Source organism: Ostrea edulis, chromosome 4, assembly GCF_947568905.1.
Source record: "Ostrea edulis chromosome 4, xbOstEdul1.1, whole genome shotgun sequence".
In the NCBI taxonomy this organism is placed as follows: Eukaryota; Metazoa; Mollusca; class Bivalvia; order Ostreida; family Ostreidae; genus Ostrea; species Ostrea edulis.
In genome coordinates, this window is record NC_079167.1 from 50130971 (window position 1) to 50200939 (window position 69969).

The 69969-nt window shown below is 37.1% G+C and overlaps 3 protein-coding genes across 18 annotated transcripts in view; 2 read left to right on the forward strand and 1 right to left on the reverse strand.

Annotated features, from left to right (window-relative positions):
- LOC125672258 (uncharacterized) overlaps positions 1-4057 on the forward strand; it is a 16827-nt gene extending 12770 nt beyond the window's left edge. The window contains exons 16-17 of one of the 2 annotated variants that reach the window (XM_048908456.2): positions 3500-3677; positions 3763-4057. In XM_048908456.2, the coding sequence (XP_048764413.1) occupies positions 3500-3677; positions 3763-3866 (282 nt within the window). In that variant the 3' untranslated portion in view covers positions 3867-4057. Of the gene's footprint in view, positions 1-3499 lie in introns of both variants that reach the window. The other variant, XM_056162867.1, reaches the window with a different exon arrangement.
- A 4844-nt stretch (positions 4058-8901) lies between these two features.
- Positions 8902-37235, forward strand: LOC125672260 (uncharacterized). Its single transcript, XM_056162868.1, has 17 exons — positions 8902-8988; positions 17433-17519; positions 24906-25057; positions 25424-25594; positions 25792-25933; positions 26132-26273; positions 26622-26696; positions 26778-26866; positions 26960-27130; positions 27393-27571; positions 27679-27823; positions 27914-28291; positions 28605-28922; positions 29055-29237; positions 31231-31421; positions 36678-36855; positions 36941-37235. The coding sequence occupies exons 1-17, from the start codon at positions 8913-8915 to the stop codon at positions 37042-37044; spliced, it is 2781 nt and encodes a 926-aa protein (XP_056018843.1). The 5' UTR covers positions 8902-8912; the 3' UTR covers positions 37045-37235.
- Positions 37236-38003: 768 nt separating this feature from the next.
- On the reverse strand, positions 38004-51568 carry LOC125672255 (uncharacterized). 15 transcript variants are annotated; one of them, XM_056162848.1, is made up of 10 exons: positions 51266-51568; positions 50444-50571; positions 47352-47500; positions 46243-46327; positions 45536-45787; positions 43421-43799; positions 43044-43133; positions 42110-42665; positions 41253-41287; positions 38004-40864 (listed from the first exon to the last, which is right to left on the reverse strand). In XM_056162848.1, exons 2-10 carry the CDS (start codon positions 50537-50539, stop codon positions 39051-39053), a joined length of 3456 nt encoding a protein of 1151 aa, XP_056018823.1. In that variant the 5' UTR covers positions 50540-50571; positions 51266-51568; the 3' UTR covers positions 38004-39050. The 15 variants fall into 15 exon arrangements, with proteins under 15 accessions (XP_056018823.1, XP_056018830.1, XP_056018822.1 ...); XM_056162855.1 differs by having other exon boundaries at positions 42263-42665; positions 43421-43802; XM_056162847.1 differs by having other exon boundaries at positions 43421-43802.
- Positions 51569-69969: the final 18401 nt, after the last annotated feature.

The window sequence follows — 69969 nt, forward strand, 5'->3', positions numbered from 1 at the left end:
CGTAAATTTATATTCATATCGTGGACAGAGAAAGTACATTATTATGTGACTTACATTTTGTTTCGTCTGCTTAGCATAGCAACTCTTAATGTAAGAAATTACTCTTTTCGTTGTCTGACTGTGTGTCTAGTTGGCCACGCCCTAGAATTTATGTAACTGAGAAATACAAACTTTTTAGTCGCCTACCGACGAAGTCGAAGAGGACTTTTTAAAAGTTTGCACTCCGTCCGTCCGTCCGTCCGTCTGTCTGTCCGTTAGTCTGGTAAATCAGTTTTCCGCACTTTTTTCTGTTCTTGCAGATATTTATTTCATATTTGGTACATTGGTTTGCCATAACAAGTTACAGATGAAGTTCGAATTTCGTCTCGGTCAATTGATTTTTCACTAAGTCATGGCCCTTGGACTTGGGGAGGAGGGGGTCCGAAAAACTGATAATTCACCACACTACATTGTATTTTTTGAAGTCGAAGGGCCGTAACTCAGTGAAAATTCACAAAATTAAAACTTTATCTGTAACACATTATGACAAAGCAATGTACCAAGTATCAATTAATGAATACCTGGAAGCACAACAAAAACCAAGTCTGGAATCTGATAATTTTCTTTCTTGCACGTGCAGATATTCATTTGATAATTGGTACATTTCAGATCGCCTCTATAAAGTTGATAATTAGTGGAGTCACATCCACACCTGATCACCAGCTTAAAGCCTACATCCAAGTTTCTTATTTCTGTAGATAAGAGTACTACACTCATCTTAAAAAAACTTCTAACTTAGTAATACAACAATGTAGCTACATTATTCATGATCACCTACATTTCACTGTACATTGACATGACCTAAACCTAATTATAAATTTGTCTTTTTTCCTGGTCTAGTCTTTGTACCTGAATAGTGATTCCTATCTTGGTTCCCCAATTTTCCCCTTTACTTTAACCTACATAATGCCCTTTATCATAACCTACATAATGGACTTCGAATATTGCTGCAGTTCAGTAATTTTTGCGACCGGTAGGAGACTATGTTTTGCCATGCAATACTCTCAGAATGCTCGTTTATAATTATCTACCACGAGTAATGGTGAGTAACATGTTCTGTATATAACGTAACTATGAGATTTAACTACTAGTATTTAGCATCTGAATCTGAAGCATACTGTATTACTTTCCTGCGATACAGGAACATCAGTTTTCACAAACACATCTTGTTCACAAGCCAGCCCATTCTCCGTCACAAGGCCAGTATTTTTGCTGGAAGGTGTGTCTCGGCTTCTATATACGATTGGTCGCTTTACCATTCCTTATTGTGATATTCAGCCAATGAAAAAGCCCCTTATTTGCAGTCCTCGGTAGCATAGAAAAACTTGCTTTCGAAGCCAAAATTTTGACTACCTTTAAGTTGGACAAGTTACAAAACTTTCAGCGAGATGCTTTATCTGCATTATTGAAATGGAGGGTGTATTTGTGTCTATAAAGACAGGGGAGGTAACGGGATTGTAAGACCATATCTTAATTCAAATTTGCATTTAATTTTTAAATTGTATCATGCATGACTGATTTTACTCACGTGCCATGAAGCAGTGATGATAATAAACATACCAGAGGCGGATCCAGGATTTCCGAAGGAGGGGGGGGGCACATGTAAAAGTGAAGTATTAGTTAAAATAATCAGCCATTTTGGGTGCCAAATCTGGCGCTTTCATATATATACACGTATCTTAGATAGTGACACAACAAAACACACACACTTTCATGGGCGCCACCATTACAGCTGACACTTTGAGTACTGGGAATATTTACGGCGATTCCCATTGGTCCTCGATGGGTCACTTAAGATCACGCATTTTAATGAGTTATGCGAAACTATAGGCCTTGTGACCCACGGTAGGTAATCGTAGAGCGACCGACCGTGGGTTTCCGACGATGGCCCATTCTATGAATTAAGATTTAAGAAGTCGCATGCGTTTCTGCGGGACAGGTGTCTGTTACCGCGGAACTGTTCTGATAAAGAATGACGTCTTTTACGTATAAGAGTACACATACTTGCTAAAATATCTTGATAATTGTCTGAATTAACTCTAGTCGTTACTGGTTATTTTACTGATCCATTGTGTTAAGATAACACGCAACGGATGAGCAGACAAATCTTGTCTTCATACCCGTCTCGTGTTTCAACACCTACCAATGTTTTGTCAGCGATAAACATAGGATGTTTTATGGTATCATATTTTATAAAGACATCTATATTCACAATGCACAATCAATTAATCTATATTCACATTATATTTACATTTGATGTTTTAATGGTAGGTTTTCTTACAGCTTTCCATGTTTGCAAATCAACAAGAAGAAACAACAGATTAAGCAGGGCTGTGTTTGTTGTTATTGGCTTTTGTTTGTGTGGGTTTTTTTTTTTTTTTTTTTTTTTTGGCATTCTGATGTCGATAGGATTTTATTGTACCACATGTATATACAGCACCGATATTTGAAATTTTTTCTGTGAAATCACGCCTTGGAGTGTAAATTGTATCGACTGCAATTAGGGATTGCTTTGTCCGTGTGACATACATGAAAACTTCTTGATTCGGACACTTTGGTTTTATGTAAAATCGCCTGTATGAATCTAGAGCCCGGATAGGGACTTAAACTGTTATATCATCATACCAGCCAGCAATAAATACGCTTACTTCATTGATATCATTATTCAGTAACTTCATTTCAATCACAATATGAAAGTGAATCATACATATACTTGGGAAAAAATATGCATTTTACTCCCCGCCCCATTATCATAAACTACTATCAAAGGGACTGGTTCACGATTTTTGATAAAAATATTTTTCATTTTTGATGGTAAACATTAAAAATATAACTCATTTGATATTGACAGCCAAAATTTTGACCTTCTGAATACAAGAATAAAAGCAATATTTTAGCCTTAAATCTGTGTTATGTAAACAGAGACTCGAGTCTTTTTACATGTATGTATACAAACAAACAAGTTAAATATTGATTTTGTAATATAAAGAATCTTGATTTTGCATAGTCACAAATTTTAACTTTTAGATGACACATTTACCTCAAAAATGCTTGAAATGTGAAAGATATGATGATCGATATCCATTTCTTTTGAAAATTTCGTAAACAATAACATACCGCAATCTTAGTTTTTTTATGTGAACTCTTCTAAACACATTAGACAGTAGATTTTTATGATTAAAAGTGAAAAAGAAAATTTTGGGGAAAATCGTGAATTAGTCCCTTTAAATTGATTTGACCATGCGCACCCATTCTTTAAAAACGTAATTAAAAAATTGTCACACATTTATACTTACATCATGTGAGAGTAGTATCTTATCGCTAATTATTTATGCAACACATTTAAGCAACAGTAGAGAAATGTAAGACTCCACTAAATTCCCACGGATGTTCATATTTAGAGTATATAATTCCAATATACATATACTCTTACATACATCCTGCAATATTTTTGTCGCAGGCGGCGTTGATGTACAATCCTGACGTCTCAGAGGTTCATGTGTACGTCACCAAGGCCAATAGCAAGTCCCCAGTACAAGGCGAGGTGGAGAAATATGTGAAAGAATTTGCCCAGAGCGGTTGTCCTTCATATACCCGAGAAATTCTAGCACCTTTTCGGATACTGGATCCTCCTCACAGTAAGTACTTGTTTACTAAGGTGGTATCAAAATGGTCAAAGCTCAAAAACAGGAACTCTAGAAAGAATTACCTAATTGTTTGTAGGTGTGAGGAAAAGAAGTGCTTTTAATTTACGGAAAGAGAGTGAAGAAATAATGACGGCCAGTCTTCGCCGAGAGATGGACGACTTTGCAAAAGAGGCGCCATAAAACAATGTTTTATCGAACATTCAATACTATTGATACTTTCTGTGATCGTTTCAAATCATCTGATGTTACGTGCTCTAGTAGACACTATCCCAGTTCAATGTTAAATATGTACTGTTTTCTTTCTACAAATCTGTTTTATATTATCTGTTTTATTGTTTGAATCCGTCCAAATAAATTTTCCATATATTGATTAGCAATGTGTTTCTTTTAAAATTGTTATCAAAGTAAAACAATGCATTAATTAATTAAATCAAACACATAGTTCTTTTTTTAAAAGATGTTTTAATTCACTGTCACTTCCTCATAAATAAAAAAGACAGGTAAGACTTTTATCACAAGTCATAAAATTTTCACAATTCAAAAACTTAATAAATGATATATATGTACAATGCCGTGTTAATTCTAACAATATCCCTTTTGCATCCAATCATTCAACACATCTTGACACATTAGTATCGAATAACAGTTACTCTCTGGTAACTAAACAACCCGAATATAGAAATTTAAAGGGGATATCCGTCTACACACGAATAAGGCCAAAAAATAAAGAATAAAAATCAAGCCCTGCTATTTACAAAGGGGCATGTTTGCACATAACATTGAAACGACTCCACAAAACACAGACACAAGCGTAACCAGAACGAACACAAATTACATCAGTTTTGTCTTAGTTATAATTGCACAGTTATGTCTCTATATAGCACCATAAATGTAAGAGTTCGTTGCTGCTGCATATATCATAGTTGGGGCAAAATGCACACACATCTATTTACAAGCCAATCGACTTCCTGTTGCCATGATGGCGGACATTTTAAAACTCGGATACACCGTATCCATCCTCCATTGTTGGGGTGTAGTCGTACGAATAAATCTTCTGCGTTGTAACTGGCTGATTTGAGTGTCCTGGCGGGTACACTTGTCGCTGGTTTGTGCACGTTTCGTTGATCATGCGGTACACGTGATATTGGTTCCAGTCTCTGTCACCTAAAATCCGTAAACAAACACTTTCATTCTCGTTTTAACGTGTTTTGAAATTTCAAAAATATTCAAAGTAAAGATTCAGGTAGAAATAAAATGAGTGATAAGCAGTAGCAATAGAACAAACGACTTTCAATCGGAAACGAACTTTGCATGCGAGAATTAAGACCGGTATTTACCTCCGAGTACAGTGACCTACTGCAATATTTGTATTGTACTTGATTAATAAATGCAACAAAAAAAAATGCAGTCTTTCGATTATGTTTCAAAATATATAAAACGGCGTCTCTTTAAATTGTTTTGTAGAATTTGAGAAAGAAAGAAATACCGCAAGGGAAACCACTTTTGTCCAATATAGGATTCACTCGTGCATGTAGTAATGTAAACACAGGAATTATCAAATTAAAATGATAAATTCGTAAAATTACTAATGATCAGTATCTGATTCTTCTCGCCAATTTATCGCGAATATTACACTATAAAGATTTGCATGAATTTCAGTGTAGCAATGGATTCCTAATCATAAAGGTCCGTAGATAATCTAGGCGCACGTTTCTATCACTGTCATGCAAGTGCTGCTTACCATATAAAACGGTGCATATACAAATATAAACATGCAAAATACTTGGTATTTTGGACAATTGCTATTTCTATTAAACAATTTATTAATGTTAATAAATCACATTGATGATGCTGCCTGATTATGTGAAAACATAATATTTCGCAAAATAATGGATAAGAGAAATCATAATTGTTCCAAACCAATGCATGAGAAACGAAAATAATATATAGACTGAAAAGATTGGCAAATCCGCAAAATTAACCTTCGCAGAATAAAAACTGACAAAAGACAACTGCAAACAATTAAGGATTCAATCGATGATAACCCTATTGTCAATTAGCACAAGTTGTCTAGAGGGATAGGTTCTGGCCTCACTTCAAATCACCCAGGAGCCATGCTTGGAAGGAGTAAGAAATTACCATGGCACACATCCTCCGTTAGACTAATTGGTCTGCCATTGCTTCACATTCAACTTTCCAGGTGCTTTCTTTTCTTGTTTGAATTGGGATAAATCCAGTCTCTCTTTCTTATTCGGTTTCTTGTCCATGGACTCAGATTCTTTCTTTTCTTCTTGCCCTCCAGCTTCCGCTGGGTCTTCTTTGATTCCAGTCTCTTTTTCTCTCGCGTGTTGATCTCTTACTTCTTCCGCTGGTGTCTCCGTCTGTTGCTCATTTGTGCTTTCTTCCTTAATATTTGATTCCGGAGTTTTGACCACCTCTGAAGACTCAACTTCTGGGTCAGGCGTTTGTTGGTCTTCTTTTAAGTCAATAACAACTTCCACACGTTCCTCTGATGCACGACTTCCTCTTCCTGTACATTTACCCCCCCCCCCACCTCCTGTCTGTGCATTTATCTCCCCTGCCTGTACATTTACCTCCCCTGTCTGTACATTTGCCTCCCCTGCCTGTACATTTACCTCCCCTCTCTGTGTATTTACCTCCCCTGTCTGTATATTTATCTCCTCTGCTTGTACATTCACTTCCTCTACATGTACATTCACATTGATTTAGAAGTGTTCTAACACAACATCTACAATCTCATCTTTCATGTCTTCTAAAGATTCTATATCATCATTCATTTCCACGATAGTTTCATCAATATCTTTATCATCTGATGGTAGTTTTTTTTTTTTTTTTTTTACTTCTAAACTTTTTTGTTCCTTTGGTTTTTCTACATTCTGCTCTTGGTTATCAAGTTCCTCTATTTTCCCTTATCTTTTCCAAATTCTTCATTAACATTTTCCGCTGACTTTGACTCATCTGTTACTTCGATCGACTCAGATTTCGTACCAACTTCCCCTTCAACGATTTCTTTTATACTCGATTCATCTAAAATGGCAGTTTCTGTTTGTTCTACTTTATTAGGATCTTGACAGACTGTTTCAGTATCATTAGAAATGGGAAAATCTTCACTAGATTTAATCCATATTGCTGGCGTACTTTCAGCTTTATTTATATCAATTGAATCACCTAAATTTTCACTACTAGAAACAGGTATATTTTCACTTGATTTAGAAATGCTTGCATCTTCCGTGGTGTTCAACTTTTCATTATTCAAAGAAGAGTCATGTGTACTTTGGCTTGAGTTTGATATATCGGATGGTAATTCGATATTTTTCTCAGTATTGATATTAAATGAGTGACTAGATATATCTTTATTTCCTATACTTTGATCGGCTGTATCCGCTGGTTCGGTATTTACATTTGGCGACACTTTATTTGGTAGCGGTGGTGTTTCATTGGCCTGTAATGGCGCCTGGACTTCTTTGTGTTGTTCTTTAGACGAAAAGAAAAGTATTTTCATATGATGAAATTAGTAAGTGCTGTGCAGATTTCATCACGTATAAGAATAACTAATATCTTTAGAAGATATATATATTTTTTAAATTTAATGGGTGATTGTAAACTAAAAAAAAAAAAAAAAATACCCCACCTCCCAAAAAAAGAAGAAAACTCTTGCAAAATACAGGATAACATTTTCACAAAAAGGTTATATAGTGTAATATGATGCCAATGTGATTTACAAAAATATTCGACGTCATCTAACCTATCATTTTTTCAATATGCTTATTCAGTATTCAATGCATTCATTAACTTAACCTTCTATTTTGCTTATTATTGATATAATAGGCCACCATACCGTGGTTTCAGCGGGTGAAACGTCACAATATCACAAATTACGTCACAAATTACGTTGTGTGAGCGTCTTCGTCATCGGCTGCCATGTAACTAATCTATTCATTTGCCATCTTCAATTTGCATGATTTGTAGCTTCCAATATCATTCGTAAGTTTCCTTCCGGTTGGCGAGTAAAAAGTTTTACTGATATGTATAACTAAGGTTTTATCGTGCATGTTTACAAATATGTAAACAATTTCGTGTGTTTATAAGTATGGAAACCACTAAGCATTATTATTCTAATGTTAAATTTTATATGTTTATCAATATTCAAACAACTGTATGTGTTATACTTATATAAACAACTAAGCATATAATTCGGATTTTCTATCGTGTATAACTATATGTTGATCAGTATGTAAACATTTACATATAAGTATGGTTGCATATTAATATTATAATAATAAACTTTGTGTTTTTATCGTATTAGTTTATATATAAAACATGTAGTTAAAGTATAGATGCAGCTATACATCAAATCCAGGTATATTATAAGCATATGCAAATATACATAAAATTCAGGTATGTTATTATACGTGTGTATTTTGTAACTTTCTCCTTGATGGAATGTCGCAGTTTGTATGTATGCAGGCCTGCTGCATACTATCATATTCAATATATATGTAAGCTTGTTGGATGTATGCGATTTGTGATTTTGCATCTATTCTATATTTTCATTATTTAATTAAATATATATATCATGTAATTAAGTATACCACTTCTCATGGTTGATATTTTATCTGTCATACAATTTTAACATAAGTACTAACCCACCACTTATTACATTATGCATCTTCAGTTTTATACACATAATACATACTATCGAATAAGAATTATATGGAGCCATGTCGTGCTACGGCTGGATCTAGCTACAGAAACATGGTACAGGGTCTGAGGTGTAGCACCTGACGACGACCTCAAAATTCTTGCCTGACGACGACCTCAAAATTCTTTTTTTAAATTTTTTATTTAGTTTTAATAAATATAAGTTACTTCTTTATTTCGTTATGATTTATTACCTATGACCACTATGTTGGTGCATTTGGGAAGTGTTGGAGGGTGAGGCTGGATCGAAATGAGATGGATAGTATTATGGCTGATAATACAGTCACCATTCGGTTAACAATATATAGTTAAACAATCCTACCAATATCAAACAAACAATGATATACATTTCTTATCAGTCCCATGTCCAAACAATGACGATCTTGTAGAAGTTGGAGATTTAAATGTTCGCCAGGGTATACGGTAAGATTCTATCAGTTCTGCGCCATTGGGAATCACCAGAATGTTTATTTCTGTATGTACACGTAATCCTTAGAACGAGGTATGTTTTCATGGGTAGAGATGACAGCTTTTCGTACTTGTGTGCTGCTCTGGGTCTTTGTAGGAGCCAGAGCCGAAAGTGAGTACTATTTCCACAACTTATTCGTATACTGCTGGTCTCTATAATTTGTCTCTCAGTCTTTATTTATGTTTGTGGACTGAATATCAAGCTTCTAACTTCATATTATGCGCCTATTGTGTATGTGTACAACACCATCTTAACTTTGGTATATGAATAATTGTCTATATGAATCTACAAGGAAACTAAAGTAAATATTAAATGATCATCTGATTTATTAATGTATATTCAAACAGTTCTGACATAGACTTTCATTAGGACACAAAAATAATCAATACTATTAGAAAAGTGATGGAAGACAATAATCATAATATATATTTTTTTCAAAATTGCGCACAAGTATTTTTGCGAAAGATAGACATTTTACGTGGATAGAAACCCATAACAGTCATTATTTTGAATTGACAAATAATTTTGTAAATAGGAATTTATAAAAACTTATTATAATTTTTGACAAACTTTTTTTTATTTTATCTCAGAACAGTGTATCAATGAACAAAAAGAAATATATGAATACTTATATCTTTATTATGGCGTTTATGGACACAGCTGTATTTACTACAACACAAAAGAGACGGGCTGCCAGCATGATCAAGGACAGGCCCCAATAAACAACAAAAGCATCATTAAAAGCAAATTCAACATCAACATATTCTCTTGTAAAGTCAACATTCAAAGTTCAAAAATATCAACATTCACAATTCAAAGTTCACAGAATATCAACGAGTGCTTGACCCTGGGAGGTGCAGAGGTTAAACATATCATGACCTTGACCCTGGGAGGGGCAGAGGTCAAGGACTTGTAGATTTTCACATTTCAGTAAGTTCTGACAGTGCCGTTCGTAAGTGCCACAGGTTACCTACCTTGAATGGCAGTACTGGCAATCATGACAGGAAACTCCGCCACACTGGGGGTGGGGGAAGAGCGGCACTTTGCTATAATTAAGCCGTACCCATAAGGACTACTGCGGAAAGTATAGCTTCTAGGCCCCCTTGTAATGTGTTTAATAGAATGGAATTCCCTAGTTTGGATAGATGAACCGCATCACTGTGTAAAAATGGGGGTTGTGGTTTGATGTCTGGATATGAAATGACAGCCCACCCCCCCCCCCCCCCTTCCGACTTGATTAAAGCGCTTGCAAAGGAATTAAGGCGCCGGCGTGCTTCCTCCATTTTGGTCCTATAGTGGGAATATTTCCATTTAATGCGCGGTAGAACGCAATACCATATAATCCTAGCATTGGGTAAATTTGTTTTATAAATGTTGTAACTTTCTTAGTCTGTAACCTCAATTTTCTTATGGATGTATGACCTCAATCGTTCCCACCGCAATGTAGTAGAATGGCGCTTGGATGCGGGCCAAATCTACTTAAAAGTATTTTGATTTATTGATGACCTGCATAAGAGCTAGACCGCTGTAACTCTGCCACCATAAAGATATATTTACCCTACCGAGATTCAAACCGCAACCACCAGGCCTAAGTAGAGCTTCTGTTTGTGCCCACTTTAATATTGGGCTCCACAAACCAAACGATTTGACTCTCTACAAAATAAATGAACTTGAAAATTACAACTTTGGTATACGGATATATGATTTATAACAGCTAGACCGCCATCTACCAGATTTCTGAATGACATCGGATGAAAACCCCTTGATTGCTAGTTCAGTACTCGCCCCAATCCTAAAAGAATGAGTTTTATACTTGCCTGGCAATTGAAGTACTTTAATTGCTTTTGACAAAATAGCAGTAAATTGGTTTCTAGTCAATGGGGACGGATCGAAATGGCAGAAAAGGGGGGCCGAGTCATTAGGGCGTACATTCAGAAAAACATCCATATGATAAAATGGGCATGTCGATTCTCCTACCCTAGAAATGTTAAGTACTGAACCCTTGCCCACCTGGTCAGTCTTAGAATATGTAATGGTTAAACTTATTGAGCCATTTGCTCTGTCTAGTTTAACATCACCTCTTTGTACAACTCTTGCTGTTGAACTGCGATCGCTAACTAATTCGCCTACCCTGAGCAGCCCGTGAAAAGCCAATGAGAATGCAGCGGAAAACAAAGCAGACTCATAGACATTACTACAAATACATGGAAGCACCTGAAATATTCTAGCTAAAATATCTTTTGTTATTGGAAGCCTGCTATCTGGAGTATGCCTCAAACGTGTCATACCTTACAAAAGTTTAACAACCAAAAATTCAGAAGTAGGATCATAAATTCCTTGCAAATTGCAATGATATGACAAGGCTGCCATGTATGAGAGCTAGACCCCTGATAGATAAATTTAACATGAATTGAACTATTGAAGCTAAGTTGGGTGGCCAATTTGGACTGATCCGGTTTTCTGAGCAAAACTTGTAATACGCCTGGAGACTTGCATTGTGAGCTCTGTGTGTGTTTTGTGATAATGAAGCGTCTAATAATTTGTTGAATTCAAACTGGAGATGAGGTTTGTGAAGGAGGAGGGGATCGACAATGAAACTGGATCTGCTTCCGGCGCTGCATGACGAAATCTTTCCCACTGCTTGCGAGAAATAGAATCGGAAATGATGTTAAGTTTTGTGGGAATATATTCTGCACGGAATAAAATGTTATGCTGCGTGCATTTCAAAACAAAGGGTGGAAGGGACATAACCAATTTGGATTTTGAGGACTGCTTATTTAATATTGCTACAAGAGCTTGATTGTCTATATGATGGATGATTTTCTTGTTGGCAAGTTTATCGGCCCATAAATAGACTACCAATTCGACCGGTGTTATATAGTAGCCTTTCCCCCTAGCCATCTTTTCCGCCGGAAAAATGGCTATATAGCAGTCCCCCCCCCCCCCCCGGAAAAATGGCTATATAGTAGATCTTCCCCCACGGAAATGTGGCTATATAGTAGGATTTCCCCCCTTTTGTAGCGAGATGATCCCCAGGAAAACCGACTAAATCTGTATTCTGATTTTCCCCCTTCTTTTCATCCCGGTTACGTTTACGGCTGACCATTCCCATACATATTATTTCCATTCTGAAATTAATCCTTTTCTGGCTATTCATTTCTTATATATCCTAAATGGAGAGTTAATTTTTGGAAATATTTATTATTCAACAAACATTTCATTCAGTCAAATGTTATGTAAAACAATCATATATTTAGAATGTAAAATCAGAATATTTCGTGCTTGTAAAACAGCACATATTTAGGCAACTCATAATTTGTTAGTTTAACAAATAAGTAATTATCGTACGAGAAATCAAAATTGTCTCTCTCCATTTGACTAACACAAAAACTTTTCATACAGATAGTGGAGTAAACTTAAATTCTACAACTCTGTTGATTGTCTACCCCTGATTCAAAATTGCCGTTACTAAGGAATCAACTCGATCTCTCGCAAGACATGATTCTTAAAACCTCATTAGGAGAAAGTGAGATTTTTCGATTGAATTAGAGGTTTTCGAGAGGACCCCCCCCCCGTTGGTGGATTAATAGATGTGAACATGTTATCGATATAATCATATAATCGTAACTATTCCAGACGGTGCAACTCCCAGCTGTACTGTCAGTACTTTGATTTATACATATTCATTTACAAACTTTCTCCAAAGATGAATTTATTTTGAATCTGACAGATGGACAACGTCATCATACTTTGTTCCCATACCAAGAATATTCTGGAAAAGTTTTGATTTTTAACATGCACTCCTAAAACTTTTTAGCTCACCTGATCTGAAAACTTATTATTCATTTTGCCATCTCAATTTATTACATGTACATGTTCATACATGTATATTACATATATCTGCTATCCTAAAAGATCCTAGATTGTTTTAAAAAAAATGAAAACAAAGATTCGTGGTAATATTTCGTCCATTTTGTATTAAAATCTTTTATGCAGTAACCCCCCAACCCCCCCAATGGAATTTTGAATTTCAATTTTTGCTAAATATTTGCACCCCAAAAAATGTTGGAACCAACACCCCCCCCCCCCCCCGGGCAAATTGGGTCTATACCTAAAATATTTGGACCCCTGGATATATTGCCAGGATCCACCCATGGCTTAGGTTGGTTTCGTTTCGTTCCTACTTAGGCCTTGCCTCGTTTCGAGTTCGTTTCGTGGTTTTGCAGATGCCCTAATGATCTACATATACAAACGAAAAAACAAAATGACCAAAGTGTCAAAAGAACGGCCTCAAACCATTTGTTTCATCTAAAAATTCGAAGTAAACATGTTTTAGACAATAATAATAATGCATTGTACATTCATAAACCTGCTATGAAGAAGATCTATTATACAGTAGTCTTTCCCCCTAGGGGGGGAAAGGCTACTATATAGCCATTTTTCCGGGGGGGGGGGTCTACTAGGGGGAAAAGGCCATTATACAAACACCGGTATTAGCTCTAAAAATGTCATATCACCTTCATCACCTAATAGGTCTTCCAAAAGGGGGACCAACCAAGGTAGCACCATTCACCTTGAAAATAAGCCCCACAACCTAAGTTTAAAGCCCCTGAACTGTCTGTAAACAACTCTAACAAATCATCTGATGTCCATTCCTGGTCTAAGAAGTAAACTTGACCATTAAAGTTGTTTAAATTTTTTGACCATGTGCAAAGATCTCCATGCATGGCTTTTGTAATACTAATATGGTGGTGAAGCTTTGTTACCCGCTATTGTAGCATCATATAGCCGCCTCACAAATGCACGACCAGGGAGGATAGCTCCAGTGAAAAAGTTTAACTTTCCTAACAATGACTGTAGGTGTTTTAGAGTAGTCTTTTTCCTGGACATGAAATCCTCAATGATGACCTTAAGTTCAAGCAATTTGGGGTCTGGAATTTTAACCAACATCTGAACTGTGTCTATCTCTAAGCCTAAAAAAGTTAGGCAGGTTGTTGGACCTACTGATTTGTCATCACGGCACATATTTTGAAATGTTGACATAATACATTTACACCCTTGATATATTACAGACAAAATTACCAGTTCCAGTGTACATACATGTAGGCTGATATAATATGAATCAGTGAATCAGATAATTTTTAAAACGTGGATAGATTAGTATTCTGCCGTTATCACGCACGTAGTTAAGCTACCTGGAGTCTAAAAAATGTAAAAAGATACAACATAGATCCGAGATAAATATATATATTCATGGTTCGAATTTTCCTCCATTGTTTTTATAAAGATAACTGAAAAAAATCAAACTAGAATTAATTGTTGGAGGGGTATCATCGGTTAATAGGCTTCATATACGATTTCACTTTAAGGTATATCATGATGTGTATTCGTCATTATTTGACCTGGTTATCACATACAGTGTGGGAGCTGGAACAAGTTTTCTGTCTGCCTCCCTTCCCGCTTTCTACGGGCCTGTCTGCATGCTAAGCATACATCAAAACATTTATAGTTTTAGAAGAAATGTTTCGTTGTTTGGTAAACATATTAGAAGAATAAGCTTTCTGTCATATTTTAAGTTTACATGTATATGCATGTAGAAATCCACCCTCTAACCTTTAATCTATTGTGACCTACATTTTGATTGGTTAATATGGATTTTGAATTTCATTCGAATCTCGTATTTTGAATTTCGAATCTCGTACTCTGAATTTCGAATCTCGAATGAGCCTTCTGTGCTTTCGTAAATATCGCACCTAATTTTACAGACAAAAAACCTTTGATTTCATCACCGACCAGATATGATGCACAGGCACCTGAAGTATGGATATTACTAACCCCCCCCCCCCCTTTTCATAAAGTTTTTTGGAGGCAATAATTTATCTGAAATGTATGAATTCCCAGTCTATCTCATCCCTCTCTCGATTCATGTAATCGTTTCACGCTTTTTGTAAGCTTTAGAGATTGGCCTTCTACCGGTATAATAAAATACACAAGGTATGAAACAAAAATTTGTAAACAAACAGGGGGTTCCCGTTTCTGGGCACATTTTTCAAGTAATTACAGCGTTACCTAAGGAATTTTGGCGAGCGGCAGGCCGGGGAGATGTCATACTACACGTCTCTTCAACTCAAAACCCATCTCATCTCTTTTATTTGACACAATCTTGCGTGCATTGATCGGACAGGGCTTCATCTCTTCCACTGGCAGCCAAAAAGGAGTTCACAGAGTACGAATTAAAAAGGTGTCGTGTGATTGGTCCGCGAATAATCCCGAGACCATTCGGATGATCCCGAGACTAATCAATGTCTTTGCGAACCAATCACACCACAGGGGCTAAGCCCGTTTTGGGCCCGAACTCTGTGATACCATATGGTATCACAGAGTTCGGGCCCAAAACGGGCTTAGCCCCTGTGAATCACACAGCGCATACAACAACTTCATACTCTGTGACCTCCTTTTTGTCTGCCAGTGTGAAATCATACTTCATATGATATGCTGTAACAAGCTATTGAATAAAGTTTTGGTTTAGCGATCAACCTTTTCATTGAAAGACACATGTAAATGATGTCAGCATCATTTGGCAATACTGTGACGGGCTGATTTAAATTCACAGATGCCAAGTAGTTATTTTTTTTCACACTGACTTCATAACATACTTAACATACTTTAGAGGGGAAAAGATCAATACTAGAATCTAGTGTTTAGGCCACACCAATTTGTAAAATAGTTCTTCGGATTTTCAAACAAAAAAAGTGAGGCGAGAAGGCGAAATTATTTTACAAATATTATTTTTAATTTTGGAGATAAAAATTATGAGGCGAGCGAATACAAGAAATATAAATATTTTTAATTTAATTAAGTGTGATTTTAAAAAGCGGGCGCCTAAAAATAAAGATCTAAAATCATCAGATATCATTTGTTTACCACATAAACTTAATATTTTTCAACTTTGTTGATATAGTTTACAATAAATAAGAAGTATTTCAGGTTTCAAAGACTTATTTTCTTTATACCCAATACATGTACTTTGCAACATTAACTGATAAGGTCTTTTTGAAGAATTTTATTTAAGTTTCATTTTCTACAAACTTTCGATTCAGAGATACGCATATTGCTAGGGACACATCCAGTTTTGACATTCATTGCAAATGCAATATCCATTGCATCGCTTTGAGCATTTTCTTGAATTTTGATATGACATCACCAAACCTTTTGTGAATTTGTCGTTAACTGTCGGTCCAGTTTAAAATAGTCATCGATCAGTACCCCTTGCTTGTTGTAAGAGGCGAATAAATGGGGTGGTCCTTCAGATAGGACTGCAAAAACTGAGATCCTTGTCACAGCAGGTGTGGCACGATAAAGATCCCTCAGTGCCATAAGCGCTGAGCATAGGCCTAAATTTTGCAGCCCTTCACCGGCAATGGTAACGTCTTCATGTGAGTGAAATATTCTCAAGAGAGACTTCAGTCAATATATAGGCTAATCAAACAATCAATGTTCTCTAATAGTGGCATCGAATAGCGCTTCAAAAGTTTCATCGCCTTCCAGTTCGATTTCAGCATAAGGAACAACTTCCAATCCAGTGTTATGAAGTATCGTACATATTAAGATAGACATCATGAATAACTTAACCGTATTACACTGTTAGGAAATTTCTCGAGAGCCCGCGCTTCTGTCATTTGTCAGCATATACATCAAGGTGGGTTTGTTTTGATGAATTTTTATTTGTCATCTTATAGCGTAGCATTATTTAAGTTATTTTGTCTTCTTTGGGGGAAATCAGACTTTGAGTAATTTAGCTTTGCAGGTACTTTCATGTAGAATGTATTATCTGATTTCCCCCAAAATTTTATGTTGAAGATTTCTTTCGTCATTTGGTATTGTAATAAATGACAAATTTTCAATCTCAATCATTCTTTTGTTCAGATTTTTTATGACAGCAAAAACGAGCTACGGTGAGCAGAGTTTGGGTAATAGAAGCTGATAAACATAAAGGTTATTTGTGCGCTTGTTGTAAAAACTAAAAAAAATATTTACGGATATTTTTGAACACGCGGGCGGATATTATTTTTTGATAATATTATAATTTGGATTTGTTACAAATAGAAGCGGCGAATCCGACGAACTAGATTACAAATTGGCATGGCCTTATATACTGATAAGTACCCCCCCCCCCCCAAAACCACGATTATATATTGTATACCACTCAAAAGTTGTAATGTTCTATGTGTTAGCATTCGTAAAAAATTTTATGTCTGAAATTTGTAACATTTTTAAAAGAGCTATTCAAAAACTTTTGACGCATATTTGAAATCTAGTTGATTTATATTTTTAAAAAATGGAATCCATCTCCCAAAGTCTTAGACCCATCAACTGGATTTCTCTCAGATTTCAATCACAGATCAACACCTTTGTAGAACTTTTACTGAAATTCAGACATCGCCCTTTGCATTATCCTGCTTACATTGAATCAAAAACATTCCTTCCTTAGCAGATATAGTAAATAATCATACAGTATGTGTTTTAGCATGACTATAATTCTGGTTTTCTTCCAGAGACTATATTTGACTCGGATTCTTTAACTGTTGTCGATCCGTCCACAGTCAGCAATGCAGCGGATTATGCAGATCCAGCCAACTGCGGTACGGTATTTGGACACTGTTAGTAATACATTGCCCCGACAGACAGATTCTTCGGTATCGACTTTGCATTTGGATTGTACTTCCATGCAGTACATGTAACATTTTTTTCCACATCATTATATTCAATGACTGGTCGCCTTAACCCTCGTACATCATAATGTGACTGGTCACCCTAACCCTGATACATCACAATGACTGGTCGACTAACCCTCCTACATCACAATGACTGATCGACTTACCCTCCTACATCTCAATGACTGGTCGCCCTAACCCTCCTACATCACAATGACTGGTCGACCTACCCTCGTACATCTCAATGACTGATCGACTTACCCTCGTACATCTCAATGACTGGTCACCCTTACCCTCCTACATCACAATGACTTGTCGACTTACCCTCCTACATCACAATGACTGGTCGCCTTAACCCTCATACATCACAATGACTGGTCGACCTACCCTCGTACATCACAATGACTTGTCGACTTACCCTCGTACATCTCAATGACTGGTCACCCTTACCCTCGTACATCTCAATGACTGGTCACCCTTACCCTCCTACATCAAAATGACTGGTCGCCCTAACCCTCATACATTACAATAACTAGTCGACTTACCCTCGTACATCACAATTACTGGTCGACTAACCCTCCTACATCACAATGACTGGTCGACTTACCCTCCTACATCACAATGACTGGTCGACTTACCCTCCTACATCACAATGACTGGTCGCCCTAACCTTCGTACATCACAATGACTGGTCGCCCTAACCCTTGTACATTACATTGGATGATTCAAACTATGCGAATACAGAATTCACCGTCGATATCGAAATAATATCTTCCATTTCGACAGCAAATGGCGGACATTTGCAAAACACAAAACTACAAGTCTTCATTAATAAAATGTTAATAAACATTGATAAATACAAATCACTTTCGCCGCGCAAGGATTCATTAAGCATTTATCTTAGTTCTTCATATAACCATAGTACGTAAGCTATTTATCAAATTTGAAAGCGTAATTATTGAATATGGAGTTTGCAACTTTCTTTCTTTCTTTCTTTCTTTATTTCCTCCAGATGGAGATTCTAGTACAATAGTAGTGCATTAATCAAGACATATGCAAATGTGCAAAATAATATAAGGAATACAAGTGATTACAATGGAAGAGAGGGAGAATACAAAAATTCCTAAAGAACATATTAGAAGCATATACAATATTTAGTTACAGTGTAACTCGAAGTTTGTTATAATACATTGCTGCTGCATCTCTTATAAAACGAAAGTTCAGAAGATGTAGTTCTGGAATGTTAAAATCAGGCAAGTTTGAGATCATGCTTCTTGCGCCGAGGATGAATAAATACAAGTCATATTGGGACAGCCCACATAGGTCGGCAGCCAAAGAAATATCAAAGTCTTCAATTAGAGTTTCCCACCATGCGTCGCGATATAGGATTGTTTCAGAAGAAGTAGTTGATACGTGCTCAAACACATTCGTGAAAGGTCTCGCGCACAATGAGCAAATTTCGGGTGGTGTATCCAGAAGAGTCCATAATTTTACAATAAACTTGCACCGAAGAATCTCGTTATTATTGTGCGGAATATTCCATAACAGAGTTGGTGATTTTCCATCGCAAAGAATGATAAATCGGGTAAAGTCAGGATCAGCACGCATGCGTTGTCGTCTGGAATCGGAATGGTAAGTGATGACAGAGGATTTAACAGATCTTTTCCACTCTGATTTTGAGGAGAAGACACCATTTTCAAGATATCGAGTTAAAGCAGGATACAAATTGTATTTGGTCAATAGAGGCATGATGTCCTGAATAAATCCGCGATGTTTGGCACAGGGGTTCATCATATACGAGAATAGACGAGTGAGGAATATGTGCTTTGTGAGATAAGTAGTGCCCAGTTCACAAAGACGTCCAAAAAATTGCAGTTTCTTGATGTCAATCTCCGCAGTAATAGGAAGCAGACCCAGGAGGCTTTCACACATATCCGATCTTGTTTGCTGATGAAGACCCATTGCGTGTTTTGCAATAAAATGTTGGAATGTATTGAGGGTTTCGACATCTTTTCGTCGTAGGTCGCACCAGAGTTCGCATCCATATAATACAGAGGGGATAACTACCTTCTTATATAGCTTGGAGATCGTGATTGGGTTTAGCTGTTCGGATGCTTTTAGTGCAAAATATGTTTGGCGTCCTTTCATGCAAGCATTGGAAGTTCTGCTACTGGGATCAAATGTGGAATTCAGTAAAATTCCCAGGTGCGTGTATTCCTTGGAAGAGTGAATAACATTCTTGCCTAGGTGCCAGGATAATGTGTCCAGATGTTTTGCCCTTTTCGGATAAAAATAGAGTACATTGGATTTGTTTGCATTGAATGTAAAACGCCATTTTGTTGAATACTCGTATATTTTGCGTAGAATTTTCTGTAATCCATGCGGGGTGAGCGCAACACAACAAATGCCATCCGCAAGCCTTGGATTAGAGCTTATGATACTGAAAATACCGGTATTTGTACACAGATTTTGAATTTCGTGCAGCAAGTCGTCGATAAATACAAGGTAGAGAAAGGTTGACAAAACACCACCCTGTCTAACGCCTGGTGAAATTGGAAACCAATCAGAACTGTCTTGGTTAACAACGACAGAGAACGATGTGTTTACATGACAATCGTTTATTAGACTCCATATCCGACCCGAAATCCCAAGCCTGTGAAGTTTGCACATTAGACCATGTCGCCATACAGTGTCAAATGCCTTCTGTGTATCAAGAAAGGCTACAAGGACGGGACTCCCATGTTCTATATTGTGGTAAATCGTCTCTTGAAGGTTGAAGGACGCTGTTATACACCCAAGATTTTGTTGAAAACCTTGCTGTTGTTGATTTGGAAATTTATCATAGGCTGGATATAAGTCCGAATTCGGGTTAACAACAACTTTTCAATACTTTTCGCTGCCCTTTAAAAACAGACTTTGAAGTAGCTCCGACAGAAAAATTTCACATTTGATAATCAGATATGAATCCTTGCGTGATTTGTATTTATCAGTGTTTATTAATATTTTAAGAAACGAAGGCTAGTATTTTTGTTTTATTTTTGCATCAAATTATTAAGAGTGAGTTTAATTGTTGGGTATGTTGGCATATTTCTGCTCCCTGCATGCGAGATAAATTATTTCAACGATTATCTCGTATGTTGACATAAATAAGTCGAATGTCAGCATTATTATTTTGCATGTTGACATAAATTATCTTGCATGCAGGGGGCAGAAATCTGTCACCATAGTTGGTCATGTCATGTTTCGTGAACTATAAAGCGTAAACTGATCCAACCCAGCCGGCTTATGTCCAACAATTAGATTCCTTTCTTAAATACATGATTGATTGTCGACGTGGAAACGATTATGGATATCATCAATATCGACAGCAAATATCGTGATATACGATTTAGTTTCGATACTACAAGAACTTTTTTAATTTTTTTTTTTTTTTTTTTTTTTTTTTTTTTTTACAGTTGACATTGATTTTATTAAGTAAGTACATAATTCTAGTTTTGGGGTAAAATATCCGAAGAATTGGGGTAGAATATCCGAAGGGGCCCCCTGGATTAGAAAGGCATTTAGTTCATATAATTCATGTACATACAATTGCAGAAATAAAAAGATAATAATAATACATGTAGTCAGAGGTCACATAAATCAGAGTCCAAGTTTGTGCCCCCGACCTGTTTATCTTGAAGGACTGTCCCCTTCAAGTATATCAACTTATTACAATGCATAAAGACAAAAAATATATATTCATTATACATTATATCTTTTCAGCAATATCCTTTAGTATTTTATAAAAATAATTTGCTTTGATTTTTTCACATGCAAGGAATTCATAAAATAACTGTTTCTTGATATACACGATGAGACCATGAATACTCTCTTCACAATTTTCAAATCTACATTTCATTTTAAATTTATGTATTTTCATAGCAATAAAATACATGTATATCACAATGTTGTAGCTGTTTGTTGTATTGTTTTCTTGTAGATAAAAACCTAGAACAATTAATTTCCATGTAATCTTGAAATTGAAATATTTTCCTACAGTGTTCCAAATATATTGTATATTTTTGCACTCAAAGAGTAAATGCTTTGAATTTTCTACAACATTACATAATTGGCAAAAACTGGATTGTTCCTTTTGCCATTTGCTCAGTGACAAATTACAGTGTGTCAAGTTATGTAATAATTTGTAATTGAATTCCGCTACTGATTTGTTTAAGATATTTCTTACTCTAGAAATATAAATTGAATTTCTAAATTCCTTAAAACTACAGTTTAATTCACTAGACCATTTGTTTTCATATATTGGCTAAACAAACATGGACATAATAATATTATAAATTTCTTGACTATTTTTAAAATTCCTTGATTAATACAGTTGTGTTATTTCTTAAATGTACTTTAACGACATCCTTGATGTTAATATATATGGATTTTTGGCAAGCAAATTGTGTTTCAATTTTTCTGAAAATAATTTTCAGAATTGTGTATTCACATAGCCAGTTAGCTTTCACTTTTAAGATATGATTGAAATGTTTTAGTACTTTAAATTTTCCGTTTACATCAAAAAGGTCCTTTACATGTAATATTTTACTTTGAATCCAATTTTTGAAACATAGTGTGTAATTTTTGTACCTAAAGAGTGTATTTAACCAAATTGGTTGAGACAAAATTTCATCGGTCGATTTAAGTGTGATATTCTGTAAAGCTTTGCATTTATTAAAATAGCTGATCACTTCGCAATAAAATGTAGGAATATTTGTCAACTTAATTTCTTGTTTATTCTTTGTGCTTAGACCTAGGATATAACTTGGGTTAATGTTATATTTTCTTAGGAAAGAATAAAACAAGTCGTTTTGTGATGTATTTGAATTAAATAGACGTTTGACCCACATGACTTTTAAGGCTTGAAATTTTCTTTTAATATCTACTACTTCTATCCCCCCATCTTCTATTTGTCCAATAAGGGTTTTTCTTTTTATTCTTTCTCTTTTATTCCAAAGGAAATTGAAGATAGCTTTGTTAATTCGTTTTATGATATTTTCTTTGGATTCTCAAGAATACTTGCACTGTATAATAGTTTAGACAGTGCTAATGTATTTATTACTGTGTATTTTCCAAAAAGAGTTAGTTTTCTAGATTTCCGTGTATTTAGTGTCTTGGTGAGTTTTTCAATCTTTTCGTCCCAGTTAAGTTTATAACATTTAGCATGGTCGTGTCCTAAGTGTATCCCCAAATACTTTACTTCTTCATTGGTCATTTTAATATTTTCTAAATATTGATATCGATGTTTTAATGGTTCAAGTAAAATTCCAATAGTTTTTTCAATATTTAGTTTCATACCAGATTTAGTGCAGAAAGTACTTATTAACTCAATTCACTTTTTTAAAGACTCTGAATCAGCTATAAGTAACGTTGCGTCATCCGCGTGTTGCAAGATTTTTATTTCATTTTCCATGTGGGTTTTTTTTTCTCATCCTTTTATATCATCACGAGATTTTAATTTTAAAGATAGAATTTCAACAACAAGTAGAATAGAAGAGCTGATATTGGACACCCCTGTCGAATTCCATTCTACTGAATCGAAAGCTTTTTGAAAATCTAAGAATATCAGCATTCCCTTTTGATTATTGGTTTCACAATACTCAAAAATGTCTAAGATTATTCTTTCGTTTGTTCTGATATATCTCCCCTTTATATAAGCGGTTTGATCGTGACTGATTAAGTTACTTAATAAGTTTTGTAATCATTTTCCTAAAACAAAGGCGATAATTTTGTAATCTGTATTAGTCAAGCTAATTGGTCGGTAATTTTTTATATTTGACTTATCTCCCTTTTTGTGTATAAGCGATAGAATGGACATTCTTTGAGTAAAAGACATCATGCGCATTTCATGGGCCATTTTTAATGCAATATAGAAAAAAAGCTTGATATCGTTCCCGAAAATCTTATAAAGCTCTACAGGAATACCGTCGGATCCTGGTGATTTTTTGTTTTTCATTATTTTAACAGCTTCCGAGCATTCCTCTAAAGACGGGGATGAGTCGCATATTTTTTTCTCGTTTTCGCTTAAAAGTGGGGTCTTTATTTCGTTTAGAAATTGTTTGTTTTCATTGGATTCCGTGTTGTTACTTTCATATAGATTTTTGTAAAAATGTGTAATGTTTTGCAATATATCGTCATTGTTTGTGCAAGTTTGATCATTTTGTTGTAGACAATTGATCGCGTTTGAAATTTGAGGATTTTTTCTAGTCTGAGAAAATATGCTGTACCCCCCCCCCCCCCCCCCGATTCTAACCATTTCGCTTTTGATCGAATGAATGCTCCTTTTGTTTTTTCTTCATAATAATTTTCCATTTCAAATTCTAGTTTTCTTTTTCTATCCATATCAATGAGACGCAAGTCCGTATTTTCTATTTCTTCTAGTTCCTGTTCTAGTTTGTGTATTTTATTACGTCGTGAATTGCTATTGTGCTTTGTGAAAGATATAGAATAATTTTTTATCAATATTTTAATTTTCCCCCATTTCATTTGATCATTACGAATAGCATTTAACTCATTTTCATTACTAGCGAGTAAATCTTTAAATCCTTTAATATAATCTGTGTTCAGTAACAGGGATGTGTTTAACTTCCAGTAACCCGGACCTCGAGAGTTAGTATTCAGTGAGAAGTCAAAACGTATTGCTAAATGATCAGTTGACCTATTGCCATTTGAATTCGGCACCTTTCAAATTTTTTGAAATAAATATATAATCTATCCTGCTTTTAGCATTACCATTCCCGTCGCACCACGTATATCCATTTTTTCCATTATTTTGTTCTTTCTATAGATCTTTAAGACCTATTTCTTTAAAATATCAATTAAAAACTTTGAACTTTTATCTTTAAATTTGTTGTCTCTATTTTGTCTGTTGTCTGAAGAAAGACCACAGTTAGAATCTCCCACTATTGTCCCTATCAAGAGTATTTTTGATAATCCAGGTTTTAAGTCTTTTAAAGAAGTCTGTTCGAGCATTTTCATTGTTTGGCGCATATACATTTACCAGACAGTAAGTATTATCATTATGTTTTATGTTTGTAAGATTTTCTCTGCCGTCAATTGATCTATGTACATTAATGATTTCACAATCAAAGGTTTTCTTAATCAAAATTGACACGCCCCTAATATGAGCTGAATCTGAAAAACAATGCAAGGATTTGCCTTGCCATCTTGAATCAAATTTGAAGACATTTTGTTCACAATAATGGATTTCTTGCAAGAAAACAATATCAATATACTACAAGAAGTTAATAGAGTCGGCGTGATACTTTTTATCAGGAAGCAAGCTGTACAGTATGGCCGCCGAAAAGGATAAAAACATGGCGGTGAACATCAGAGTCGCGGACTTCAACAAAGGAGGTGCTGATTATTTCCGCGCTCACCCATCTGTTACACTATGTCTACAGAGAGTTTTCTCCAAAGTCTACGAAGTTAGAACTTATTGTTTGCCCTTTTTATTCACAGGAGAAATATCAATTCATCTAAATGAATAAAATATTGTACAAATTAAATTCATTAATCACAACGACCATTCTTATACAGACTATGCTTCATAAGATCAACTTTTGTAGATTTCTTTCAAGACGCTATGTGATCATACTTGTGTATTTTAGAATTTCTTATGTACAATGTTAGTGGTTATCTTTTCATGAAAAATTACGTGCGAAATGATCCCCAGTAAATAACGAAACTAACAATATTAATTGGCTCCTGTAAAATTGTATTTCATCACTTGCAAGAAATCTTCCGACTTTATGTCAAACGGAAGCTAATGTGGATATTCTACTTGTTTGTAGCTGAAGATCGACATTGGATATGAAAAAATATCTGCAACAAGCGGCTACACACCTGATGACAAAAAGAACTACCTGAGCAGTGGCTGTGGAGCCGTCATTTCCTATAGAACATCAGGGGCCATAAGTGAAATTACCAATGCCGCTCTGTCTTTATGTCCCGTCATATTTGAAGTGAGTTACTCGATATACATGTAATTTATTCCACTCTAGAACAGTACATATTGATATATCTCAGAACAAAGAGTTGATGCTTCTATTATATGCAAATTAGATATTCAACAAATTATAGTTATATCAATGCTTTTCCCGTAAAACATCAAACGATATAACATCATAAGAGGCACTAAGCGCACTTCTGTTTCCCCCAGCAAAACCAGAGAGACATTGGTATCTACGTAGACTCATCCTCCGTGTTTCTGTTTATGACTGGAGACATTACTTCCACCCCCGTGTATCAAGGCGGCGGATTGACCCTAACAAGTGCTCAAGCCTTAGTTAACAAAGGATTAGGTAAGTTAATGGGTAGTCTCATCTTCATCTCTATAATTTTATCTCACGTTGTATACAAAATCTTTGTTCTGTTCATAGTATATCGAAGCGACGCACAGTTAATCGTATTTCAAGAGAAAGTTCTCATAAAGACTTATCGAGTGACGTGATAGTACAGTGTATCGAACTGAAGAATAAATGGCTAATTAAACAATTTAGTTCCAAAGAGGATTCCCGACTGCAGCAAATTCCCTACAGTGACTAGTGGTTCACACTACCCCGCCGGAAAATCCGACCCCTCATCTGTAGTAGGAGTAGTAGACGAAGCTGTTCTTCCAAGCATGGACACTGACGTCAGAAGGTAGATTATTTTGGGCAGGAGGAGCTGGTCCTTTAGATGAGTGTAATATAATCTAAGTGAGGGAGGTTGACACCAGTTATGATATAATATAAACCGAGTCCAATATTTGCGTACGTTAGATGTACAGAATTGCACTAGAATTGTTGTATAAAAGACAAGCAGATTAACAGACAAACGTACTGACAAATAAACAATCTTGTGTTAATATGTAAAGTACACTAATCTATCTGTTCTTAAGTTGCAGTAACCGTATCAATTTAAATTCGAACACTTTTCTAAATAACCGTCATGTATTGTTAAGTTTCAAACTATAGATATTTTTCACAAGCTATCTAATGCTTATTGTAGATTAGCGCAGTATATTGGCACTGACGTGGATTTCACAGGATGCATGGCGTATCCAGGAAATGGCTTATCCAACAGGTTTCGACATAATAATATTTTTTAACTATTCGACCTTTCGTTAAAATTAGAATCATTTCAATTAAAGATGTTTTGCTTCAGGTGTCCTGTTCGTGTAATGAGCCCCAGACTGTTCAACGTCCTCCTTAACCTGAAAGCCTACACGAATAAAGTTGATTTAGGCGGAACAGGTGCGTCTGTAGCAATTGAATTAATCTTTGTCCATGTTTTATATGATATGCTTCAAGTATATTTTTTCACGATGTGTTTATCTTGGTAATCAGGCGGTAAGATAACTGTTGAGGAAGCTTGGAATGAGGGATCGGACCCAGACAGTCTGAGAGCAGAAGGACGTATGATTAAAGTCAAGCTAAGTTCCGGAAACAACGCTGCAAATCTCGAGAAGCTGTCCCGGTTGGCAATTTGTGCTAAAGCTGACCACGTGTCCAACATGGGTATTTGAAATTTTTCAAAATTTTGAAATCAATACTGTACTTGGAAAAATTTCATCCTCTTGCTGCTTTTTGCTTTTCGTCCTCTTTTCATAACGATGCTGGTATCAAACGATTTAATTAAAATTTTAAACTTGAAAAAAAAGCAAAATTACAAAGTGGCGAAATCAATTTCCAATGCGTCGGTGCGAAAATAATACGGGTCGAAAATATCCTAGCAATAAATACCATGAAAAGAGTTTTAACACAGATTAAAATTCTACAGGAACTTATATCGTGATATCGTCGAAAAAAATGAAAGGAAGAACAGAATCCTCAATAAATTTTCCAAGAGCGACTCTTGTGTCTGTTGAACCACCCGCTTCTAAAACCGAAATGTACGCCTTGCCGACAGAAATGGCGGACGAAGAGGATCAGTACCCGCTTTTTGATTCTAATGGAAGGGTATGTAATAGATGCAAACTGTGTCACAGACGTTGACTGTATTTTTCAATGATAGTTAAGTTGAACTGTTGTTAATTATTTTTGACATTGTTGTTGCTATTTTATAGTTAGATCTTATAGTTAGTCAAGGGGCTACTCTGTCGAAACTCATCGCAAAGGATACTCAGTTTCGATACTTACGTCTGGCTCCAGCTATTGCTCAGTGTTATTCCAAACTGGTCTACAACGAAAATAAATGGCTGAGCGCTTCCGGTAGGAACAATTTGGATGTTTATACGATCGTTTTAAAGTTTGTAATATATTTTCTGCTTCCCAATTTGACTTAATATCTTCTTCTATCAGATCCACCAGTTGATATTGAAATTGTACGAGCCTTTATGTCAAACGAGGAACAGAAATCGTTGATTCAAAGTTCTGACGAACGCTACAACACCCACACGTTAGGACAAGCTCTGGAGCTGAGATACGCCAGCACGGTTGTCAACGGTACAACAGTGTACAATAATGTCAGGTTAATAAAGAAGGTTGTGGACATATGTGGACCAGTATTCAACACATACGGCTTCAACATGAATCTTGGATTGTATCCAACGTCAGTTTATGTCAGCATGGATGAAGACCAGTTTCTATTTTGGTCCAACTCCGAATCTTTAATCCCACAAGGCTATACTGAGCAAACGTTCGACCTTTATCTAGAGGCCCGGAGGGAGTCTGCATTGCGTAAGTTCAATATTCTACTTCTCTCTGTTCGACCTTTATCTAGAGGCCCGAAGGGAGTCTGCACTGCGTAATTTCAACTTTCTACTACTTTCTGTTCGACCTTTATCTAGAGGCCCAAAGAGAGTCTGCATTTGCTTAAGTTCAACAATCTACTTCTCTTTTCTCTGTAATGTCTATCACTAGATGTTTTGTCCTGTAATATTAGTAATAGTAGTAGCCGATTCCCCGGTAATATGACATTAAGATATGTATGATTATAGTACCTATGTATCTAAGTATGACAGAGAAAATAATTCACCAAGCCTTTCAATAGAGTCTAGAATAGTGGATCCAGATGATATCACAGAGGCGTGCACAGACCCGGATGTCCCACAAAGACAACACATCAGTTATAAATACAAGGAGCCTAAAGTTATTCAGAGGAAGAAAAGGAGAAGGAGGCAAACGGCGGATGCATGCATTCCAAGTGACGTAACAGACTTCTGTACCTCCACCCTAAAAAACAGAGAGGCTGTAGTGGAGGAGCTGTGGACTTTATTGTCTAAAAACAAACACATCTACCATGAACCAGAGTCTGAGGTGGAAGAGGCTCTGAAGGGTTGCCTGCTGGCCTGTGGCACGTGCCTGGAAGGTATCATTTAACTATATTCAAAATTCAAAACTGAATGATGCATTTCAGAAAATGAATAAATCATCTTTGGATACTTGTATTGAAATAAGCAATTAACTCTCGTTTGAATATTGCATACCATGTTGTTTGAAGGGTCTATTTATGAGAAGAAATTAGAGCACTGCAGTAATCTGATTCACTGGATGCCGTTTGACCTTATGAACAACCAAAAAGATATGACAAACATTTTTGCACGAGACAACATCGAAACGTTTGCCCTTGCTTGTGAAGGCAGTGGGCATTGCCTTTTGAGAGCGCCCATTTTCTCCATCCTTGGTAAGAACCGGGGTTCTATTTAAATATCTAGTCATAATAATAATGATGTTAATAATAATTATGAAATCCAGACCGGGTTAGAAACTTTAAAAGTCCAGTATTAGAAGTGAAAATTGTGGATCTTTCGGATGAAAGCTTTCGTGACTTGGTAGGTGTTGTTCGATGAGGTACTCTCAACTTTCATGATCCTAGTTGCAACACGCGCAAACGCTGATAATGTTAAACTAATAGAAAACAAATCATGGATTAAGTCTGTTTCGTACTAGAGTACAAAATGAGACAATTGATAAATACAGTGAAATCCAATTCGATTGAAGCATAAAGGAATATATCATTGGCAGGCGATTTTTTCTCTTCCCTAGGAAGTCACATCCAAACTGAAAACCCTAATTTGAATAAATCAGCTCTAAACATTTTTAGGTTCGGAGTGGAAGACCTACGTCCAGCCTCCGACCAGGTTTTCTGAGTTCCCTCCCCTTTCAACCCAATTCTAGATTTTCATATGTAAAAGATATAAATTTTAAATACCGAGAGGCCATTCTCAAAACTGTCCATCTCTTGTTTTATCCTAAAACCACAACTGAATTGACCAATCGAGAAAATTTTAAAAATGGTAATGCCAATAGGGGGTTGCATTCTCCATCTTGGCACAAAATAAAATTTCTAAATTAAGATTTATCAACTTAAAGTGTGTGTAATAGGGGGGGGGGGGGGTCGCTATCTCCTCTACATGCACTTTACGTTACAATCATGGAGAAATTCCATAGATGCATAGATTTTTTATCAGAAAAAAAGTTGGTCCTAATACTTACAAGAAAATGCCGGTTGTTCTGAAGTAAACTAGAAAGATCATCTTTCTCTGATAACTGGGAAATTTTGAGAAACGTACGAATGTTTTATAAGCTCCAATCTATGTCGATACCCGGAAAAGTTAATTACGTAAAAAACTGATTGAATGCAGTACTTACATCTGTAGTGGAAAGAGAAGATACTGGTCCGATATTTCATAGATACCCTAAACATCTATATACTAGTATTTCCACTTTACTGTGATGATTGATAAAACAAAGAACTTGATTCACAAACCCCAAAATATGGCCCTTAAGATATATAAAAATAAAAGTAAATGTTGAATAAGAGTATTGGTGTCATAAATACGTACCAGAATCCGGGATTTAAAAATACATGTTAGATTTTAAAAATAGGAGCACAACTAAAGCTGTATACATACTAGAACCGGATATGGTACCATATTTTTGCCATTTTTTCCACCAAAAACTGGTTATTTTTCAAAGTTTTTGCCATACTGGTTTTATCTCGCCCTAGATATTTAAAGTATAGTTATAATCTACACCTTTTCAATTGTCCATAATTGCAAAAATATTTTAGGGCGAGCTGTGAGCACTATTTTTATTTTTCAAAAAACGATATTCCGGATTGCTACTAAATATTACGTTATAATGCGCTGGTGGCGGAAAACTTGAATTTTGCAGATAATATGGCTGATTTAAGTATCTTATGGAGAAAAAAACTACGTTCTATATTTCGTCCAATGTATGGGTCGTTTTAGGTTTAGGTTTATTTTTGAAGCAAGGGAATAATAGTTTCCAGTCGCAGCTTGTTTCGCCCCCTTACTGCATATGCTCATTTTCAATATACCTAGTTGTTTTCATATTGTAGCTGTTTCTCTGCAATATTTTCGATGGGACGTAAATCCAACCAGCCCCTAAAATCGTAGTCCCTCCCTCATCTAATCGTTTGTGACAGCTCGCAAAGCCTACCTCTCCTTCTGTTTTGTAAATCCATCACATAACCTTTTTCGCAGTCCTGATGGAAGTAAACAAATTCGTACTGCAACTATGATGATTGATTACCCTCTACAGAGCAAGACGGCGTTTGCCAATCACAAAACAAAAACCAAAAAAAAAAAAAAACAAACGCACGAAATTTTTTTCAGAAAACTGTTTTCGTACAATTTTTCTTTTACTTACAGCCCCTAGTGTAAAACTCCGATATCGGCCAGACCCAGACAGAAGTGTGATTGAGAATCTCTACTCCTCCGAGGAGAATCCCAGTCCCTTGCTCTCACTGCTGGAGGAGCTATACGCCATTTCCGCTACAGGAATCACCAAATTCTGGGTCAAGGACGAAAAAGAAATCAGTTCGATGAAGCTAGCCTTACGGGTATGTGGTATATGTCTCCAATGCCCACCGTAAATTTATATTCATATCGTGGACAGAGAAAGAACATCAGTATGTGACGTACATTTTGTTTCGTCTGCTTAGCATAGCAACTCTTAATGTAAGAAATTACTCTTTTCGTTGTCTGACCGTGTGTTTAGTTGGCCACGCCCTAGAATTTATGCAACTGAGAAATACAAACTTTTTAGTCGCCTACCGACGAAGTCGAAGAGGACTTTTTAAATGTTTTCACTCCGTCCGTTCGTCTGTCTGTCCGTCAGTCCGGTAAATCAGTTTTCCGCACTTTTTTCTGTTCTTGCAGATATTTATTTCATATTTGGTACATTGGTGTGCCATAACAAGTTTCAGATCAAGTTCGAATTTCGTCTCGGTCCTTTGATTTTTCACTAAGTCACTAAGTCATGGCCCTTGGACTTGGGGAGGAGGGGGTCCGAAAAACTGATAATTCACCACACTACATTGTATTTTTTGAAGTCGAAGGGCCGTAACTCAGTGAAAATTCACAAAATTAAAACTTCGTCTGTAACATATTATAACAAAGCAATGTACCAAATATCAATTAATGAATATCTGGAAGCACAACAAAAACCAAGTCTGGAATCTGATAATTCACTTTGTTGCACTTGCAGGTATTCATTAATTAGTACATTCTAGATCGCCTCTGTAAAGTTGATAATTAGTGGAGTCACATCCACATCTGATCACCAGCTTAAAGCCTACATCCAAGTTTCTTATTTCTGTAGATAAGAGTACTACACTCATCTAAAAAAAACTTCTAACTTAGTAATACAACAATGTAGCTACATTATTCATGATCACCTACATTTCACTGTTCATTGACATGACCTAAACCTAATTATAAATTTGTCTTTTTTCCTGGTCTAGTCTTTGTACCTGAATAGTGATTCCTATCTTGGTTCCCCAATTTTCCCCTTTACTTTAACCTACATAAAGCCCTTTATCATAACCTACATAATGGAATTCGAATATTGCTGCAGTTCAGTAATTTTTGCGACCGGTAGGGGACTATGTTTTGCCATGCAATACTCTCAGAATGCTCGTTTATAATTATCTACCACGAGTAATGATGAGTAACATGTTCTGTATATAACGTAACTATGAGATTTAACTACTAGTATTTAGCATCTGAACCTGAAGCATACTGATTTACTTTCCTGCGATACAGGAACATCAATTTTCACAAACACATCTTGTTCACAAGCCAGCCCATTCTCATTGTCGGAAACCCACGGTCGGTCGCTCTACGATTACCTACCGTGGGTCACAAGGCCAGTATTTTCGCTGGAAGGTGTGACTCGGCTTCTATATGCGATTGGTCGCTTTACCATTCCTTATTGTGATATTCAACCAATGAAAAAGCCCCTTATTTCCAGTCCTCGGTAGCATAGAAAAACTTGCTTTCGAAACCAAAATTTTGATTACGTTTAAGTTGGACAAGTTACAAAACTTTCAGCGAGATGCTTTATCTGCATTATTGAAGCGGAGGGTGTATTTGTGTCTATAAAGACAGGGGAGGTAATGGGATTGTAAGACCATATCTTAATTCAAATTTGCATCTAATTTTTAAATTGTATCATGCATGACTGATTTTATTCACGTGCCATGAAGCAGTGATAATAATAAACATATCAGAAACGGATCCAGGATTTCCGAAGGGGGGACACATGTAAAAGTGAAGTATTAGTTAAAATAATTAGCCATTTTGGGTGCCAAATCTGGAGCTTTCATCTATATACATGTATCTTTGATAGTGACACAACAAAATACATACACTTTCATGGGCGCCGCCATTACAGCTGACACTTTGAGTACTGGGAATATTTACGATGCGATTCCCATTGGTCCTCGATGGGTCACTTAAGATCACGCATTTTAATTAGTTATGCGGCCTTGTGACCCACGGTAGGTAATCGTAGTGCGACCGACCGTGGGTTTCCGACGATGGCCCATTCTATGAATTAAGATTTGAGAAGTCTCCGTTTCTGCGGGACAGGTTTCTGTTACCGCGGAAGTGTTCTAATAAAGAATGACGTCTTTTACGTATACGAGTACACCTACTTGCTAAAAACATCTTGACAATTGTCTGAATTAACTCTAGTCGTTACTGGTTATTTTACTGATCCATTGTGTCAAGATAACACGGAACGGATGAACAGACAAATCTTGTCTTCATACCCGTCTCGTGTTTCAACACCTACCAATGTTTTGTCAGCGATAAACCTTGGATGTTTCATGGTATCATATTTCATAAAGACATCTATATTCACAATACACAATCAATTATTCTATATTCACATTATATTTACATTTGATGTTTTAATGGTAGGTTTTCTTACAGCTTTCCATGTTTGCAAATCAACAAGAATCAACAACAGATTAAGCAGGGCTGTGTTTGTTGTTATTGGCTTTTGTTTGTTTGTGGGTTTTTTTCATACACGTAATTGCATTGTGATTTCAATACGATTTTATTGTACCATATATATATGTATGTATCGATGAAACGATTTTATTGTATTGACATCACAATGCAAATCTGATCAGAACCGATAGTTGAAAATTTTCTGTGAAATCACGCCTTGGAGTGTAAATTGTATCGACTGCAATTAGGGATTGCTTTGTCCGTGTTTCATATATCAAAACTTTTTGATTCGGACACTTTGGTTTTATGTAAAATCGCCTGTATGAATCTAGAGCCCGGATAGGGACTTAAACTGTTATATCATCATACCAGCCAGCAATAAATACGCTTACTTCATTGATATCATTATTCAGTAACATCTTTTCAATCATAATATGATTAACATTTTACATGTACAATTTATCCTAAATGTGAATCATACATATATTTGGGAAAAAATATGCATTTTACTCCCCGTCCCGTTATGGCGTGTAAAACGTTGCACTACTATACTAATCTTGTTATTCATATTCGAAAACTTGTAATTTATATTCTAAAACATATCATTCATATTCGAAAAGTTGTTATTCATATTCGATAATTTTATCATTCATATTCAAAAACGTGTTATTCTTATTCTAAAACGTGTTATTCATATTCAAAAACATGTCATTCTTATTCAACAAGTTGTAATTCATATTCTAAACTTTTCATTCATATTCAAAAACATGTGATTCATATTCGATAATCTTATCATTCATATTCAAAAACATGTGATTCATATTCGATAATCTTATCATTCCTTTTCGATGATCATGTGATTCATATTCGATAATCTTATCATTCATATTCGATAATCATGTCATTTATATTCGATAATTATGTTATTTATTTTCGACAGTCATGTCATTCATATTCGATAATCATGTCATTCTTATTCGATAGTCATGTAATTCTTATTCGATAAGTTTTTAATTCTTATTCAATATAATTTGCATTGTGGGTAATATTATCTGTTTGTAAAGTCTCTGCTCATTGGGTACGTGTATGTGAAAACGAAAGTAGATTATGGTGTTACCATATTTGGACCACGTGTACGCAGCACATTCATAGGTAATGAATGTCTATTGATTGATTACAGAACTGCAAACTTCTAACAATGCTTACAAGATAAACTACATCAGTGCATGTAATGATGCCTGATATGCAGCAACTCCCGCCATTACTTACTTTCACTTTTCAAACCAATGAAAATTCAGTTTACAACCGTCTCAAATTGCGTCATATTACCCAGGAGGCAAATTATATTAAATAAGAATAAAAAGATTATCGAATAAGAATGACATAATTATCGAATATGAATTACATGCTTTTGAATATGAATAGCACGATTATCAAATATGAATGACATGATTGTCGAATATAAACAACATAATTATCGAATATGAATGATATGATTATCGAATATGAATGATAAGATTATCGAATATAAATCACATGTTTTTGAATATGAATGATAAGATTATCGAATATGAATCACATGTTTTTGAATATGAATGATAAGATTATCGAATATGAATCACATGTTTTTGAATATGAATGATAAGATTATCGAATATGAATCACATGTTTTTGAATATGAATGATAAGATTATCGAATATGAATCACATGTTTTTGAATATGAATGAAAAGTTTAGAATATGAATTGCAACTTATTGAATAAGAATGACATGTTTTTGAATATGAATAACACGTTTTAGAATAAGAATAACATGTTTTTGAATATGAATGATAAAATTATCGAATATGAATAACAACTTTTCGAATATGAATGATATGCTTTAGAATATAAATTACAAGTTTTCGAATATCAACAACAAGATTAATATAATAGTGCAACGTTTTACACGCCATATCCCGTTATCATAAACTACTATCAAAGGGACTGGTTCACGATTTTTGATAAAAATATTTTTCATTTTTGATGGTAAAGATTAAAAATATAACTCATTTGATATTGACAGCCAAAATTTTGACCTGAACGCAAGAATAAAAGCAATATTTTAGCCTTAAATCTGTGTTATGTAAACAAAGACTCGAGTCTTTTTACATGTATGTATACAAAGAAACAAGTGAAATATTGATTTTGTAATATAAAGCATCTTGATTTTGCATAGCCACAAATTTTAACTTTTAGATGACACATTTACCTCAAAAATGCTTGAAATGTGCAAGATATGATAAACTTAGATCGATATCCATTTGTTTTGAAAATTTGGTAAACAATAACATGCCGCAATCTTTGTTTTTTATGTGAACTCTTGTAAACACATGCATAGCTCTTATCCTTGGACGAATTTGGCTCCACTTTTTTGGCACGCTGTTTTTGGCTAAAACTCTAAAACTTCATAGTTATTTCGGATTTCAAACATTTCGGTTGAGCATCACTGAAGAGACATTATTTGTCGAAATGCGCATCTGGTGCATCAAAATTGGTACCGTATAAGTTTTACATTAGACAGTAGATTTTGATGATTAAAAGTGAAAAAGAAAATTTTGGGGGAAATCGTGAATCAGTTCCTTTAAACTGATTTGACCATGCGCACCTATTCTTTAAAAACGTAATTAAAAAATTGTCACACATTTATACTTACATCATGCGAGAGTAGTATCTTATCGCTAATTATTTATGCAACACTTTTAAGCAACAGTAGAGAAATTTAAGACTCCACTAAATTCCCACGGATGTTCATATTTAGAGTATATAATTCCAATATACATATACTCTTACATACATCCTGCAATATTGTTTTCGTAGGCGGCGTTGATGTACAATCCTGACGTCTCAGAGGTTCATGTGTACGTCACCAAGGCCAATAGCAAGTCCCCAGTTCAAAGCGAGGTGGAGAAATATGTGAAAGAATTTGCCCAGAGCGGTTGTCCTTCATATACCCGAGAAATTCTAGCACCTTTTCGGATACTGGATCCTCCTCACAGTAAGTACTTGTTTACTAAGGTGGTATCAAAATGGTCAAAGCTTAAAAACAGGAACTCTAGAAAGAATTACCCAATTGTTTGTAGGTGTGAGGAAAAGAAGTGCTTTTAATTTACGGAAAGAGAGTGAAGAAATAATGACGGCCAGTCTTCGCCGAGAGATGGACGACTTTGCAAAAGAGGCGCCATAAAGCAATGTTTTATCGAACATTCAATACTATTGATACTTTCTGTGATCGTTTCAAATCATCTGATGTTACGTGCTCTAGTAGACACTATCCCATTTCAATGTTAAATATGTACTGTTTTCTTTCTACAAATCTGTTTTATATTATCTGTTTTATTGTTTGAATCCGTCCAAATAAATGTTCCATATATTGATTAGCAATGTGTTTCTTTTAAAATTGTTATCAAAGTAAAACAATGCATTAATTAATTAAATCAAACACATAGTTCTTTTTTTAAAAGATGTTTTAATTCACTGTCACTTCGTCATAAATAAAAAAGACAGGTAAGCCTTTTATCACAAGTCATAAAATTTTCACAATTCAAAAACTTAATAAATAATATATATGTACAATGCCGTGTTAATTCTAACAATATCCCTTTTGCATCCAATCATTCAACACATCTTGACACATTAGTATCGAATAACAGTTACTCTCTGGTAACTAAACAACCCGAATATAGAAATTTAAAGGGAATATCCGTCTACACACGAATAAGGCCAAAAAATAAAGAATAAAAATCAAGCCCTGCTATTTACAAAGGGGCATGTTTGCACATAACATTGAAACGACTCCACAAAACACAGACACAAGCGTAACCAGAACGAACACAAATTACATCAGTTTTGTCTTAGTTATAATTGCACAGTTATGTCTCTATATAGCACCATAAATGTAAGAGTTCGTTGCTGCTGCTGCTGCTGCTGCATATATCATAGTTGGGGCAAAATGCGCACGCATCTATTTACAAGCCTTCCTGTTGCCATGATGGCGGACATTTTAAAACTCGGATACACCGTATCCATCCTCCATAGTTGGGGTGTAGTCGTACGAATAAGTCTTCTGCGTTGTCTGGACTGTCTTGGTTGTAACTGGCTGATTTGAGTGTCCTGGCGGGTACACTTGTCGCTTGTTTGTGCGCGTTTCGTTGATCATGCGGTACACGTGAGATTGGTTCCAGTCTCTGTCACCTAGAAATCCGTAAACAGACACATTCTCGTTTTAATGTGTTTTGAAATTTCACAATATATTCAAACTTCAAAGTAAAGATTCAGGTAGAAATAAAATGAGTGATAAGCAGTAGCAATAGAACAAACTTTCAATCGGAAACGAAACTTTGCATGCGAGAATTAAGACCGGTATTCACCTCAGAGTACAGTGACCTACTGCAATATTTGTATAAATGCAAAAAAAAAATGCACTTTCGATTATGTTTCAAAATATATATAACGGTGTCTCTTTAAATTGTTTTGTACAATTTAAGAAAGAGAGAAAAACCGCAAGTAAAACCACTTTTGTCCAATATAGGATCCGCTCGTGTATGTAGTAATGTAAACACAGGAATTATCAAATTAAAGTGATACATTCGTAAAATCACTAATTATCAGTATATGATGCTTCTCACCAATTTATCGCGAATATTACACAATCAAGATTTGCATGAATTTCAGTGTAGCAATGGATTCCTAATCATAAAGGTCCGTAAATAATCTAAGCGCACGTTTCTATCACAATCATGCAAGTGCTGCATACCATATAAAACAGTGCATATACAAACATAAAACATGCAAAATACTTGGTATTTTGGACAATTGCTATTTCTATTAAAGAATTTATTAATGTTAATAAATCACATTGATGATCCTGCCTGATTATGTATAATACAACAAAGTGAAAACATAATATTTCGCAAAATAATGGATAAGAGAAATCATAATTGTTCCAAACCAATGCATGAGAAACGAAAATAATATATAGACTGAAAAGATTGGCAAATCCGCAAAATTAGCCTTCGCAGAATAAAAACTGGCAAAAGACAACTGCAAACAATTAAGGATTCAATCGATGATAACCCTATTGTCAATTAGCACAAGTTGTCTAGAGGGATAGGTTCTGGCCTCACTTCAAATCACCCAGGAGCCATGCTTGGAAGGAGTAAGAAATTACCATGGCACACATCCTCCGTTAGACTAATTGGTCTGCCATTGCTTCACATTCAACTTTCCAGGTGCTTTCTTTTCTTGTTTGAATTGGGATAAATCCAGTCTCTCTTTCTTATTCGGTTTCTTGTCCATGGACTCAGATTCTTTCTTTTCTTCTTGCCCTCCAGCTTCCGCTGCGTCTTCTTTGATTCCAGTCTCTTCTTCTCTCGCTTGTTGATCTCTTACTTCTTCCGCTGGTGTCTCCGTCTGTTGCTCATTTGTGCTTTCTTCCTTATTATCTGATTCCGGAGTTTTGACCACCTCTGAAGACTTAACTTCTGGGTCAGACGTTTGTTGGCATTCTTTTAAGTCAATAACAACTTCCACATGTTCCTCTGATGCACAAACGACTTCCTCTTCCTGTACATTTACCTCCCCTGTCTGTACATTTACCTCCCCTGCCTGTACATTTACCTCCCTTGTATGTGCATTTATCTCCTCTGCTTGTACATTTACCTCCCCTACTTGTACATTTACCTCCCCAGCCTGTACATTTACCTCCCCTCTCTGTGTATTTACCTCCCCTCTCTGTGTATTTACCTCCCCTGTCTGTGTATTTACCTCCCCTGTCTGTGTATTTATCTCCTCAGCTTGTACATTCACCTCCTCTACCTGTACATTCAACGCAATATTTTCCACTATCATTGATTTCTGTTCTAATACAACATCTATTATCTCATCTTTCATGTCTTCTAAAGATTCTATATTATCATTCGTTTCCACGATAGTTTCATCAATATCTTTATCATCTGATGGTCGTTTTTCTACTTCTAAACTTTCTTGTTCCTTTGGCTTTTCTACATTTTGCTCTTGGTTATCAAGTTCCTCTATTTTCCCTGTATCTTTTCCAACTTCTTCATTAACATTTTCCGCTGACTTTGACTCATCTGTTACTTCGACCGACTCAGATTTCGTGTCAACTTCCCCTTCAATGATTTCTTTTGTACTTGATTCATCTAAAATGGCATTTCCTGTTTGTTCTACTTTATTAGGATCTTGACAGACTGTTTCAGTATCATTAGAAATTGGTAAATCTTCACTGGATTTAAGCAATATTGCTGGCGTACTTTCAGCTTTATTTATATCAATTGAATCACCTAACTTTTCACTACTAGAAACAGGTATATTTTCACTTGATTTAGAAATGCTTGCATCTTCCGTGGTGTTCAACTTTTCATTATTCAAAGAAGAGTCATGTATACTTTGGCTTGAGTTTGATATATCGGATGGTAATTCGATATTTTTCTCAGTATTGATATTAGATGAGTGACTAGATATATCTTTATTTCCTATACTTTGATCGGCTGTATCCGCTGGTTCAGTATTTACATTTGGCGACACTTTGTTTGGTAGCGGTGGTGTTTCGTTGACTTGTAATGGCGCCCGGACTTCTTTGTGCTGTTCTTTGGACGATGGCGGAGTTCTCTCTTCTGATTTAAGACTCTCTTGTCCAACGGATGCCCTGTTTTCTTTCGGGGGTTTGACAGGTTTTATGACAGGCTTGAGTGGTGCAGGCTGTGGATCCAGAACATCAACAGGTGTAACTCTCACGGGAGGTTCAACTTTGGAATACGTAGGTCGTTCTTCGCTCATACTCTCAACTTCGTGTTGCTGCACTGGTATTTGGGCAATCGGTACATACTGTGTGACAGGATGTTGAAACTCAGACGCTTTGGGTGCCATGTTCTTTTCAACCACTTTTCCAACTAGATGTTTGTGCTCGCTGAGCAACTTGTAAAGATAGTCATCGGAATCGTCGACTACAAACATGGTTTGTGACACGCCTGTTCCAAAGTATTGTCCTATTAAGATTCAATATGAATTTGATAATATTATTAGCGTTCTATGAATAGTGACAATTGATTTATTTTCCAAAACATTTTGGTATATCAGATATACATGCATGTTTACACAGAACTTACACTGTAAGAATATCACAACAGCAATTCATTAAACATGCATACATATAAACAATCCAAAATGCCTTTTTATGACTCAAATCTTCATACATGCTGGATTGTCACTAAGGTAGAATAGCTACATACATTAATATATTTTACAGCCCTATATAACTCCAGGACACAATTAACATGTTAACAACATCGGAAATAAGCTATGGTCGATATTAGAATTTATATGCTACAAACACAGTAAAACAAATATTACGAATTACTGAAGACATTTTCTTACCCTGCTTTGGCTGAGGAGTCGCAGTGGACGATGTCCTGTAACAAAATGCATGATAGCTTTAGAGTACCAACTTACAAAAAGGAAAAATGCAATGCATGGTAGCTTTAACGTAGTAATGCAGTGTATGATAGTTTTAACGTAAAGAGTCTTAAAACATATTTAAAGAATATGACTGATCGAAGTACGACCATTTTATTTCAGACCTTAACAGTATCATTCTATATTTGCACCATCTTGAAATAAGCAACTTTAACTTCCCTGTCTAAGCACTACTAGTATATTTTACCTCAGCGAAAAGAAAAATATTTTCATAGGATAAAGTTAGTAAGTACTATGCAGATTTCATCATGTATAAGAACTAATATCTTTAGAAGAGATAGATATTTTTTTTTCAACAAAAAAATACCCCCCCCCCCCCAAAAAAAAAGAAGAAAAATTTGTCGTGTTGCAAAATACAGGATAACATTTTCACAAAAAGGTTATATAGTGTAATATGATGCCAATGTGATTTACAAAAATATTCGACGTCATCTAAGCTATCATTTTTTCAATAAGCTTTTGAATAATTCGGAGTAATAACATGCTGTTGAATACAAATTCTGTCACGAAGGAATGCTCTACTTTTGAATATCATCGAGGATTCAACTGACATAGGGATTCTTGACAGCACACTCCATGTACAATACATCTACTTGATAATCATGTAACAGTATAAGTATAACTGGCAAGTACGCTGGGGTTTTGTTACTGGGAATTAGCTTGAGTGATTTAAATGTCATGCAGATACTTATCAGGCGGCTACTCTACTCCCATGCTGGTCTAGGGGGGAAGGAGAGACCAGACCCATACGGACTTACGGATTTTGGCCAGGATAAGCGATTTGGGCATTGTAAGTGTCCTCGATATTTTGATTGGAGTACAACCCCATAGGAGAATTGTACTGCAAGTGTACCGCCTTAGCGCCCTCTTGCGGCGGTTGCTCTTGCTGCGCTTCGTCATTGGGAACAGACCTGACAACAATCTGTCTCTGTGGTGAAGGTGCCGGCTTTCTAGGTTGCGGGCTGCGTGAAGGTTTCGGTGAAACTGCTGGAGCGGGTCGCTTGGACGTCTGTTGTTGCTCCGGTTCACGCAAGGATGGCATGACATATTCTGTCTTCTCTTGTTCCCAAGGTCTTGGGCCCCCTGAACTCTTCAGCGTACCAGACCAGCCTTTCGAGAAGCTGCTTGTGTCTGGCTCATCGTGGGAAACTGGAGCTATGTTCACAGGCACCTGTGTGACAGGGGGTGGGCGTGGCCTCTGCTGAACAGTGACTGCTGCTGGAGTCGGGCCCTTGGAATAGTCCGTTCCAAACTGACTCATGCTGCCTCCTCCTCCTGGTGAACCATATGTCCTTCTTCTGCCACTTCTATTAACTGTGTAAGGAGATGTATATACATTGAATGAATTAAAAACATGCTGATCCTAGAGGAAAGAACATTTAAAGAGATTCAATGAGACTTCAAAATTCTAATAACTAGTACAAAATGTGTTAACATTTGTTTCTGTAACTTAAATGTTTAGGATTAATGGTTACTAAACCAAACGTTTAACTGCAAATGTGTTAAAGAAATAAATTTTAAACTACTAGGAAAATAATCAAAGAAAATAAAAATCCTACAAAAAGTTTATGACCAAAACTGCGACTAACATGGTTAAAGAACTGCAGAACAAAACTGAAATAAAGATATCAAAATGCTGTGCTGCATATAACACTAATTTCTAAAGTGCTTCTACGAGTTCTACTTTGTCACCTCTTGGCTGGTCTCTCATAAACATTTTCCTGCGCTCCCAAACGGGGCAGTTTGGGTAATAATAATCGTCATCTGCTCCATTAGCATTCACTGAACATGCAAAAAAGACATGATAGGCAGGAACGGTTTACAAAATAATCGCGGAAACATGCAAAAGTGTCAAAATGATCAAGGTGTATATGGAATGTTTCATTGCTTTCCAGTACGTATAGTCTTAATTCTTAAAAAAGACTGCAAAATAGTATTCCCACACCATTCACAGGGAAAAGGTAAGAAATCATCCGCTAAATGGAGGGGAAATTAGATTTAATATTCACACAAATTTTCATATGAAAAATGAAATAAAAGGGTTGTTGAAAGTTGAAAGGAAAACTCACTCTGTGGTTGCTTTTCTTGCTTGTCCTTGAACACGGTTCTCCTCTGACTAACAGGAACGTATTCGTAGTCCACCTCATCATCAATTGGGTCATCAGAACGAACATAATCGGGCTGACTCAAACCTGGCGAGATGTACTGTGACGTAGGAGTCGATGGAGAAAAGGTCGCCACAGATGTCTTCTGCGGCTGGTTGAGAGAGTAGGGCTGGTACTGCGCCGCTTGGGGAGATCGTGGCGACTGTTGTGGTTGATATAGCTGCTGTGGCGGTGGCTGGTATTGTTGCTGCGGAGGGTGGTATTGTTGCTGCGGAGAGTGGTATTGTTGCTGTTGCGGTGGAGATTGATACTGTTGGTACTGCTGTTGAGGAGGTGGTTGGTACTGCTGTGTAAATTTAAAATATCGTGTAAATAACCAAGTAGTAACCTTGCGACGAATCAAACGAAACAGTCTTTATTATGAAAGTAGATCTCTATATCTTTTAGAGACGTTATGCAAGATTCGCCCATTTCAAACGTAACGGAAAAAATACGACGTTTATATCATGTGTTTTGCGTAAAAGGAAATCACAGGTGGGGGGGGGGGGGGGGGGGGGGGGGGGGAGTGAGACATTTCGTAAGTTTACGAAACGGTTTTTTTTTTTTTAAATCAAGCTAAGTTAATAGATAACACATGCAACTTCCGTATCATTTCGAATATTTGAGAAGTTCCATAAAACGAGAGGTGGAACTGCTGTGATCTTTTTTGCCATACGTCAGTAAAACGTTTAAATTACGACTTGCTTGATACTAAAAATATATTTCATCATTTATATTTTTAAAACTACTAGTTGCAACTCGTGGGAAACTTTGAGATGACAAATTGATAAATACGATGAAATCAAATTTTGATGCATATCATTATGTTTTATCTGGGAGTTTGTTCTGTTCCCTAAGGGTGACGGATAAGGTACCATTCCATGTAAAAAAAAAAAAAAAAAAAATTAATAACGAAAAAAAAACCACACCTCTAAATCAAACATAAAAGCCGTTTTTAACCACAGGGGTCACGAGTAAGTACTTTTTGTAACCGGCATTGAGCAAGATCCAGGAACCAACAAAATTACTAACCCCGCCCCCTTCAAATTCGGCCCATGGATTTTTAGAAGTAAAAAGATCAAAATAAAGTATCAATTTAACGTTCAATTGAAACATCTTAAGACAAAAGAGGTTAGTCTTGAACTGGCCATCCTTTATGTCGTTCCACCACTGTCAAGGCACATTCAGAACATTTGCGGGGGAGGGTTATTGCACATTAGATCCAAAACCGGGTATTGCACTCCTCATCACGGAATAATGAAACCCTTTTCAGTCAAAAAGGGGACGTAAACTTCGAAGCCCTCACAAATCACTCACTGTACCGTACAATCATTGAGAAATTCGAAAACGTTTTAAGGAGAAAAGATCCTCGTACTTAATAAACCAAAACACCAAATATTGTCAAATGAAATTAAAAACCATTTGTCTCTTGCTTTTGAAAAATTTCGAAAAACGCGCAGATGATTAGCTCTAAACATACTGGTGGAATTCCCGGAAAAATAATGGGTAATAGATAGAGAAGATGTTGGTCCGTCGTTTTTAAGATACACATACACACAGATGTCCATTGTACTAAATAATTCTAAAATATTCTGCAATTCATACAAGTTCTAATTTTGTCTAACTCTGAACGAAGACAGACACAGCTTGAAAGATTAATATTACGCAAAACCCAGTATCATTCGTAACGCCACAACATAATGATCATTCTGTATTGTATTGGTACCCTGCTTCACCTCCAAGCCGCAAAAAGAATAAATGGTTTGGTGTAAGCAAGCAAAGTGGGTAATTATACATTCCATGCATCAGTCATGAATTTGACTAAAAAAAAAATGTTTTTATTTATGTTTGGGAAGCCTTATGCACTTCACTTGCAGCATACTTGCAAATTCCTTAGAGATGCACAGATAGCAGAGCTAATTTACTGGTAATTTATCGCAAAAGAAAGCCGAAGAGAAAGGATGTCATGTAGCGGGCAGATAATACCGTTTGCACATAAATCACTAAATCCACACAACCACTCTCGTCGTAAATAATCACCTGTGGTTGAAATTGCGGGGCAGTGGCCTCTCGTTCCTGCATTGACGGCTGTGGGGTATACTGCTGAGAATAGATAGAAGGTTGTGGGGACCAGCCTGGTTGCATAGCCCGGGCCCCGTAACTGTTTCCGAAATTCGTAACCCCGCCACCAAACTTGTTCATTGTAATTTTCTTGGGCTGATGACCGGCAACGGCTGGAGGAGGCATGGTTTTGGGACCGTGGTCTGAGGATCTCCTTATTGGAATCTGTATCTGGGGAAAAGTATTAATAAAGGAACATGTTAGACACAATTCAAGGAGTGTAAGAATCTAGCAAAAGGTGCAAAGAGAAGAAATACTGCGATTGGGACAGGAAGCGAGCAATACATGCCCGTCAGTGTCCAGTGTTACTTTTGCTTAAACGACTCACACACTTTTTTTTATTAGGTCGTCTTTACAGAGTCCATTGCGATTGACGCATACTGCTAGTCAATGAATACGTAAATTTCTACAATTTGTCCGGTTAATTACTGTACGGACATTAATTTTAAATGCTGAGGCAAAGGTAACACTTTATCCGGACGAGCAATATCTCTAGGTGCGAAAACTTTGAAGATTTGAAAAGCAAAATCATTGCATGGTAAATTTCAGCGATAAAGCAGACTACTTATAAACTGAGTAATGACAGTTTGTGCTGGTTTGCTACACATAGAAGAAATCGTACTTACAGAAGCAGTTTTGTTGACAGGCAGCTGTGGGGCTCGAGTTGGACTCTGTGGCTGTAGTGGTTTCACAGAGGCTCCAGAGGGTGGTCTGTACATTCACAGAAAATCAAAAAATACGTATGAAATATTTACTATGAAAACAAGAAATCATGAAAATTCCCAAGAAGACACTAATCATATTCTTGATAAAAATGGATAACTCACTGATTGAAGATAAAATTGAAAAACAAGAAGTCCTGGATGTACACCAACAGTTAACACGAGTGAATCATTTCTTGGAGGAGAAAAGGTAAAAAAAAAAAATGTGTGTAGGTAGACAGGAAGAGAAAAAGAAAATTGTAATAAAACACATGTGAAGCTACACAGAGCTCCAGAAATAGAAGCTTATGTGAGCTGCTTTTCATCAGACTTGGAACCCGTTGTCTTTGCGTGTGTGTACATCTCACTGAAAGGTGATCGTACGCGCGCTTTGCAATCACTTGCAATTAATTAACTAGAAGTATATATTTGTACCAACACAGTGATGTTACACGTACTGTTTATAAGTAGGAACCACTATAGTTAGTCGATTAATATAAACAAACATCGCGTTGAATTGTATCGATACAAATAGCACAAATAGAATTCGATTTGGAAATAAACACTCATTTCGACTTTTATTCTTATGATAAAGAATCTATACAATCAAAATATAAAGAGAGTATCCATGCTTGTTTTTTGAGATAAAAATACTTCGGTTCCAGTTAATAAAACAGTATTGCTGTACACCAAATGCTTCCATTGTGATTTAAACCAGCTCGTGCAAAATGAACTTTGGAATAGCCATTCATAGTAAGAGTGGGCATTCACATAGTGAGCATGATTATAATTCTGGAGTCGGGGCGGATCACTTTAGCAGGAAGAGTGTGGCGGTTCTGATAACGTTCAACCGACAGTAAATATTCAAAATACGTGACATGATTTATTCAAATGATTTTATATTGCTAAACTGTTTCTAATTTATCCACGCCACATTGTAAACAGCAAAGTCTTGATATTGTCAGTGCACAAGTCGCTGCAAGTGGTACTCATGAACAACACATTAGCAGACAATATATCAGTTTATAATTCACCTGCTGACGAGAAGTTCGACCTGTCCTCCGCAATGTTTGATGCCGTCCTGAGCTTGCTTGTGCGTCAGCGTTGATGCGTCACGACCGTTGATGGCAAGTATGACGTCACCCCTCTGGAGTTCCCCTTCTGCTGGACTGTTCGAAAATACCTGCCACAAATATTAAAATGGCTTCTCCGTGAAAACTGGGAATTTTTAATCTCTAAGTAATATTTAAACGGATTATACGTCTAGAATAATGACGCAGTGATACATAATAAGGTTCCATCTTGGCGAAGCTTTAGACGATTTGACTGGCAAAGAATACTATCTCTCTGATTTCCGAGCGACGGATTCATTCATAATGATTGTAAGACGAGATAACATATATCTACAATGCAAGAATCATATCAACTAGTATTTTCTCTATATACATGTACTCACAACTAAAAGGTAATTTCTCGACATTTTCAAATTCCTTATTTAAGTTCATTCGTCAGCTACGATATGGGGCTGTACCAAAGTGATGAAGGGAATCAATGTTATTGGGCATGCGGGCCAGCTCATCCTTCATTTACATCAACTCACTTTGAACAGCTCATATACCATGAACCCTAAAATGACCGATGACCTTAAAACCACTATCGATGCCAACTGACTTAAAAAAAATATATATATAACGAAGATGGCAACTTACTTAAAAAGAATGTAAGCAATTTATGCACCAAAATCATTATGCTTTTGATCAACGCTCATCTAACAGGCCTTGAATCACAATGTTGGAGATCCCAAGTCATGTTTAGGAACTTGTTGGCCAAGGTCGACAAACGCCAATATGACGAAGAGTACAATTCTTCGAGGATGAAAGCGATGAAAGAGGAAACAGCTGAATGTCATTAATGCAAGCCAAGGTAATCGAACCCCCTACCGTAATGTCCAACGGCTCAGACCCCGCCCTTCTTGGTAAAATCCGAATAGTAGTGGAGGCCATATATAATACAATACCGGTATTCGAGAAGGGCAATACTTAGAAGAACAGCGACAGCTAGGAAAATAAAACCTTGATAAAGACAGAGAGAGAGAGGCAAATACAAATGGCAGCTGACAGGTACACTAGCGGTGTCGGTGCCAGGATCGTCTCACTTCGTGTATATGTAACCAATATGCATCATGTTTACAACGGAGTCGGCGATCAAGGCCGGTAATGTATTAGTTGAAAGGCAAAAGGTCCAGGGAGAGGAATGTTTCAATTTCCTGTACAGTGCTTGGGCATAAGAACCATCTGTTGATTGACCCCCATTGACGTCGCACGGTGCAGGTTGCATCTCTGGAGTGCATTACAACATACATACGTATGTGGCCAAGAAGAAATTTAGACTTTTCATGTTTCCTTGCATTTTTGAGTAAAAATCGCAAAGCTTTACAGACAGACCTCTTCAAAGAATTAAAATCCCCAACATTTGCTTAAAAGTAAAAAAAATTCTTAAATCTAAATTTTATTCTTGTATAAAAATACAATATTTATAACTCGAACTTCGTCACCCATTTTCCAACAGTACAAACCTCAAGGCCATTCATATGGGTAATTCATAAACATGAAGTGTGATGTTAGCAGGAATATGGATATCTAAATGGTCACCATGGCTATCAACAATGAACATTTCGCGATAGCCTTATCACCCAACTGACAGAGCATCAATCAGGTTTTCCCCCTCTCTGTAGAAAAAAATACACTGTTTGATTTTCATTTCAGGAGGATTGATGCAGCAAGATAAAATACCTTTCGTCTTATTCATAATGAACATTTTTTCGTAAGTTTGGAAAGAAAAAAGAGAACGCAAGAGAAGAAACAATCATGAAGATAATTTTCTTGTTTGAACCTAACTATTCAAAGCCTCAAGACATCGTATTACATAAAATATCCTTAATCCAGCATACTGAATTCTACTATCAAACTTCAGAATCGCTGCAGCAAGCCAATTTCTCTCATTATCTTTTTTTTTTTTTTCCTTACGAGAAGAACATTTTGTGATAATGGCAATGATTTGTAATCCATGTCTATCGGAAGATGAAACAGGCTGATACACTCACAGGAATGTGCACGTGTGACTGCACATTCATAACCTAAGCAGTGGGGAGTGAAGAATGCTTTTCTTTGGGAACATATTGCGCTTCCGAAAAACATACTCCATTCCCTGAAAGAATTTTAGATTTCAAATATGTGCGTCAGTCTTCATGAGATCGGAAATGTGTTGTATTACGACGATGAGCTTGCAATGGGTTATACTTTATGAAATATTACAGTTCTCTGGGTGTGAAATTACACATCTTGATTTGCTACATTTGCTTTTGTCAATTTTAAAGAAAATTCCTGATAAATACTTAATGAGGTACCACTTACTATTGCAGTTACAATTTTTGCAAAAAGTTACTTTCACTAATCATTCTCGTATATCAGTTCAAGTAGGCTATGTCGTTTGGCTTCGTATGGACGGACGAACAGACAGACACACATAGCTGTCTGCAGATATCATCTATGCTTCGAACTAAAAGAATTTATAGAAGAAGAAAAAAATCTGCAAGTTCCGTTCTTCAAAGATAATTTAACTACCATGGTTTAACTCAAAGGCAATATATTTATAACAGAAGCATTTGTTTTCCTCTATCATCCGAATATCAACAAAATTGTCTGGCATTGAACACCAAGAGAACCTTCTCGACATCAATTCATCGACTTCTAATTAACCCCACATCATAATGACATATGTGACTAACGTCCATTTCTATTAATCACAACAACCTGCTGTGCATGCATCAGTGTATCAAGTTACATCTACTGCACATCAATTAAGTTTTAAGTGTGCAAGGTGCCCTCTGGCGTCGAACGTTCCCCCGTCAAGTAAAATTTGACTTACCTCTATAAACCAGGAAGAAGGACAGAAACAGGAGGTCCTGATAGAGATACTGTATTAGCCGGGATATATTTTCCTATCAGAGCTGTTAATTGACAATTACACCAAACGGATTCTGTCAGTCATTCTTCATCACTAGAAATCTGTGCGCTATTGCTGCACGTGCATACCTATATAAGGATAGGTCGTCTGCTATACTCACCCTCTGTACAACGAGCTCTAGATTTAAATCGTGGCCTCCTTGAAGTCGAAAACCCCAGGGGGTTTCGAACGAGTCCCTAGAAAGTCGGACCAGCATCGCTTTATTTCAGTCAAATTCAAGTTGCCATCCTGTAAAATTGTAAAGATTTATTTATCATGAGATCAGTTTTCACCTTCAAGCGAAACCGAGGCGGCAAGACGGTTCTTGGAATGCGACTTATGCCAATCGAATGCAAGGAAAAGTTGTAAATATACACTTATCCGCAAAATCAACAGTACCTACGTGGGTTTGCCAAGAAAATGGGCGAAATGGAGTGTATGTGTAGGATTACATGCAACACTGATGTTTATTACGCAGAACATAATGATCTCTTCTGTAGTCTAATGGATGCTGTATCTGATAAAAACTCTCGTCAAAAAATGACACGGGGCTTAACCCTTACCTGTATCATGCAGAACTGTGATCTGAGTACGATAATTTAAGTACATCACGTGTGCAAAAATTACAAAGTATCAAATGATGAATATCAACAGAAATTATAAATCACTACAAATTAAAAATAATATACAGCGACTTTTAATGAACAAAATATCTAAAATAATTTTGAGTTGGGAGGGGGGATGTGTGTGTGCATAATTTGCAGAAACTTGCACGGTCTGTAGAGGCACCCACAGAGAACACACAAAATGAAAAAAGGAAAATTGCAAACTGGTAAAATGGTGGATATGATTAGTTTCACCTTTCATTAGTTTGTTGGATAATATTTAGAAAATATCTTGGATAACACCGAACTAAAGAGTTAAATATGAAGCTGTAACAGACCTGACTCCGTCCGTGCGATACTGTCCCGGCTTCTTCTAGTCCCTTCACAACTGAAGCCAATTATTGTCGGCACACGCCATTTCTAATTAACAGTTACCTAGATATTCGCGTTAGGATTGTGGTACGTTACACAATATCTAATGGGAAAAGGCTCTGCCAGTTCAGGACCCGCTATTTGCCATTCAGCAAGTGTATATATACAAAACATAGGTAAAACACGTGCTGTCCAAACACTTGCAGAGAATTCGGAGCATCATTGATAGAGAAGCTACGACAGTTCATGCTGTGTGACATGCAGACGATATTGCGAGTGTTATTCTCAATCTGCATGAAACCTCGCTTTGATGCTAACTGTGCCATATTCTGGAGTGAAAGACTTTCTAAACTCAAAACAAACGAAGATGACGTTTTATGCTGATGACATCAATACAATTACAAAGGTGGCGCACACAAAGGGCAGGGAATGACTTGCATGTTTAATGATACTACACGAAGAAAGCAAGGAAAAAGAGATAAAGTTACGAAGAAATATCTTAATATCATACTCTATACAATGACAATATTACAGGCACGTGCATTCTGTATACTAACAACAAAGACGGTGATAATGATATCAATAATTGGCAGGAGCACAATCACAATATTGGCAAGGACCATGGTATAGATGACAGTAAGAGGTGTACATATGGCTATAATCAGAATGTTGCGTTAAATATCGTAGTAAACTATACAATCAATGGGCGTTCATACCGGGTTTCTAAACGCAGAACAAACGTGAATGAAATTTTAAAAATAACAATATCAACACTTTTGAAAATTACAAAAGAAAAGCATGGAAAGCCTATGCCTGTCGAGGAGTTCTAAAATTCAGTTAATACACTGCTATGGAACAGCAGATTAAATTGTCATGTATTCAAATAGTTGTACCTATTTTCAAATATTTGTGTACCTATCTTCAAATAATGGAACCTAACTCCAAATGAATTGAAGATACATGTAGGTATAATTGAATTAAAGATAGGTGTAAATGATTCTACCTAGCTTTCAATAATTGAACCTAGGTTCAAATGAAATGCAAGGTATCTGTAATTGAAGTACATTTATCTTTAATTCAATCACAGATAGATTAAATTGAATCATTTCTATCTTTAAATCATTTGAAGATAGGTGTAATTCAGTCAAAGATAGGTATAATTATAAAACAGGCTTGAAGATGGGTACAAATCAATCATGCCTAGGTTCAAGTCGCTTTCGTGTTTTAAAATATGTATATAAAGTTAAATACTTTCATTTTCGATGAATTACCCTGGAATAGTAAAAAATAGAGAGTAAAGTGGTGAACACGCTTTGGCGGATCTAAGCCAGTGCAATTTATATTAGGAATAATGCGATATGAAGTAAATCCGTTGTTTATCGATGCTTAATTTTGATCTTTCAGAAAAAAAAGTTTTGATAATTGTTGAGCAAATAAAATATGCATATTCGTTTCATCAATCCTGATTTTAGGTCTTTAATTATTCAGCTTTTTATTATTCATTTTACAAGTAAGAAGTTATTTTTGGACAACTATTTGAACAGTATTCTTTTTGTTGAAAAATACTATTGCACATTTATTTTCAACACAACATTGCTAAAATTCGCATACATTCCTTGAATGCACATACTTTACAATTTAACTATCGTGCATGATTTGGGTTAATTTAATGCTTTCTTTAATTAGCTGAAAGAATTAGAATCTCATAATTAATTAATTGTCTTAACCTTAGAAAATCCTTTATACGCTAAAATGCTAACAGTAAAAAACAACTATTATATTATTAGCATTATCATAGGCATGTTTGCCATTGAGGATACATGTATAATGACAAGGTTTGGGTACACATGTATGGGTGTCTATGTTTGAACACGTGTGTGCATTCTAGTGCTGTTGATTATGAATAAGAACGGTAACTTGGATGTATTATTCACCATAATTGTCATTTGCAAACATAGGTATAAATATACAATATCGCTATCGTCATAAGTATGAAACACTGTTGTTATGTCATACCATTACTGTCATTATTGTTATCTGTTTTACACATGGGCATTGATACATTGCGCCAATAAAGAATTTGAATTAATTCAGAAACCCTCTTTCTATTCCCAGTAATTACGTAATGGTTATCAAATTAGTGAATTATTGCTCTCTCATTGAAATAATGATATTTTCTTCTCACTATGTCTATTAATTTAGCAACCCCTTATTCAGTTGGTTTTTATTAAAAATGTAATTTATGATATCATTAAGTTATTAATTAATTCAATCAATGAGCGCATCATTTCAATTAATGCGTGCAATAATTGAATTATTGTTCTTTTTAATTGAATTATTCAGTTGTTGGTACATACATGTATTAAATAATGTAATTTGTGATATCATTAAGTTATTAATTCAATCGAAGAGAGCGATAATTCAATTAATGTGCACAATAATTGAATTATTACCTTCTGTAATTGAATTAATGATATTATCAATTATATATATAGGAATTGTGGAATTGACCACTGTTCGTTATTTTCACCTTTTCAGATTATGGGCGCAATAATTCTTTTGGAGAGAGAGAGAGATTATTCAATAAGAGATATCTTCAATTCAACATATTCACCAAATGATCTCCTAATTAAAGCGAATCGTTGCTCTCCTTAAAAGAATTGATGCGCACTTTAGTTCCTTATACAAAATCGTTTTAGGATATCTTCAATTGAATTAAAGAAATAATTTTCTTGTGAACAATCACATTGATGCGCGCATTGATCAATTCAATTAACGAGAGCAACAGTTATGGCATAATATCTCGTGCATACAACATAATAAACGACACAATGTCTTGTTCACACGACATAGTATCTCGTGCGCAAGACATATCATCTTGTTTAATTCAAGCGATGAGTCGCGTTACATGGTTGTGTCCTTTAACCTTAAATTTTCACCTTAAGATCAATATTACTACAACGGGGACCAAAGAGGTGTCTTACTGTCTAGTTTCAACAAAGAATGACAATAAATAAATAGAAAAAAAAATTATAAAGAAGTAAAAAAAAAAAAAAAAAAAAAAAATCTTTGTTATATGATGCCATCAAAGTTGAATGGATGAACTTAATTACTGGTGTATGGAAATCAGTTATCGGTTTAACTCACTTAAGGTAGGAAATACATTGATTGACAAAGGAGGAACATGAGAGAGAATCAATTCAAGATCATTGTTATAACCAGAACCACATCACACGGGCAGCAAAGTCTAAAGGTGTATGAGAATAATCTTTCTACTCTGCTCACTAAAACATATGTCAGTGTAATGCGCGTATAGTTTATGAGTTAAACTTTCTACCATGGTCACAAGAGTTTGATGGGTTAAAGGGGAGAGATCAAAAGATCAATGTCGGCTAATTTTTAAGGGGTTTACGTCTTACGACATCGATTTTCATCCACATATTATTTGTAAAAAAAAAAAAAAAAAAACCCCAAAAAACCCAATGTTAATTGTTTGAATTTAAAATACTCATTGATAAACACATATCGATTACATGCATAAAAGTTCTGCATAAAAGATTTTTAAAACGGTATAAATATAAATCTTGATTACCGTAATCATTACGTTTTATTTTTATTCATTCTCAAAAAAATATTATGAATTTACTACTCCATGGAAGTACTCCCCGGAATGGCAGTTTGTAAAATATAGAAGCACCTCTTTGAATATGCTACAACTGCAAATATGTACGTGTATATTTTGGTTATTGCTTTGTTTCAAATCCGCGACGTGCAAATCAGAGTTGCAGATATGCACTGCATAGCCAGTCTAGCAAGTAACATTACCAGCATCACGTGACATAGATCCGGGATAGGCCTTGCCATTCTATCTATGATTTTGATGCAAAGCATAAAATCGGTCGCAAAAATTTTAAACATTCTAAACTTTTTTCAAAGAAACACACGGAAATTGCAATACGAATATTCTATAAGCTTTTTTTTTTTTTTTTTTTTTAAAAGGAAACAAAATCAAGAAACACTTATAAAAAAGCATTAATGATATAATTTATTTAAAAGCACCTTTAAAAGAGTTTAAAAAATATAAATTTATGAATTATTGTTTTTAATTTTTCAGTATTTGATGTGTCCGATTAAAATTGCAGCAGGACTTAAAATGAATCATTTTCAAATCAGCAGGTTTGCTTCAAAATATCTTTTTACTTACAAGTATATCGAGGAAGTTCAGAGAAACCATATAAAATAGATATGGACGCCATTCAAGTCTATGTATGGAAAAGATCCGCTAGATACAGCAAGTCAACAGCGTTATGAAACATGATTAGATGAAGATTAAAAACTGAAACATTATTTATTCTCAAATTAAATGGCAACATGTGTACTTGAAAATTATATTAGTTTTACACCAGATTTCATCACTGAAACGATTCCGGTGGCTTTGGTTCCCCTCGGGGCGACATGGGGACCTAAACGCGACCAACATACTCCTCTTTTAAATTGAAATCCGAACTTATAAGGCAATATGTATTGAAGAAGCTAAATTCATTTATAAAATGTTGAAGTATCATCATGATTGTATGCAAATGAAGCAAACATGAATAATATAAGATTTTGAGTTTCAATAGATTGTAGAAACCAAACATGGGTCACATAGTTTATAAACAGAATGCACTGGTAAGGTATACCCTGATATTTGTTAGACTGGCTATATTGTCTCTCCATTCCATGGACTCCAGAAGGCAAGAGGAAGCATGGTCGTCCAAAGACCACCTGGAGACGGACTGTGGAGACCGAGATGAAGGATATAAGCCTAAGGGAATTGGAAAAGAAGGCAAAAGACAGGGAGCAGTGGAGGTAGCTATTTTTTGCCCTATGTGCCTCCGGGTGCAACAAGGACTAGGTAGGTGAATAGCTATAGACTGTGCATGTTTTTGCACATCACGGATTTTAAACAAAGCATTAACCAAAATATACATATATAAATAGATATTTGCAGCTATAGCATATTCAAACCAAAATAACTTTTTAAAATCAATATATGTATTCAATCAATATCTGGAAACCCATAATGAATTGCTTCTATATTTTACACATGCCATTCCGGAAAGTATTTGTTGCATAAAACTTCGTTTGAAATGGTACTTTCATAATAAGTGTTTAATAATGCATAAAAATGAAACGTATTGATGACAGTGATCAAGACTAATATTTTCAGCTTTTCCATCGTCAACTTCCCATATTTATGTAGCAATATTCTAATATCACCTGCAAATGGTGTTTCTCTCAACTGCTCAACTGAATCGATACACAAGAGTTTGTTCTGCGTATGATCAGTTTTTAAATCGAGGCAGGCTATTGACAAACAAGTTGATGTTACAGGGGTTTCAACAGTCTCTTTAAATCGGCATTTTGCCAATTATTTCGCATTTTGGTCTTTATAATGATCTAGTTTGCCAATACAACCTATCATTGGGACAAATGCTGTCTGACGTATTTAATAGCGATTGTTTGGCTGTTCTTGGCATAGTGATTTTGACTACGGATTACTCCATTTACCTGATCAAGACATAGGGCCCACGGCGGTTGCGACCGGTCGACAGGGGATGCGTACTCCTCCTAGACACCTGATCCCACCTCTAGTATGTCCAGGGGTCCGTGTTTGCCCAACTCTTTAGTTTGTAGGAGTTATGAGATACTGATCACTGTTCGTTATCTTCGCCTTTCATTTATATACTTTTGAAATATTTTATTCAGTACTTATAAGCATGTTATTGATAAGAATTTATCAAACTAAAACAATCGGTAATGATTAAAGTGGGCTTAACTTCATGATAGTGCGCTTTCGTGAAATTGAATTCTGGGAGAAAATGGGTTCGTCCGTAATAAAGTGCTGTTTATAAGAAAATCAATATCAATATGCATGTGCAATGATTGGTCACTGATAAGGTGATGGATATAAATATTACCAAGCTATTCACGGGCAGCACGTAAAATGGATCATTTTATGGAGTATTGGGAAAATTTGTCAATAAATAAACTTGAAGAATGCAGATTGATACAAGAAGTTAGCATTCACAAAATTCCGGATTCGGGTTTACTTGTGTATCATTTAGTATTTACTTTCATCAGTTTTTGTTTTTAGCACACCTGAGCTGAAAGTTCAAGTGAGCTATTCTGATCATCGCCTGTTGTCTGTCGTCTGTCCGTCTGTAAACTTTTATCATTTTCGACTTCTTCTCCAGAACCACTGGGTCAATTATAATCAAACTTGGCCAAAAGGATCCTTGGGTGAAGGGATTTCAAGTTTGTTCAAATGAAGGGTCATGCCCCTTCAGAGGGGAGATAATCACAAAAATGCAAAAATAGGGTGGGGTCATTTAAAAATCTTCTTCTTAAGAACCACTGGGCCAGAAGAACTAAAATTGACATGAAAGCTTCCTGACATAGTGTAGATTCAAGTTTGTTCAAATCATGGTCCACGGGGGTTGGATGGGACCACAATAGGGGATCAAAGTTTTACATACAAATATATAGGAAAAATCTTTTAAGATCTTCTTCTCAAAAACCACTGGGCCAGGAAAGTGGAAATTTACATGAAAGCTTTCTGAAATACTGCAGATTCAAGTTTGCTAAAAGCATGGCCCCCGGGGGTAAGATGAGGCGACAATAGGGGATCAAAGTTTTACATAAAAATATATAGGAAAAGTCTTTAAAAATCTTCTTCTCAAGAACCACTGGGCCAGAAGAGCTGAGATTTACATGAAGGCTTCCTGATATAGTGCAGATTCAACTTTGTTAAACTCATGACCCCTAGGGTTAGGATGGGGCCACAATATGGGATCAAAGTTTTACATAACTAATAAATAGAAAAAAATCTTTAAAAATAAAAAAAACCCATTGGGCTAAAGAAGTTTACATTTGCACAAAAGCTTCCTGACATAGTGCAGATTGAAGTTTGTAAAAATCATGGTCCCCAGGGGTAAGATGGGGCCACAGTAAGGGATCAAAATTTTACATACAAATATATAGGGAAAATCATTAAAAATCTTCTTCTGAAAAATCACTGGGCAGAAAAGTTTACATTTACATGAAAGCTTCTTGACATAGTGCAGATTCAATTTTGTGAAAATCATGGCCGCCGGGAGTAGATTGGGGCCACAATAGGGGATCAAAGTTTTATATGCAAATATATAGGAAAAATCTTTCAATATGAGCCAAGGTGACTCAGGTGAGCGATGTGGCCCATGGGCCTCTTGTTGTATTATCCCCCTCTCTCGTTTGAATCGTAATTATTTTTTATGAACGGATAGGAGGAGAGGTCGGATAATATCATCTAATAATGATTTGAACTTGAGATGGAACACACTTTCTGTAGTGTATCAGAAATAAGAATATTATTGTCATCCAAAGAAAAAAACCCTCACAGCAACGATACAAATTGTCATTGCCTTTGTTTCAAGCATGAATGTAAACTACAGCATGCAATATTCAATGAAAGATATGGAGAGTTTTCAAACTTCAATCATAAACAATTTACCCTAAGAGGCGACTAAATGGGGCGGTCCTTCTGATGAGACCACAAACACTGATTCTCTAGCGGAACATTTTAAACAATACATATAATTGTGTACAGCCAACCAACATCAACAAAATTGATATTGATGGCAGGCATATAATTTTGCGAATGTACAAAGCATGCATGAAAGGGGAGCAATATTAGTAGTTAATATTTGAATTAGAACACATCCCTTCCAAGTTGATAGAGATCGATACCCCCTTTCCCGCTTGGAATACGATGATAGCAACTGATTATATAATCTGCATTTGATTTTACAGCATCTTGAACAGTTAAAAAAAAAACCCTTCTCTTTTTCATTATTTAAATGCTATCATGGCTGACTCCCTTCAATTTTTTCAAAAACAATTTTTATCTTAAAATTCTACACCAAAAATTGATTTTAAAGCTAAGCTAAATGTTGAAATAAGAGTTTACTTTAGCGTTTTACAAGAATCTTGAATTTTCGGCATTGATAGAGGTGTTAGCGAGCAAATGTGGGAAGAAAATGGAAATAACAGGGTTTATATGCCCCCCCCCCCCCTCCCCTTTTCTCGTGGCAAAACGAAGTGTGGTATGTGGTATGTATAAAACAACGATAATTCACGATCTTATTTTTTTTTCAAGTTAAACATCTTGTTTTTGGTTCATTATCTTTTAACCGTAGCAGAGACTTCAGCACTCAAGTCCTAAATATAGAATAGGACATCCCGCAGTTTATTTCTAATCTAAATATTCGTATCTTATTATTTAGATTAACAATGAGATGGCCTTTTGATTAACTTAAAAAAAAATTCTAGCTTAGCTTTTTAGCTGTTTCATAAATTATGAAATAAATCTGTTAGTTCGTCTGACTTTTCTGACACCCCCTCCCAGTGACAGTAGAAATAAACCTGTTAGTTCGTCTGACTTTTCTGACGTCCCCTCCCAGTGACAGTAGAGGTAAATCTGTTAGTTCGTCTGACTTTTCTGACACCTCCTCCCACTGACAGTAGATATAAATCTGTTAGTTCGTCTGACTTTCCTGACGCCCCTCCCACTGACAGTAGATATAAATCTGTTAGTTCGACTGACTTTCCTGACGCCCCCTCCCAGTGACGGTAGAAATAAATCTGTTAGTTCGTCTGACTTTTCTGACATCCCCTCCCAGCGACAGTAGAAATAAATCTGTTAGTTCGTCTGACTTTTCTGACCTCCCCTCCCAGTGACAGTAGAAATAAATCTGTTAGTTCGTCTGACTTTTCTGACACCCCTCCCAGCGACAGTAGAAATAAATCTGTTAGTTCGTCTGACTTTTCTGACGTCCCCTCCCAGTGACAGTAGAGGTAAATCTGTTAGTTCGTCTGACTTTTCTGACGTCCCCTCCCAGTGACAGTAGAGGTAAATCTGTTAGTTCGTCTGACTTTTCTGACACCCCTCCCACTGACAGTAGATATAAATCTGTTAGTTCGTCTGACTTTCCTGACGCCCCTCCCACTGACAGTAGATATAAATCTGTTAGTTCGACTGACTTTCCTGACGCCCCCTCCCAGTGACGGTAGAAATAAATCTGTTAGTTCGTCTGACTTTTCTGACACCCCTCCCAGTGACAGTAGATATAAATCTGTTAGTTCGTCTGACTTTTCTGACCTCCCCTCCCAGTGACAGTAGAAATAAATCTGTTAGTTCGTCTGACTTTTCTGACACCCCTCCCAGCGACAGTAGAAATAAATCTGTTAGTTCGTCTGACTTTTCTGACGTCCCCTCCCAGTGACAGTAGAGGTAAATCTGTTAGTTCGTCTGACTTTTCTGACGTCCCCTCCCAGTGACAGTAGAGGTAAATCTGTTAGTTCGTCTGACTTTTCTGACACCCCTCCCACTGACAGTAGATATAAATCTGTTAGTTCGTCTGACTTTCCTGACGCCCCTCCCAGTGACAGTAGAAATAAATCTGTTAGTTCGACTGACTTTCCTGACGCCCCCTCCCAGTGACGGTAGAAATAAATCTGTTAGTTCGTCTGACTTTTCTGACACCCCTCCCAGTGACAGTAGATATAAATCTGTTAGTTCGTCTGACTTTTCTGACACCCCCTCCCAGTGACAGTAGAAATAAATCTGTTAGTTCGTCTGACTTTTCTGACACCTCCTCCCAGTGACAGTAGAAATAAATATGTTAGTTCGTCTGACTTTTCTGACCTCCCCTCCCAGTGACAGTGGAAATAAATCTGTTAGTTCGTCTGACTTTTCTGACACCCCTCCCAGCGACAGTAGAAATAAATCTGATAGTTCGTCTGACTTTTCTGACCTCCCCTCCCAGTGACAGTAGAAATAAATCTGTTAGTTCGTCTGACTTTTCTGACACCTCCTCCCAGTGACAGTAGAAATAAATCTGTTAGTTCGTCTGACTTTTCTGACACCTCCTCCCAGTGACAGTAGAAATAAATCTCTTAGTTCGTCTGACTTTTCTGACACCTCCTCCCAGTGACAGTAGAAATAAATCTGTTAGTTCGTCTGACTTTTCTGACCCCCCCCCCCTCCCAGCGACAGTAGAAATAAATCTGTTAGTTCCTCTGACTTTTCTGACCTCCCCTCCCAGTGACAGTAGAAATAAATCTGTTAGTTCGTCTGACTTTTCTGACCCCCCCCCCTCCCAGCGACAGTAGAAATAAATCTGTTAGTTCGTCTGACTTTTCTGACCTCCCCTCCCAGTGACAGTAGAAATAAATCTGTTAGTTCGTCTGACTTTTCTGACCTCCCCTCCCAGTGACAGTAGAAATAAATCTGTTAGTTCGTCTGACTTTTCTGACACCTCCTCCCAGTGACAGTAGAAATAAATCTGTTAGTTCGTCTGACTTTTCTGACCTCCCCTCCCAGCGACAGTAGAAATAAATCTGTTAGTTCGTCTGACTTTTCTGACACCCCTCCCAGCGACAGTAAAAATAAATCTGTTAGTTCGTCTGACTTTTCTGACCTCCCCTCCCAGTGACAGTAGAAATAAATCTGTTAGTTCGTCTGACTTTTCTGACACCCCACCCAGCGACAGTAGAAATAAATCGGTTAGTTCGTCTGACTTTTCTGACCTCCCCTCCCAGTGACAGTAGAAATAAATCTGTTAGTTCGTCTGACTTTTCTGACCTCCCCTCCCAGTGACAGTAGAAATAAATCTGTTAGTTCGTCTGACTTTTCTGACACCTCCTCCCAGTGACAGTAGAAATAAATCGGTTAGTTCGTCTGACTTTTCTGACCTCCCCTCCCAGTGACAGTAGAAATAAATCTGTTAGTTCGTCTGACTTTTCTGACACCTCCTCCCAGTGACAGTAGAAATAAATCTGTTAGTTCGTCTGACTTTTCTGACACCTCCTCCCAGTGACAGTAGAAATAAATCTGTTAGTTCGTCTGACTTTTCTGACACCTCCTCCCAGCGACAGTAGATATAAATCTGTTAGTTCGTCTGACTTTTCTGACGCCCCCTCCCAGCGACAGTAGAAATAAATCTGATAGTTCGTCTGACTTTTCTGACCCCCCCCCCCCCTCCCAGCGACAGTAGAAATAAATCTGTTAGTTCCTCTGACTTTTCTGACCTCCCCTCCCAGTGACAGTAGAAATAAATCTGTTAGTTCGTCTGACTTTTCTGACCCCCCCCCCCTCCCAGCGACAGTAGAAATAAATCTGTTAGTTCGTCTGACTTTTCTGACCTCCCCTCCCAGTGACAGTAGAAATAAATCTGTTAGTTCGTCTGACTTTTCTGACCTCCCCTCCCAGTGACAGTAGAAATAAATCTGTTAGTTCGTCTGACTTTTCTGACACCTCCTCCCAGTGACAGTAGAAATAAATCTATTAGTTCGTCTGACTTTTCTGACCTCCCTTCCCAGTGACAGTAGAAATAAATCTGTTAGTTCGTCTGACTTTTCTGACACCCCTCCCAGCGACAGTAAAAATAAATCTGTTAGTTCGTCTGACTTTTCTGACCTCCCCTCCCAGTGACAGTAGAAATAAATCTGTTAGTTCGTCTGACTTTTCTGACACCCCTCCCAGCGACAGTAGAAATAAATTTGTTAGTTCGTCTGACTTTTCTGACCTCCCCTCCCAGTGACAGTAGAAATAAATCTGTTAGTTCGTCTGACTTTTCTGACCTCCCCTCCCAGTGACAGTAGAAATAAATCTGTTAGTTCGTCTGACTTTTCTGACCTCCCCTCCCAGTGACAGTAGAAATAAATCTGTTAGTTCGTCTGACTTTTCTGACACCCCTCCCAGTGACAGTAGATATAAATCTGTTAGTTCGTCTGACTTTTCTGACCTCCCCTCCCAGTGACAGTAGAAATAAATCTGTTAGTTCGTCTGACTTTTCTGACACCCCTCCCAGCGACAGTAGAAATAAATCTGTTAGTTCGTCTGACTTTTCTGACGTCCCCTCCCAGTGACAGTAGAGGTAAATCTGTTAGTTCGTCTGACTTTTCTGACGTCCCCTCCCAGTGACAGTAGAGGTAAATCTGTTAGTTCGTCTGACTTTTCTGACACCCCTCCCACTGACAGTAGATATAAATCTGTTAGTTCGTCTGACTTTCCTGACGCCCCTCCCAGTGACAGTAGAAATAAATCTGTTAGTTCGACTGACTTTCCTGACGCCCCCTCCCAGTGACGGTAGAAATAAATCTGTTAGTTCGTCTGACTTTTCTGACACCCCTCCCAGTGACAGTAGATATAAATCTGTTAGTTCGTCTGACTTTTCTGACACCCCCTCCCAGTGACAGTAGAAATAAATCTGTTAGTTCGTCTGACTTTTCTGACACCTCCTCCCAGTGACAGTAGAAATAAATATGTTAGTTCGTCTGACTTTTCTGACCTCCCCTCCCAGTGACAGTGGAAATAAATCTGTTAGTTCGTCTGACTTTTCTGACACCCCTCCCAGCGACAGTAGAAATAAATCTGATAGTTCGTCTGACTTTTCTGACCTCCCCTCCCAGTGACAGTAGAAATAAATCTGTTAGTTCGTCTGACTTTTCTGACACCTCCTCCCAGTGACAGTAGAAATAAATCTGTTAGTTCGTCTGACTTTTCTGACACCTCCTCCCAGTGACAGTAGAAATAAATCTGTTAGTTCGTCTGACTTTTCTGACACCTCCTCCCAGTGACAGTAGAAATAAATCTGTTAGTTCGTCTGACTTTTCTGACCCCCCCCCCCTCCCAGCGACAGTAGAAATAAATCTGTTAGTTCCTCTGACTTTTCTGACCTCCCCTCCCAGTGACAGTAGAAATAAATCTGTTAGTTCGTCTGACTTTTCTGACCCCCCCCCCCCCCTCCCAGCGACAGTAGAAATAAATCTGTTAGTTCGTCTGACTTTTCTGACCTCCCCTCCCAGTGACAGTAGAAATAAATCTGTTAGTTCGTCTGACTTTTCTGACCTCCCCTCCCAGTGACAGTAGAAATAAATCTGTTAGTTCGTCTGACTTTTCTGACACCTCCTCCCAGTGACAGTAGAAATAAATCTGTTAGTTCGTCTGACTTTTCTGACCTCCCCTCCCAGCGACAGTAGAAATAAATCTGTTAGTTCGTCTGACTTTTCTGACACCCCTCCCAGCGACAGTAAAAATAAATCTGTTAGTTCGTCTGACTTTTCTGACCTCCCCTCCCAGTGACAGTAGAAATAAATCTGTTAGTTCGTCTGACTTTTCTGACACCCCTCCCAGCGACAGTAGAAATAAATCGGTTAGTTCGTCTGACTTTTCTGACCTCCCCTCCCAGTGACAGTAGAAATAAATCTGTTAGTTCGTCTGACTTTTCTGACCTCCCCTCCCAGTGACAGTAGAAATAAATCTGTTAGTTCGTCTGACTTTTCTGACACCTCCTCCCAGTGACAGTAGAAATAAATCGGTTAGTTCGTCTGACTTTTCTGACCTCCCCTCCCAGTGACAGTAGAAATAAATCTGTTAGTTCGTCTGACTTTTCTGACACCTCCTCCCAGTGACAGTAGAAATAAATCTGTTAGTTCGTCTGACTTTTCTGACACCTCCTCCCAGTGACAGTAGAAATAAATCTGTTAGTTCGTCTGACTTTTCTGACACCTCCTCCCAGTGACAGTAGATATAAATCTGTTAGTTCGTCTGACTTTTCTGACGCCCCCTCCCAGCGACAGTAGAAATAAATCTGATAGTTCGTCTGACTTTTCTGACCCCCCCCCCCTCCCAGCGACAGTAGAAATAAATCTGTTAGTTCCTCTGACTTTTCTGACCTCCCCTCCCAGTGACAGTAGAAATAAATCTGTTAGTTCGTCTGACTTTTCTGACCCCCCCCCCCTCCCAGCGACAGTAGAAATAAATCTGTTAGTTCGTCTGACTTTTCTGACCTCCCCTCCCAGTGACAGTAGAAATAAATCTGTTAGTTCGTCTGACTTTTCTGACCTCCCCTCCCAGTGACAGTAGAAATAAATCTGTTAGTTCGTCTGACTTTTCTGACACCTCCTCCCAGTGACAGTAGAAATAAATCTGTTAGTTCGTCTGACTTTTCTGACCTCCCTTCCCAGTGACAGTAGAAATAAATCTGTTAGTTCGTCTGACTTTTCTGACACCCCTCCCAGCGACAGTAAAAATAAATCTGTTAGTTCGTCTGACTTTTCTGACCTCCCCTCCCAGTGACAGTAGAAATAAATCTGTTAGTTCGTCTGACTTTTCTGACACCTCCTCCCAGTGACAGTAGAAATAAATCTGTTAGTTCGTCTGACTTTTCTGACACCCCCTCCCAGTGACAGTAGAAATAAACCTGTTAGTTCGTCTGACTTTTCTGACACCTCCTCCCAGTGACAGTAGAAATAAATCTGTTAGTTCGTCTGACTTTTCTGACACCCCCTCCCAGTGACAGTAGAAATAAATCTGTTAGTTCGTCTGACTTTTCTGACCTCCCCTCCCAGTGACAGTAGAAATAAATCTGATAGTTCGTCTGACTTTTCTGACCTCCCCTCCCAGTGACAGTAGAAATAAATCTGTTAGTTCGTCTGACTTTTCTGACCTCCCCTCCCAGTGACAGTAGAAATAAATCTGTTAGTTCGTCTGACTTTTCTGACGTCCCCTCCCAGTGACAGTAGAGGTAAATCTGTTAGTTCGTCTGACTTTTCTGACACCTCCTCCCACTGACAGTAGATATAAATCTGTTAGTTCGTCTGACTTTCCTGACGCCCCTCCCACTGACAGTAGATATAAATCTGTTAGTTCGACTGACTTTCCTGACGCCCCCTCCCAGTGACGGTAGAAATAAATCTGTTAGTTCGTCTGACTTTTCTGACGTCCCTTCCCAGTGACAGTAGAAATAAATCTGTTAGTTCGTCTGACTTTTCTGACCTCCCCTCCCAGTGACAGTAGAAATAAATCTGTTAGTTCGTCTGACTTTTCTGACACCCCTCCCAGCGACAGTAGAAATAAATCTGTTAGTTCGTCTGACTTTTCTGACGTCCCCTCCCAGTGACAGTAGAGGTAAATCTGTTAGTTCGTCTGACTTTTCTGACGTCCCCTCCCAGTGACAGTAGAGGTAAATCTGTTAGTTCGTCTGACTTTTCTGACACCCCTCCCACTGACAGTAGATATAAATCTGTTAGTTCGTCTGACTTTCCTGACGCCCCTCCCAGTGACAGTAGAAATAAATCTGTTAGTTCGACTGACTTTCCTGACGCCCCCTCCCAGTGACGGTAGAAATAAATCTGTTAGTTCGTCTGACTTTTCTGACACCCCTCCCAGTGACAGTAGATATAAATCTGTTAGTTCGTCTGACTTTTCTGACACCCCCTCCCAGTGACAGTAGAAATAAATCTGTTAGTTCGTCTGACTTTTCTGACACCTCCTCCCAGTGACAGTAGAAATAAATCTGTTAGTTCGTCTGACTTTTCTGACCTCCCCTCCCAGTGACAGTGGAAATAAATCTGTTAGTTCGTCTGACTTTTCTGACACCCCTCCCAGCGACAGTAGAAATAAATCTGATAGTTCGTCTGACTTTTCTGACCTCCCCTCCCACTGACAGTAGAAATAAATCTGTTAGTTCGTCTGACTTTTCTGACACCTCCTCCCAGTGACAGTAGAAATAAATCTGTTAGTTCGTCTGACTTTTCTGACACCTCCTCCCAGTGACAGTAGAAATAAATCTGTTAGTTCGTCTGACTTTTCTGACACCTCCTCCCAGTGACAGTAGAAATAAATCTGTTAGTTCGTCTGACTTTTCTGACCCCCCCCCCCCCTCCCAGCGACAGTAGAAATAAATCTGTTAGTTCCTCTGACTTTTCTGACCTCCCCTCCCAGTGACAGTAGAAATAAATCTGTTAGTTCGTCTGACTTTTCTGACCCCCCCCCCTCCCAGCGACAGTAGAAATAAATCTGTTAGTTCGTCTGACTTTTCTGACCTCCCCTCCCAGTGACAGTAGAAATAAATCTGTTAGTTCGTCTGACTTTTCTGACCTCCCCTCCCAGTGACAGTAGAAATAAATCTGTTAGTTCGTCTGACTTTTCTGACACCTCCTCCCAGTGACAGTAGAAATAAATCTGTTAGTTCGTCTGACTTTTCTGACCTCCCCTCCCAGCGACAGTAGAAATAAATCTGTTAGTTCGTCTGACTTTTCTGACACCCCTCCCAGCGACAGTAAAAATAAATCTGTTAGTTCGTCTGACTTTTCTGACCTCCCCTCCCAGTGACAGTAGAAATAAATCTGTTAGTTCGTCTGACTTTTCTGACACCCCTCCCAGCGACAGTAGAAATAAATCTGTTAGTTCGTCTGACTTTTCTGACCTCCCCTCCCAGTGACAGTAGAAATAAATCTGTTAGTTCGTCTGACTTTTCTGACACCTCCTCCCAGTGACAGTAGAAATAAATCTGTTAGTTCGTCTGACTTTTCTGACACCTCCTCCCAGTGACAGTAGATATAAATCTGTTAGTTCGTCTGACTTTTCTGACGCCCCCTCCCAGTGACAGTAGAAATAAATCTGTTAGTTCGTCTGACTTTTCTGACACCTCCTCCCAGTGACAGTAGAAATAAATCTGTTAGTTCGTCTGACTTTTCTGACCTCCCCTCCCAGTGACAGTGGAAATAAATCTGTTAGTTCGTCTGACTTTTCTGACACCCCTCCCAGCGACAGTAGAAATAAATCTGATAGTTCGTCTGACTTTTCTGACCCCCCCCCCCTCCCAGCGACAGTAGAAATAAATCTGTTAGTTCCTCTGACTTTTCTGACCTCCCCTCCCAGTGACAGTAGAAATAAATCTGTTAGTTCGTCTGACTTTTCTGACCCCCCCCCCCCTCCCAGCGACAGTAGAAATAAATCTGTTAGTTCGTCTGACTTTTCTGACCTCCCCTCCCAGTGACAGTAGAAATAAATCTGTTAGTTCGTCTGACTTTTCTGACCTCCCCTCCCAGTGACAGTAGAAATAAATCTGTTAGTTCGTCTGACTTTTCTGACACCTCCTCCCAGTGACAGTAGAAATAAATCTGTTAGTTCGTCTGACTTTTCTGACCTCCCCTCCCAGTGACAGTAGAAATAAATCTGTTAGTTCGTCTGACTTTTCTGACACCCCTCCCAGCGACAGTAAAAATAAATCTGTTAGTTCGTCTGACTTTTCTGACCTCCCCTCCCAGTGACAGTAGAAATAAATCTGTTAGTTCGTCTGACTTTTCTGACACCCCTCCCAGCGACAGTAGAAATAAATCTGTTAGTTCGTCTGACTTTTCTGACCTCCCCTCCCAGTGACAGTAGAAATAAATCTGATAGTTCGTCTGACTTTTCTGACCTCCCCTCCCAGTGACAGTAGAAATAAATCTGTTAGTTCGTCTGACTTTTCTGACCTCCCCTCCCAGTGACAGTAGAAATAAATCTGTTAGTTCGTCTGACTTTTCTGACACCTCCTCCCAGTGACAGTAGAAATAAATCTGTTAGTTCGTCTGACTTTTCTGACACCTCCTCCCAGTGACAGTAGAAATAAATCTGTTAGTTCGTCTGACTTTTCTGACACCTCCTCCCAGTGACAGTAGAAATAAATCTGTTAGTTCGTCTGACTTTTCTGACACCCCCTCCCAGTGACAGTAGAAATAAATCTGTTAGTTCGTCTGACTTTTCTGACCCCCCCCCCCTCCCAGCGACAGTAGAAATAAATCTGTTAGTTCGTCTGACTTTTCTGACCTCCCCTCCCAGTGACAGTAGAAATAAATCTGATAGTTCGTCTGACTTTTCTGACCTCCCCTCCCAGTGACAGTAGAAATAAATCTGTTAGTTCGTCTGACTTTTCTGACCTCCCCTCCCAGTGACAGTAGAAATAAATCTGTTAGTTCGTCTGACTTTTCTGACACCTCCTCCCAGTGACAGTAGAAATAAATCTGTTAGTTCGTCTGACTTTTCTGACACCTCCTCCCAGTGACAGTAGAAATAAACCTGTTAGTTCGTCTGACTTTTCTGACACCTCCTCCCAGTGACAGTAGAAATAAATCTGTTAGTTCGTCTGACTTTTCTGACACCCCCTCCCAGTGACAGTAGAAATAAATCTGTTAGTTCGTCTGACTTTTCTGACCCCCCCCCCCTCCCAGCGACAGTAGAAATAAATCTGTTAGTTCGTCTGACTTTTCTGACCTCCCCTCCCAGTGACAGTAGAAATAAATCTGTTAGTTCGTCTGACTTTTCTGACCCCCCCCCCTCCCAGCGACAGTAGAAATAAATCTGTTAGTTCGTCTGACTTTTCTGACCTCCCCTCCCAGTGACAGTAGAAATAAATCTGTTAGTTCCTCTGACTTTTCTGACACCTCCTCCCAGTGACAGTAGAAATAAATCTGTTAGTTCGTCTGACTATTCTGACCTCCCCTCCCAGTGACAGTAGAAATAAATCTGTTAGTTCGTCTGACTCTTCTGACCTCCCCTCCCAGTGACAGTAGAAATAAATCTGTTAGTTCGTCTGACTTTTCTGACGTCCCTTCCCAGTGACAGTAGAAATAAATCTGTTAGTTCGTCTGACTTTTCTGACGTCCCTTCCCAGTGACAGTAGAAATAAATCTGTTAGTTCGTCTGACTTTTCTGACGTCCCCTCCCAGTGACAGTAGAAATAAATCTGTTAGTTCGTCTGACTTTTCTGACACCCCCTCCCAGTGACAGTAGAGATAAATCTGTTAGTTCGTCTGACTT

What these genes read in the sequence shown, in the direction of transcription:
- LOC125672255 (XM_056162847.1), bottom strand. Translation starts at nt 50,539, where the DNA reads ATGCTGGTCCGACTTTCTAGGGACTCGTTCGAAACCCCCTGGGGTTTT. An exon ending in GTCGAACTTCTCGTCAGCAG is followed by an intron (nt 46,328 to 47,351) that starts GTGAATTATAAA and finishes GTGAATGTACAG; the next exon opens with ACCACCCTCTGGAGCCTCTG. An exon ending in GACTCCTCAGCCAAAGCAGG is followed by an intron (nt 40,865 to 41,252) that starts GTAAGAAAATGT and finishes GAATCTTAATAG; the next exon opens with GACAATACTTTGGAACAGGC.
- LOC125672260 (XM_056162868.1), top strand. Translation starts at nt 8,913, where the DNA reads ATGTTTTCATGGGTAGAGATGACAGCTTTTCGTACTTGTGTGCTGCTC. An exon ending in TAAATGGCTGAGCGCTTCCG is followed by an intron (nt 27,824 to 27,913) that starts GTAGGAACAATT and finishes TTCTTCTATCAG; the next exon opens with ATCCACCAGTTGATATTGAA. An exon ending in CCGGAGGGAGTCTGCATTGC is followed by an intron (nt 28,292 to 28,604) that starts GTAAGTTCAATA and finishes GCCTTTCAATAG; the next exon opens with AGTCTAGAATAGTGGATCCA.